The sequence below is a fragment of the Phyllobates terribilis genome, unplaced genomic scaffold (genome assembly GCF_046119375.1).
Source record: "Phyllobates terribilis strain yellow unplaced genomic scaffold, ASM4611937v1 Scaffold_7__3_contigs__length_470593459, whole genome shotgun sequence".
NCBI lineage: Eukaryota > Metazoa > Chordata > Amphibia > Anura > Dendrobatidae > Phyllobates > Phyllobates terribilis.
The window spans coordinates 46,940,849-47,012,937 of NW_027362767.1; positions in this window are offsets into that span (position 1 = coordinate 46,940,849).

Here is a 72,089-nt window from a genome sequence, read left to right on the forward strand (position 1 = left end):
ACAGCTCCTATGTATAATGTCACTGGTGATCACTGTATTACCTGTACACTATGTACAGAGCTCCTGTGTATAATGTCACTGGTGATCACTATATTATCTGTACACTGACGCTATATACAGAGCACCTGTGTATAATGTCACTGGTGATCACTGCATTACCTGTACACTATATACAGAGCTCGTGTGTATAATATTACTGGTGATCACTGTATTACCTGTACACTATATACACAGCTCCTGTGTATAATGTCACTGGCGATCACTGTATTACCTGTACACTATACACACAGCTCCTTTGTATAATGTCACTGGTGATCACTGCATTACCTGTACACTATATACAGAGCTCCTGTGTATAATGTCACTGGTGATCACTGTATTACCTGTACCCTGACATTATATACAGAGCTCCTGTGTATAAGGTCACTGGTGATCACTGTATTACCTGTACACTATATACACAGCTCCTTTGTATAATGTCACTGGTGGTCACTGTATGACCTGTACACTGATACTATATACAGAGCTCCTGTGTATAAGGTCACTGGTGATCACTGTATTACCTGTACCCTGACACTATATACAGAGCTCCTGTGTATAATGTCACTGGTGATCACTGTATTACCTGTACACTATATACAGAGTTCCTGTGTATAAGGTCACTGGTGATCACTGTATTACCTGTACCCTGACACTATATACAGAGCTCCTGTGTATAATGTCACTGGTGATCACTGTATTACCTGTACACTATATACAGAGTTCCTGTGTATAATGTCACTGGTGATCACTGTATTACCTGTACACTATACACTATATACAGAGCTCCTGTGTATAATGTCATTGGTGGTCACTGTATGACCTGTACACTATACACTATATACAAAGCCCCTAGGTATAATGTCACTGATGATAATATTAGTATTAGTACAGTGGTTTTTGTTAACGATCAGTATGGTGGTATCATTTGGTCATTATGTGGTGGTAATATGTGGTCTCCATCCATCCACCCATAGGTATACTGTTCCATGTGTTCTTGTCTTTTCCTCGCTCTCTTATACTGCCATTATAACCCATTTTGAGTTGTACGATAGATGGTACACTAGAGATAATTCTGGGGCCAGGACTTTTTACGTTCCATTGTTGAAATCACTTATGTTTCAAAGTCCCTTCTCATCACTTGGATAAATACAAAAATATGGCTTCTCTTTTATTATACCAGCGCGGTAATAATTGCAATTTCAATTATGACTGATTCCGAGGCGGAAGGCGATATAATGGCTGTCACTATTAACAGCTGAATTACTGTCATTATTCTCCCGCTGCACTTTATCAGTTAGTGTCCTCTCTCCCTCATGAGAGCTCAGACATACAGCCCCGTTCTCCACTGTAAAGAGGCCGCTAGAATGAAATTATTTTAAACTACTGCAGATGAGATTGTACACGAGGAACATGTTATCAGAACCATAAAAACTCACCAGATCTCAGAAAATGGATGCGTTCATCTGTCAGTGCGGTGGCTCAGTGGTTAGCAGTGTAGCACAGGGGTCTTCAGGTCAAATCTTGCCAATAGCAACATATGTGAGGAGTAGTATGCTCTTCCCTGTGTTTTCTTCCATCGTCCAAAGACCCTAATAGGGAATTTATATTGTGAGCCCCAATGGGTACAGTGATGTTTGGGTAATTTCTGCTTAATATTATGGTGCTATATTAACAAACATAGTTATTATATTTGCTTATTTAGTGCCAACATATTCGGCAGCTCTTTACAGACATCATTATCACTGTCCCCATTAGGGCTCACAGTCGAAATCAGTTTGTCTTGGGGTATGGAAGGAAAAGTCAGCGTCATTATCTTGTACCCCGAGTGTCAGTGTCATTATCCTGTACCCGAAGTGTCAGCGTCATTATCCTGTACCCCAAGTCTCAGTGTCATTATCTTGCACCCCGAGTGTCAGTGTCATTATAGTGTACCCCGAGTGTCAGTGTCATTATAGTGTACCCAAGTGTCAGTGTCAATATCCTGTACCCCGAGTGTCAGTATCATTATACTGTACCCCAAGTGTCATTATCCTGTACTCCAAGTATCAGTGTCATTATCCTGCACCCAGTGTGTCAGTGTCATTATAGTGTACCCCAAGTGTCAGTGTCATTGTCCTGTACCCCAAGTGTCAGTGTCATTATCCTGTACCCCAAGTGTCAGTGTCATTATCCTGCACCCCGAGTGTCAGTGTCATTATAGTGTACCCCAAGTGTCAGTGTCATTATCCTGCACCCAGAGTGTCAGTGTCATTATAGTGTACCCCAAGTGTCAGTATCATGATCCTGTACCCCAAGTGTCAGTGTCATGATCCTGTACCACGAGTGTCAGTGTCATTATAGTGTACCCAGAGTGTCAGCGTTATTTTCCTGTACCCCAAGTGTCAGTGTCATTATCCTGCACCCCGAGTGTCAGTGTCATTATCGTGTGCCCCGAGTGTCAGTGTCATTATAGTGTACCCCAAGTGTCAGTGTCATTATCCTGCACCCCGAGTGTCAGTGTCATTATCGTGTGCCCCGAGTGTCAGTGTCATTATAGTGTACCCCAAATGTCAGTGTCATTATCCTGTACCCCGAGTGTCAGTGGCATTATCCTGTACCCCAAGTGTCATTATCCTGTACCCAGAGTGTCAGTGTCATTGTCCTGTACCCCAAGTGTTAGTGTCATTATAGTGTACCCCAATTGTCAGTGTCATTATACTGTACCCCAAGTGTCAGTGTCATTATACTGTACCCAGAGTGTCAGTGCCATTATCCTGTACCCCGAGTGTCATTATCCTGTACCCCAAGTGTCATTATCCTGTAACCAGAGTGTCAGTGTCATTATCCTGCACCCAGTGTGTCAGTGTCATTATCCTGCACCCCGAGTGTCAGTGTCATTATAGTGTACCCCAAGTGTCAGTGTCATTATCCTGTACCCAGAGTGTCAGTGTCATTATAGTGTACCCCAAGTGTCAGTGTCATGATCCTGTACCCCAAGTGTCAGTGTCATGATCCTGAACCACGAGTGTCAGTGTCATTATAGTGTACCCAGAGTGTCAGCGATATTTTCCTGTACCCCAAGTGTCAGTGTCATTATCCTGCACCCCGAGTGTCAGTGCCATTATCCTGTACCCCAAGTGTCAGTGTCATTATCCTGCACCCCGAGTGTCAGTGTCATTATCGTGTGCCCCGAGTGTCAGTGTCATTATAGTGTACCCCAAGGGTCAGTGTCATTATCCTGTACCCCGAGTGTCAGTGTCATTATCCTGTACCCCAAGTGTCATTATCCTGTACCCAGAGTGTCAGTGTCATTGTCCTGTACCCCAAGTGTTAGTGTCATTATAGTGTACCCCAATTGTCAGTGTCATTATACTGTACCCCAAGTGTCAGTGTCATTATCCTGTACCCAGAGTGTCAGTGCCATTATCCTGTACCCCGAGTGTCATTATCCTGTACCCCAAGTGTCATTATCCTGTACCCAGAGTGTCAGTGTCATTGTCCTATACCCCAAGTGTCAGTGTCATTATCCTGCACCCCGAGTGTCAGTGTCCTTATACTGTACCCCAAGTGTCAGTGTCATTATCCTGCACCCCGAGTGTCAGTGTCATTATAGTGTACCCCGAGTGTCCGTGTCATTATCCTTTACCACAAGTGTTAGTGTCATTATCGTGTGCCCCGAGTGTCAGTGTCATTATAGTGTACCCCAAGTGTCAGTGTCATTATCCTGTACCCCGAGTGTCAGTGTCATTGTCCTGTACCCCAAGTGTCAGTGTCATTATCCTGTACCCCAAGTGTCATTATCCTGTACCCAGAGTGTCAGTGTCATTGTCCTGTACCCCAAGTGTCATTATCCTGTACCCAGAGTGTCAGTGTCATTGTCCTGTACCCCAAGTGTTAGTGTCATTATCCTGTACCCCAAGTGTCATTATCCTGTACCCAGAGTGTCAGTGTCATTGTCCTGTACCCCAAGTGTTAGTGTCATTATCCTGTACCCCAAGTGTCATTATCCTGTACCCTGAGTGTCAGCATCATTATCCTGTACCCAGAGTGTCAGTGTCATTGTCCTGTACCCCAAGTGTCAGTGTCATTATACTGTACCCCAAGTGTCAGTGTCATTATCCTGCACCCCGAGTGTCAGTGTCATTATAGTGTACCCCGAGTGTCAGTGTCATTATACTGTACCCCCAGTGTCATTATCCTGTACCCCAAGTGTCAGTGTCATTATCCTGTACCCCAAGTGTCAGTGTCATTATCCTGCACCCAGAGTGTCAGTGTCATTATCCTGTACCCCAAGTGTCAGTGTCATTATCCTGCACCCAGAGTGTCAGTGTCATTATCCTGTACCCCAAGTGTCAGTGTCATTATCCTGTACCCCAAGTCTCAGTGTCATTATCCTGCACCCCGAGTGTCAGTGTCATTATCGTGTGCCCCGAGTGTCAGTGTCATTATAGTGTACCCCAAGGGTCAGTGTCATTATCCTGTACCCCGAGTGTCAGTGTCATTATCCTGTACCCCAAGTGTCATTATCCTGTACCCAGAGTGTCAGTGTCATTGTCCTGTACCCCAAGTGTTAGTGTCATTATAGTGTACCCCAATTGTCAGTGTCATTATACTGTACCCCAAGTGTCAGTGTCATTATCCTGTACCCAGAGTGTCAGTGCCATTATCCTGTACCCCGAGTGTCATTATCCTGTACCCCAAGTGTCATTATCCTGTACCCAGAGTGTCAGTGTCATTGTCCTATACCCCAAGTGTCAGTGTCATTATCCTGCACCCCGAGTGTCAGTGTCCTTATACTGTACCCCAAGTGTCAGTGTCATTATCCTGCACCCCGAGTGTCAGTGTCATTATAGTGTACCCCGAGTGTCAGTGTCATTATCCTTTACCACAAGTGTTAGTGTCATTATCGTGTGCCCCGAGTGTCAGTGTCATTATAGTGTACCCCAAGTGTCAGTGTCATTATCCTGTACCCCGAGTGTCAGTGTCATTGTCCTGTACCCCAAGTGTCAGTGTCATTATCCTGTACCCCAAGTGTCATTATCCTGTACCCAGAGTGTCAGTGTCATTGTCCTGTACCCCAAGTGTCATTATCCTGTACCCAGAGTGTCAGTGTCATTGTCCTGTACCCCAAGTGTTAGTGTCATTATCCTGTACCCCAAGTGTCATTATCCTGTACCCAGAGTGTCAGTGTCATTGTCCTGTACCCCAAGTGTTAGTGTCATTATCCTGTACCCCAAGTGTCATTATCCTGTACCCTGAGTGTCAGCATCATTATCCTGTACCCAGAGTGTCAGTGTCATTGTCCTGTACCCCAAGTGTCAGTGTCATTATACTGTACCCCAAGTGTCAGTGTCATTATCCTGCACCCCGAGTGTCAGTGTCATTATAGTGTACCCCGAGTGTCAGTGTCATTATACTGTACCCCCAGTGTCATTATCCTGTACCCCAAGTGTCAGTGTCATTATCCTGTACCCCAAGTGTCAGTGTCATTATCCTGCACCCAGAGTGTCAGTGTCATTATCCTGTACCCCAAGTGTCAGTGTCATTATCCTGCACCCAGAGTGTCAGTGTCATTATCCTGTACCCCAAGTGTCAGTGTCATTATCCTGTACCCCAAGTCTCAGTGTCATTATCCTGCACCCCGAGTGTCAGTGTCATTATAGTGTACCCCGAGTGTCAGTGTCATTATCCTGCACCCCGAGTGTCAGTGTCATTATCCTGTACCCCAAGTGTCAGTGTCATTATCCTGCACCCCGAGTGTCAGTGTCATTATAGTGTACCCCGAGTGTCAGTGTCATTATCCTGTACCCCAAGTCTCAGTGTCATTATCGTGTGCCCCGAGTGTCAGTGTCATTATAGTGTACCCCAAGTGTCAGTGTCATTATCCTGTACCCCAAGTCTCAGTGTCATTATCGTGTGCCCCGAGTGTCAGTGTCATTATAGTGTACCCCAAGTGTCAGTGTCATTATCCTGTACCCCAAGTGTCATTATCCTGTACCCAGAGTGTCAGTGTCATTGTCCTGTACCCCAAGTGTCATTATCCTGTACCCAGAGTGTTAGTGTCATTATCCTGTACCCCAAGTGTCATTATCCTGTACCCTGAGTGTCAGCATCATTATCCTGTACCCAGAGTGTCAGTGTCATTGTCCTGTACCCCAAGTGTCAGTGTCATTGTCCTGTACCCCAAGTGTCAGTGTCATTATCCTGCACCCCGAGTGTCAGTGTCATTATAGTGTACCCCGAGTGTCAGTGTCATTACAGTGTACCCCGAGTGTCAGTGTCATTATACTGTACCCCCAGTGTCATTATCCTGTACCCCAAGTGTCAGTGTCATTATCCTGCACCCAGAGTGTCAGTGTCATTATCCTGTACCCCAAGTGTCAGTGTCATTATCCCGCACCCAGAGTGTCAGTGTCATTATCCTGTACCCCAAGTCTCAGTGTCTTTATCCTGCACCCCGAGTGTCAGTGTCATTATAGTGTACCCCGAGTGTCAGTGTCATTATAGTGTACCCCGAGCGTCAGTGTCATTATCCTGCACCCCGAGTGTCAGTGTCATTATCCTGTACCCCAACTGTCAGTGTCATTATCCTGCACCCCGAGTGTCAGTGTCATTATAGTGTACCCCGAGTGTCAGTGTCATTATCCTGTACCCCAACTGTCAGTGTCATTATCCTGCACCCTGAGTGTCAGTGTCATTATCCTGCACCCAGAGTGTCAGTGTCATTATAGTGTACCCCGAGTGTCAGTGTCATTATCCTGTACCCCAAGTCTCAGTGTCATTATCCTGCACCCCGAGTGTCAGTGTCATTATAGTGTACCCCAAGTGTCAGTGTCATTATCCTGTACCCCAAGTCTCAGTGTAATTATCGTGTGCCCCGAGTGTCAGTGTCATTATAGTGTACCCCAAGTGTCAGTGTCATTATCCTGTACCCCAAGTGTCAGTGTCATTATCCTGTACCCCAAGTGTCATTATCCTGTACCCAGAGTGTCAGTGTCATTGTCCTGTACGCCAAGTGTCATTATCCTGTACCAAGAGTGTTAGTGTCATTATCCTGTACCCCAAGTGTCATTATCCTGTACCCTGAGTGTCAGCATCATTATCCTGTACCCAGAGTGTCAGTGTCATTGTCCTGTACCCCAATGGTCAGTGTCATTATACTGTACCCCAAGTGTCAGTGTCATTATCCTGCACCCCGAGTGTCAGTGTCATTATAGTGTACCCCGAGTGTCAGTGTCATTACAGTGTACCCCGAGTGTCAGTGTCATTATACTGTACCCCCAGTGTCATTATCCTGTACCCCAAGTGTCAGTGTCATTATCCTGCACCCAGAGTGTCAGTGTCATTATCCTGTACCCCAAGTGTCAGTGTCATTATCCTGCACCCAGAGTGTCAGTGTCATTATCCTGTACCCCAAGTGTCAGTGTCATTATCCTGTACCCCAAGTCTCAGTGTCATTATCCTGCACCCCGAGTGTCAGTGTCATTATAGTGTACCCCGAGCGTCAGTGTCATTATCCTGCACCCCGAGTGTCAGTGTCATTATCCTGTACCCCAAGTGTCAGTGTCATTATCCTGCACCCAGAGTGTCAGTGTCATTATAGTGTACCCCGAGTGTCAGTGTCATTATCCTGTACCCCAAGTCTCAGTGTCATTATCCTGCACCCCGAGTGTCAGTGTCATTATAGTGTACCCCAAGTGTCAGTGTCATTATCCTGTACCCCAAGTCTCAGTGTCATTATCGTGTGCCCCGAGTGTCAGTGTCATTATAGTGTACCCCAAGTGTCAGTGTCATTATCCTGTATCCCAAGTGTCAGTGTCATTATCCTGTACCCCAAGTGTCATTATCCTGTACCCAGAGTGTCAGTGTCATTGTCCTGTACCCCAAGTGTCATTATCCTTTACCCAGAGTGTTAGTGTCATTATCCTGTACCCCAAGTGTCATTATCCTGTACCCAGAGTGTCAGTGTCATTGTCCTGTACCCCAAGTGTCATTATCCTGTACCCAGAGTGTTAGTGTCATTATCCTGTACCCCAAGTGTCATTATCCTGTACCCTGAGTGTCAGCATCATTATCCTGTACCCAGAGTGTCAGTGTCATTGTCCTGTACCCCAAGTGTCAGTGTCATTATACTGTACCCCAAGTGTCAGTGTCATTATCCTGCACCCCGAGTGTCAGTGTCATTACAGTGTACCCCGAGTGTCAGTGTCATTATACTGTACCCCCAGTGTCATTATCCTGTACCCCAAGTGTCAGTGTCATTATCCTGCACCCAGAGTGTCAGTGTCATTATCCTGTACCCCAAGTGTCAGTGTCATTATCCTGCACCCAGAGTGTCAGTGTCATTATCCTGTACCCCAAGTGTCAGTGTCATTATCCTGTACCCCAAGTCTCAGTGTCATTATCCTGCACCCCGAGTGTCAGTGTCATTATAGTGTACCCCGAGTGTCAGTGTCATTATAGTGTACCCCGAGTGTCAGTGTCATTATCCTGCACCCCGAGTGTCAGTGTCATTATCCTGTACCCCAAGTGTCAGTGTCATTATCCTGCACCCCGAGTGTCAGTGTCATTATCCTGCACCCAGAGTGTCAGTGTCATTATAGTGTACCCCGAGTGTCAGTGTCATTATCCTGTACTCCAAGTCTCAGTGTCATTATCCTGCACCCCGAGTGTCAGTGTCATTATAGTGTACCCCAAGTGTCAGTGTCATTATCCTGTACCCCAAGTCTCAGTGTCATTATCGTGTGCCCCGAGTGTCAGTGTCATTATAGTGTACCCCAAGTGTCAGTGTCATTATCCTGTACTCCAAGTGTCAGTGTCATTATCCTGTACCCCAAGTGTCATTATCCTGTACCCAGAGTGTCAGTGTCATTGTCCTGTACCCCAAGTGTTAGTGTCATTATCCTGTACCCCAAGTGTCATTATCCTGTACCCTGAGTGTCAGCATCATTATCCTGTACCCCAAGTGTCATTATCCTGTACCCTGAGTGTCAGCATCATTATCCTGTACCCCAAGTGTCAGTGTCATTGTCCTGTACCCCAAGTGTCAGTGTCATTATCCTGTACCCCAAGTGTCATTATCCTGTACCCTGAGTGTCAGCATCATTATCCTGTACCCAGAGTGTCAGCGTCATTGTCCTGTACCCCAAGTGTCAGTGTCATTATACTGTACCCCAAGTGTCAGTGTCATTATCCTGTACCCCAAGTCTCAGTGTCATTATCCTGCACCCCGAGTGTCAGTGTCATTATAGTGTACCCCAAGTGTCAGTGTCATTATCCTGTACCCCAAGTCTCAGTGTCATTATCGTGTGCCCCGAGTGTCAGTGTCATTATAGTGTACCCCAAGTGTCAGTGTCATTATCCTGTACTCCAAGTGTCAGTGTCATTATCCTGTACCCCAAGTGTCATTATCCTGTACCCAGAGTGTCAGTGTCATTGTCCTGTACCCCAAGTGTTAGTGTCATTATCCTGTACCCCAAGTGTCATTATCCTGTACCCTGAGTGTCAGCATCATTATCCTGTACCCCAAGTGTCAGTGTCATTGTCCTGTACCCCAAGTGTCAGTGTCATTATCCTGTACCCCAAGTGTCAGTGTCATTATCCTGTACCCCAAGTGTCATTATCCTGTACCCAGAGTGTCAGTGTCATTGTCCTGTACCCCAAGTGTTAGTGTCATTATCCTGTACCCCAAGTGTCATTATCCTGTACCCTGAGTGTCAGCATCATTATCCTGTACCCCAAGTGTCATTATCCTGTACCCTGAGTGTCAGCATCATTATCCTGTACCCAGAGTGTCAGCGTCATTGTCCTGTACCCCAAGTGTCAGTGTCATTATACTGTACCCCAAGTGTCAGTGTCATTATCCTGCACCCTGAGTGTCAGTGTCATTATAGTGTACCCCGAGTGTCAGTGTCATTACAGTGTACCCCGAGTGTCAGTGTCATTATACTGTACCCCCAGTGTCATTATCCTGTACCCCAAGTCTCAGTGTCATTATCCTGCACCCCGAGTGTCAGTGTCATTATAGTGTACCCCGAGTGTCAGTGTCATTATCCTGCACCCCGAGTGTCAGTGTCATTATAGTGTACCCCGAGTGTCAGTGTCATTATCCTGCACCCCGAGTGTCAGTGTCATTATCCTGTACCCCAAGTGTCAGTGTCATTATCCTGCACCCAGAGTGTCAGTGTCATTATAGTGTACCCCGAGTGTCAGTGTCATTATCCTGTACCCCAAGTGTCATTATCCTGTACCCTGAGTGTCAGTGTCATTATCCTGTACCCAGAGTGTCAGTGTCATTGTCCTGTACCCCAAGTGTCAGTGTCATTATCATGTACCCCAAGTGTCAGTGTCATTATCCTGTACCCCAAGTGTCATTATCCTGTACCCAGAGTGTTAGTGTCATTGTCCTGCACCCCGAGTGTCAGTGTCATTATCCTGTACCCCAAGTGTCAGTGTCATTATCCTGCACCCAGAGTGTCAGTGTCATTATAGTGTACCCCGAGTGTCAGTGTCATTATCCTGTACCCCAAGTCTCAGTGTCATTATCCTGCACCCCGAGTGTCAGTGTCATTATAGTGTACCCCAAGTGTCAGTGTCATTATCCTGTACCCCAAGTCTCAGTGTCATTATCGTGTGCCCCGAGTGTCAGTGTCATTATAGTGTACCCCAAGTGTCAGTGTCATTATCCTGTACCCCGAGTGTCTGTGTCATTATCCTGTACCCCAAGTGTCAGTGTCATTATCCTGTACCCAGAGTGTCAGTGTCATTATCCTGTACCCCAAGTCTCAGTGTCATTATCGTGTGCCCCGAGTGTCAGTGTCATTATAGTGTACCCCAAGTGTCAGTGTCATTATCCTGTACCCCAAGTGTCATTATCCTGTACCCCAAGTGTCAGTGTCATTATCCTGTATCCTGAGTGTCAGTGTCATTATCCTGTACCCCAAGTGTCAGTGTCATTATCCTGTACCCCAAGTCTCAGTGTCATTATCGTGTGCCCCGAGTGTCAGTGTCATTATCCTGTACCCCAAGTGTCAGTGTCATTATCCTGTACCCCAAGTCTCAGTGTCATTATCGTGTGCCCCGAGTGTCAGTGTCATTATCCTGTACCCCAAGTGTCAGTGTCATTATCCTGCACCCCGAGTGTCAGTGTCATTATCCTGTACCCCAAGTGTCAGTGTCATTATCCTGTACCCCAAGTCTCAGTGTCATTATCGTGTGCCCCGAGTGTCAGTGTCATTATAGTGTACCCCAAGTGTCAGTGTCATTATCCTGTACCCCAAGTGTCAGTGTCATTATCCTGTACCCCAAGTCTCAGTGTCATTATCGTGTGCCCCGAGTGTCAGTGTCATTATCCTGTACCCCAAGTGTCAGTGTCATTATCCTGCACCCCGAGTGTCAGTGTCATTATCCTGTACCCCAAGTGTCAGTGTCATTATCCTGTACCCCAAGTCTCAGTGTCATTATCGTGTGCCCCGAGTGTCAGTGTCATTATAGTGTACCCCAAGTGTCAGTGTCATTATCCTGTACCCCGAGTGTCAGTGTCATTATCCTGTACCCTGAGTGTCAGTGTCATTATCCTGTACCCCGAGTGTCAGTGTCATTATCCTGTACCCTGAGTGTTAGTGTTATTATCCTGTACCCCGAGTGTCAGTGTCATTGTCATATTGCGATATAAGGCTAACTTCCCACAAGGAGTTATTGACGTTGCGTATTATTGATGCACAAACAATGCAGCGTCTTACAGTTCCAGCACAGTGGATCAGTGGATGAGATTTCTATATACGTATCTTGTGCCCACTGGGTTTTTTCCCACTCTGTGTAAGCTTAAATCCACAACATGCCAGTTTCTGTTGCAGGGATGTTGAGTTTTAAGTGTGGATTTTCCCAATAGAATTGCGGAAAGTTCACAAGTAAAACACGCATGTGATCCATACATGACTGTATCAATAAAGTTTTGTCAAAGTAAAATACCAGAAAGTATGAAAAACAAAGCAATTTTATTTAAAACATGGCATAACAAAAAGAGACAAAGAAACCGCCATAAAATCGCATGTAAAAAACACACTCAAAAACACATGAAAAAAAAAACCCAAGTAACCTAAGTTACATAGTAGGTGCAGAAAATCTGCAACATCAAAAAGTTACCAATTACTCATCATGAGAATGTAGCCTTACAGACAAGAAGTGATAATACTGCCATACTGATCATTATTCACCACCCCTGTTATAGGACTGATACTGCCGCCATACAGCGACCATATAATGGAAATATCAGTATACTAGTGCTCTGCAAACCATATATGTGTGTACTGTGCAGGTTCTCACCAGTGGTGCTCACTCATTGTAGTAATTTTCCCTTTTCCTTTGCATTCGGCCCAGACCGCCATGACCACTTCTTCTGTCCATAATTCATCCCTGTAAAATATAACTCACAGACAGGACCCACCTCTATACAACCCATATACTGCTATAACCAGGGACCTATACAGTAATAATGCCCCGCTGTACAGTAATAGTACCCTCAGCTGTGCCCCACACAGTGCCCCCTCTGTGTCCCTCATAGTAATAATGCTTCCAGTGTACTTCCTTGACCCCCAGTGCCCCATTATTGTAATAATGCCACTGAGCAGGAGCGTATGCAGAAATCACTGCACCCCATGGCAAAAATGTTATCATGGCCCATAGGCGCAGTCACAGAAGCACAAAACTCCCAACTTTTTAAGACAGGGAGACGGATATTTATTGCAGCATTCACACAGTTATTTTGCTCCTACTGAAGCCCCTTAGCGCTTTCATCCACTATCATACCCCTTCCATGGCCTCCATAACGTATGATGGCCCAAGAGAATATGATGCCTCTTCATTGGCCCCCATAGAGTATGATGCCCTTTCCATGGCCCCGTAGAATATGATGCCCTTTTTCATGGCCTCCATAGAGTATGATGCCCCTTCCATGGCCTCCATAAAATAAGATACCCTTTACATGGCACCCATAGAGTATGATGCCCTTTCCATGGCCCCGTAGAATATGATGCCCTTTTTCATGGCCTCCATAGAGTATGATGCCCCTTCCATGGCCTCCATAGAATAAGATACCCTTTACATGGCACCCATAGAGTATGATGCCCCTTCCATGGTCTCCATAAAATATAATGCCCTTTCCATGGCCCCATAGAATATGATGCCATTTCCATGGCCCCCATAGAGTATGATGCCCCTTCAACCATAGAATATGATGCCTCTTCATTGGCCCCCATAGAGTATGATGACCTTTCCATGGCCCCATAGAATACGATGCCCTTTCCATGGCCCCCATAGAGTATTATTACTCTTCCATGGCCCCCATAGAGTATTATGGGCCCCATAGGGTTAGGGTTATGATGATGCTTCCTTGGCACTCATAGAGTCTGATGCTCCAAAAAATGCCTCAACACAGAAAGATGATCTCCATGGCCCCCCCACAAAGTATGATGCCCCACCAGCCCATAAAAAACGTATACTCACGTAATCCCAGCTCCTCGTCCCTGCCATGTCTTCTTCTATCCTGCCATGCAGAGAACTTGGGCCCTGCAATGTAGTGACATCATCACGCTGACCATTGTCCCCCATGTTGTGCCAGCCTCTAACAGGCCACAGGTTGGTAGTAACCTGTGTCCTGATGGAGTAGATGACAGTGGCTCTGTGCTCCACCACAACTGTTAATAGTACTGGCATTCTGAGGACGCAGGTACTGTTAACAGTGTCACAATCAATGTGGCCCAAGGCCGGACTGGCTCATCTAGCATTAGCAAATGGCCAGTCTGGCCCTGATCAGCAGTATCTGAAGGAGGGAGAATGAATCATATGATGCAAAGCACACCCCTGCCTGCAGTGAAACATGGTGGAGGTCTTGTTTTTCTTCCCTTATGATGACTCGGTGGTTAGCACTTTGCGGATGGCTGTGATATTGATGTCTTTGCAATGAGATAGCTTATATGCTTCACCGTAGCTTGGTGGATAGCATGGCTGCTTTGGAACATAGATGTCTTGGGTTCTAATCCCACTAAGGGTGACATCTACAAGGTTTTTTTGTGTCCTCATGGTTATGTGGGTTTCCTCCCATCCTCTGAAGATAGACCTATACTAGGGGATGTGGGCCCTGATGGGCGCAGTGATATCTGTAAAGTGCTGTATAAGCGATCATAATGCTTATTAATTATGCTTCATAAGAACGATCACACTTCACAGACATTACTACCCCCATCAGGGCTCACATCCTATCAGTATGTCTCTGGGAGTGGAGCTGCTCATAATCTCTCCATTCATTGTCTATGGGGCTGTCTGAGAAAGCAGAGCTCCACTATTTCCACGCAGTCCTGTAGACCATGAATGCAGCAGAGGATAAGTGCGCAACACTGCTCTATTCAAGACTGGGATGGATCCAGAATACTTGTGCCCCGAGCTCTGCAGACCACGTCATAGGGTTTATTACGTGATGTTTTCTAGTACATGGAAATATCAGAAATGTCCCGCTGTGTACGGCTGTCCTTGCCAGTCTCTTGTCTGAGTCTTATAGGCTTCTTCCCATATTCATAGATGGTATACAGCTAGCTGTTGCTGATGAATGGGACATTGCTGACCTATCTATTGGTTAGCTCACAGTCAGTGTGGTATCACTGGAGCTTTCCATTGGTTCAACTCTGACTGAGGACAATGAGATTCCACCTCAATTGCTGTCAGTGACTGCTAAGGGAACCTGATCTTCCTTTTCTTGATCTTCCTATAGGTGCTGAGAGTCATATTAATGACTTACTCAGGGAACTGCTCTTGGATAGCATGATGACTCAGGGTTTAGGACTGTTGCTGGAGTCCTGGGCTCAACTCTGACCAAGGACAATGTGATTCCACTTCTCAGGTCCACATTCTAAATTACAAATGGGACATCCTCTTCCTTTTCATGACCTACCCATTAGTCCCGAGAGTCATATTGATGACTTAGCCAGAGGATAGATTTCAGGCAGCACCATGGCTTAGTGGTAAGTACTGTTGCTGTGCAGTGCTGGGCTCCTGAGTTCAACTGTGACTTAAGTCCATGGGATGACACATCATTGACTGCCAAGGAAACTTGTTCAAGTTTTTCATAACCTACCCATAGGTGCTTGTAGTCCTAGTGATTATCTGGCCTGTAGATGATGCACAGTAGCTTGGTGGTTATCTCTGTTGCTGTGCAATGCTGGGGTCCTTAGTTCAACTGTGACTGAGGACAATGAGATTCCACCTCAGGAACGCTTTAGAAAATGCAATCAGTGAATGGAACCTGCTCCTCCTTTTCATGACCTTCCTATAGGTGCTAAGAGCCATATTGATGACTTAGACAGCAAAGATCTGTGAGGCAGCACAGTGGCTTGGAGGTTAATGCTGTTGCTGTGCAGCACTGGTGTCCAGGGTTCAATTCTGTGCTGCAACACAAAGAGATTCATCCTGTTGTGTTAGAAATTGAAATCAGTGACTGTAAAAGAAGCCTGCTCCTCCTTTTTATGACCTGCCCATAGGTTCTGAGAGTCATATTGATGACTTTGCCAGAGCTCAGCTCTTGGGCAGTGTGGTGGTTCAGTGGAAAGTGCTAGTACTTTGCAGCTTTAGAGTCCTTGGTTCAAATCCCACCAAGGATGACATGTGCCAGGAGCTTGAGTGGTCTTCATCCACACTTTGAAGATAGGGGTTCTGTGATTAAACTGCTGTAGCAAATGAAGGTGTTACCTATATCAAGGCCTTGTGTAATGTCCAGGAGGGACATGGCTGCTTGCCTGTCCACTTTATTGGGCAAGTATCCTGAGTAGTATCTGTCCTCATTGGATGAATGTACTAATACAAGCAGAAGTTAGTTAAAATGTTATACATACAGGGCAGGTAACAGCTGAGAAAATAAAGTATTTTTCTTAAAAGGTGTAAAATTTTTACTAAGTGTTGAAAGGGATTTTTCACAGTTCAGTTGCCAACAATGGGCAACTGAGCCAAATATAGTAAACTAATAACTGGCTTCTGCTTGCATTATAACATTCATCCAATGAGGACAGACACTATCAGGATACTTGCCCAATAAAGTGGACAGGCAAGCAGCCCTATAACAGCAGTATCCCTCCTGGATGCTACACAAGGGTTTCATACAGGTAAAGCCATCATTTTCCATAGCACTTTCATCACTGGCCCCTACCTGTATGCCTTTGGAGCAGCAGTGGAGACCACTCAAGCACAGGGAGAACATACAAACTCCTTGCAAATGTCATCCTTGGTGGGATTTGAACCCAGGAATCCAATGGCTGCAAAGCACCAGTGCTAACCACTGAGCCACTGTGCTGTTTGAGAGCTAACCTCTGGCTAAGTCATCAATATGACTCTCAGCACCTATGGGAAGGTCATGAAAAGGAAGAGCAGGCTTGATTGGGAGTCAATGATTGCAATTTCTAAAGTGTCCCTGAGATGTTGAATTTCCTTGTGTTCAGCCCAGAGTTGAACCCAGGAGCCTAGCGCTGCACAGGAACAGTGTTAGCCTCCAAGCCACCTCAGAGATCTCAAAGATCTCTGCTGGCTAAGTCATCAATATGGCTCTCAGCACCTATGGGAAGGTCATGAAAAGGAGTAGCAGGTTCCATTTGCAGTCACTGATTGCAATTATTTAAGTGGAATCTCACTCACCTCAGTAAGAGTTGAACTAAGGACCTCAGCATTGCACAGCAACAGAGCTAACCACCAAGCTTCTGTGCTGTAGGTGAGTCATCTTCCAGCCACATCATCAAAGGGACTACAAGCACTTCATGAAAAACTAGAACAGGTTTCCTTGGCTGTCAATGATTTCAAAGATCTGGTCATCCCATGAACCTCAGGAGCCCAGCACTGCACAGCAACAGTACCCACCCCTGTGCCACTGTGCTGCTTGAGAGCTACCTCAGGCTACATCATCAGTATGACTCCCAGAACCAATGGGAAGGTCATAAAAAGAAGAGCAGGTTTCCTTTGCAATCACTGATTTCAAAGATGTGGAGTCTCATAAACTTCAATCAGAATTTAACAAAGGACAACAGCGTTGTAAAGCAGCCATCTTGATTACTGAGGCATCGTGCCACATGAGAGAGAACTAATGGCGAGGCCATGAATATGACTCACAGAACCAATAGACAGGTCATGAAAAGCAAAGGTAGGCTCCTCTTGCAATTTCCAAAGTGGACTTGAGAGGTGGATCTTGTTGTCCTTGGTCAGACTTGAACCCAAGACCCTAGCATTGTACAGCAACATTCCTCACTACTGACCCATCATGCTACCCAAGATCTGTTTCTCTGAGTAAGTCATCAATATCACTCCCAGCACCTAAGGGAAGGTCATGAAAAGTAAGAACACGCTTCCTTTGCAGTCATTGATTTCAAAGATGTGTTGCAGAGGTGGAGTCTCATGAACCTCAGTCAGAGTTGAACTAAGGATTTCAGCATTGCGAAATAGTGGAGTTACCTATTGAGGCACCGTGCTGCTTGAGCAATAACTAATGGCCAAGTCATAAATATGGCTCTTAGCACCGATGGGCAGGTCAGAAAAAGTAAGAGTAGGTTTCATTTGCAGTCACTGATGTCAAGTTCTGAAATGAACCTGAGAGGTAGAATCTCATTTGTCCTCACTGAGAGTCAAGCCCATTACCAACCACTGAGCCACCATGATACCCAGGAGCTATTCCCTGAGTATGTCATCAATATGACTCTCAGCACCCATGAGAAGATCAGGAAACATAGAAATTGGTGCCCAACACATCTAACCAATCAGTTCATTGATTTCAATTTCTAAAGTGAGGTGGAATATATTCATATTCTTGGTTAGATGAGAGCCAGTGACCCCAGCAATGGAAAACAACAGTGCTTAGCACTGAGCTACCATGCGACAAAACAACAATCACCGCCATGCTTAACTGCAGGCAGGGTGTTCTTTTCTGCAGATCCTTCATTATCCCTCCTCCAGATGCCACTAAGCCACAAATGAGAATAGATCCAGCTTTGTTTCATTGCTCCACAGAACTTCTGTGGATTATTATATGGTTTTCAAAATATTCAAGCTGACTAACTTTTGGGGTAGAGGATAATGGCACTGACACTTGGGGAACAAAGAAGCTCTAATAATTTGTGATACAAATGAAGATATTATCCTTAGCAGGATTAGAACCCAAGACCCAAGCATTAGAAAACAACAATGCCAACCAGCAAGCCACAGAGTTATCCAACACATGCCACTATTCTACACTATAAGAATCACCATTCATCTCTGTAGGAATCAATGAACTCCCACAATGCTTCACTCTAGGCATCACCGATCCACCGCTGTGCTTAACAGTAGACATCACCGAGTCACCACCATGCTTCATTGTAGTCATCACCGAGCCACCACCATGCTTCATAGTACAGTCATGGCCAAAAGGTTTGAGAATGACACCAAAATTATATTTTCACATGATCTGCTGGCCTCTGGTTTTTATTAGTGTTTGTCTGATGTTTATATCACATACAGAAATATAACTGCAATCATATTATGAGGACCAATAGGTTATATTGACAGTTAGAATGAGTTAATACAGCAAGTCAATATTTACAGTGTTGCCCCTTCTTCTTCAAGACCTCTGTAATTCTCCCTGGCATGCTCTCAATCAACTTTTGGACCAAATCCTGACTGATAGCAGTCCATTCTTGAATAATCAATGCTTGCATTTTGCCAGAATTTGTTGGTTTTTGTTTGTCCACCCGTCACTTGATGATTGACCACAAGTTCTCAATGGGATTAAGATCTGGGGAGTTTCCAGGCCATGGACCCAAAATCTCTATGTTTTATTCCATGAGCCATTTAGTTATCACCTTTGCTTTATGGCAAGGTGCTCCATCATGCTGGAAAAGGCATTGTTGGGCGCCAAACTGCTCTTGGACGGTTGGGAGAAGTTGCTCTTGGAGGACATTCTGGTACCATTCTTTATTCATGGCTGTGTTTTTAGGCAAGACTGTGAGTGAGCCGATTCCCTTGGCTGAGAAGCAACCCCATACATGAATGGTTTCAGGATGCTTTACAGTTGGCATGAGACAAGACTGGTGGTAGCGCTCACCTCTTCTTCTCCGAATAAGCTGTTTTCCAGATGTCCCAAACAATCGAAAAGGGGATTCATCAGAGAAAATGACTTTGCCCCAGTCCTCAGCAGTCCACTCCCTGTACCTTTTGCAGAATATCAGTCGGTCCCTGATGTTTTTTCTGGAGAGAAGTGGCTTCTTTGCTGCCCTCCTTGAAACCAGCCCTTGCTCAAAGAGTCTCCGCCTCACAGTGCGTGCAGAAGCACTCACACCAGCCTGCTGCCATTCCTGAGCAAGCTCGGCACTGCTGGTAGTCCGATCCCGCAGCTGAAACAGTTTTAAGATACGGTCCTGGCGCTGGCTGGTCTTTCTTGGGCGCCCTGGAGCCTTTTTGACAACAATGGAAGCTCTCTCCTTGAAGTTCTTGATGATGCAATAGATTGTTGACTGAGGTGCAATCTTTGTAGCTGCGATACTCTTCCCTGTTAGGCCATTTTTGTGCAGTGCAATGATGGCTGCACGTGTTTCTTTAGAGATAACCATGGTTAACTGAAGAGAAACAATGATACCAAGAACCAGCCTCCTTTTAAAGTGTCCAGTGATGTCATTCTTACTTAATCATGACTGATTGATCGCCAGCCCTGTCCTCATCAACACCCACACCTGTGTTAATGGATCAATCACTAAAACGATGTTAGCTGCTCCTTTTAAGGCAGGACTGCAATGATGTTGAAATTTGTTTTGGGGGTTAAAGTTCATTTTCTGGGCAAATATTGACTTTGCAAGTACAGTAATTGCTGTTAAGCTGATCACTATTTGACATTCAGGAGTATATGCAAATTGCCATTACAAAAAATGAAGCAGTAAACTTTGGAAAAATTACTATTTGTCTCATTCTCAATACTTTTGGCCATGACTGTAGATATCACCGAGCCATGACCATGTTTCACTGTAGGCATCACTAAGCCACCACCATGCTTTATAGTAGACATCACCGAGCCACCACCATGCTTCACTGTAGGCATCACTAAGCCACCACAATGCTTCACTGTAGGCATCACCAAGCCACTGCCATGCTTCACTGTGGGCATCACCGAGCCACCGCCGTGCTTCACTGTAGGCATCACCAAGTCAACACCGTGCTTCACTGTAGGCATCACCCAGTAACCACCATGCTTAACTGTAGGCATCACAGAGCCACCGCCATGCTTAACTGTAGACATCACCGAGCAACTGCCATGCATCACTGTAGGCATCACTGAGCTACCCCCATGATTCACTGTAAGCATCATCGAGCCACCGCCATGCTTCACTGTAGGCATCACTGAACCTCTGCCATGCTTCACTGTAGGCAGGGTGTGCTTTTCAGTGTCAGAATCATAAAACTTTTGTCTTTATTGAACTCAATTTTTCTTGTGGTTTTGAGTCAGTACATAATGACACTGACACTTGGGGTAAACGATAATGATACTGATACTTGGGAAAGAGGATAATGACCATGACACTTGGGGTACAGGATAATGACACTGACAATTGGAGTACAGAATAATGACACTGACACTTGGGGTACAGAATGACAATACTAACACTGGGAGTGCGGGATAATGACACTGACACTTGGGGTACAGGATAATGACACTGACACTTGGGGTACAGGATAATGACACTGACACTTGGGGTACAGGATAATGACACTGACACTTGGGGTACAGGATAATGACACTGACACTTGGGGTTCTCCTATTTCTAGTTGGATGTTCGTCTAGTTCTCATCTTCTATTAGCGACAATAATCCTGAGTGAGGAATAAAGCTACATTGTATCTTGTTTCTTGTACCGCCCCATACTGGTATAAGTATGGTGAATCTTTGGATTTTTCTTCTCTTCCTTAGTTTATGCTCATCCTAGTGCCGGTCATGCAGAAGATGTGATCATCTCCTCTGTGCACTTGTGATGTGGAACATAAGGAAGGTGCCCAACAATCACAATTATTAACAATCTAAATGTAGACAATTGTTGTTCTATTGTTTTTATTTATGTTTCCTATTTTTTTTTTTTTGAGGTGTGATATTAATAGGAGGCAGAAATCTATACTGACCCGCAGTCCGGATAATTATCTACCATAGCAACGTGCAAATTATACCATATAACCAGTGCTCAGAAGCACAACCTGCACTGGGGATAAAGATACCACCGGCCGGACATGGTGGTAAACCGTCCACCCAGTGCGAGGATGAGGCGGCTGCAGAGCGCAGAGCTCTGTATACAGAATCATCTATATTATCATCTGTATATGGAATCATCTATATTATCATCTGTATACAGAACCTTCATACAAAATGCATTTGCGGGACTGGATTGTCTGATGTAAATATGGTAAAAATTCTGCAGCTTTATAATATAATTTCCGCTTCAATCCTATCCATCCATAATCCTTCCTTCATTAATGTTCACCTAAATTATAAAATCTATCTATCTATCTATCTATCTATCTATCTATCTATCTATCTATAGATCCATCCATCTATCTATGTATCCATCTATTATCTCTATTCATTCATATACAACCCCTGGTAAAAATTATGGAATCACCGGGCTCGGAGGATGTTCATTCAGTTGTTTAATGTTGTTGAGAAAAAGCATATCACAGACATGGCACAAAACTAAAGTCATTTCAAATGGCAACGTTAGGGCTTTAAGAAACACTAAAAGAAATCAAGATTAAAAATGTGGTACTCAGTAAGGGTAATTTTTTTCAGACCAAGCAGAGGGAAAAAATTATGGAATCACTCAGTTCTGAGGAAAAAATTATGGAATCACCCTGTAAATTTTCATTTCCAAAACTAACACCTGCATCAAATTAGATCTGCTCGTTAGTCTGCATCTAAAAAGGAGTGATCACACCTTGGACCAAGTGGACTGACATGAATCATGGCTCCAACACGAGAGATGTCAATTGAAACAAAGGAGAGGATTATCAAACTCTTAAAAGAAGGTAAATCATCATGCAATGTTGCAAAAGATGTTGGTTGTTCACAGTCAGCTGTGTCTAAAATCTGGACCAAATACAAACAACATGAGAAGGTTGTTAAAGGCAAACATACTGGTAGACCAAGGAAGACATCAAAGCGTCAAGACCGGAAACTTAAAGCAATATGTCTCCAAAACAGGAAATGCATGACAAAACAAATGGGGAACGAATGGGAGGAAACTGGAGTCAATGTCTGTGACCGAACTGTAAGAAACCGCCTAAAGGAAATGGGATTTACATACAAAAAAGCTAAACATAAGCCATCATTAACACCTAAACAGAAAAAAACAAGGTTACAATGGGCTAAGGAAAAGCAATCGTGGACTGTGGATGACTGGATGAAAGTCAAAAGTCATATTCAGTGATGAATCACGAATCTGCATTGGGCAAGGTGATGATGCTGGAACTTTTGTTTGGTGCCGTTCCAATGAGATTTATAAAGATGACTGCATGAAGAGAACATGCAAATTTCCACAGTCATTGATTATATGGGGCTGCATGTCAGGTAAAGGCACTGGGGAGATGGCTGTCATTGCATCTTCAATAAATGCCCAAGTTTACATTGATATTTTGGACAGTTTTCTTATCCCATCAATTGAAAGGATGTTTGGGGATGATGACGTCATTTTTCAAGATGATAATGCATCCTGCCATAGAGGGAAAACAGTGAAACATTCCTTGAAGGAAGACACATAAGGTCAATGTCACGGCCTGCAGATAGTCCGGATCTCAATCCAATTGAAAATCTTTGGTGGAAGTTGAAGAAAATGGTCCATGACAAGGCTCCAACCTGCAAAGCTGATCTGGCAACAGCAATCAGAGAAAGTTGGAGCCAGATTGATAAGAGTACTGTTTGTCACTCATTAAGTCCATGCCTCAGAGACTGCAAGCTGTTATTAAAGCCAGAGGAGGTACAACAAAATACTAGTGATGTATTGGAGTGTTCTTTTGTGTGTTGGTTTTTCATGATTACATAATTTTTCCCTCTGCTTGGTCTGAAAAAAATTACCCTTACTGAGTACCACATTTTTTATCTTCATTTCTTTTAGTGTTTCTTAAAGCCCTAAAGTTGCCATTTGAAATGACTTTAGTTTTGTGCCATGTTTGTGATCTGCTTTTTTTTGAACAACATTATACAACTGAATGAACATCCTCCGAGCCCGGTGATTCCATAATTTTTGCCAGGGGTTGTACTATTGATTGTTCCATCTATAATGTATTATCTCTCCATCCGTCCATCCATTCATCTGTCCATCCATCTATCTTTCTTTCCATCTAGCTATCCGTCCATCTACTATATTTTTCTATCTATCTATCTATCTATCTATCTATCTATCTATCTATCCATCCATCTTTCTTTCCATATAGCTATCTATCCATCCATCTACTATATTTTTTGCATATATTTATCTATCTACTATATATCCATCTATTATGTCTGTGTCCATCCATCTACATACTATCGATCGTTCCACCTATCCATCTACAATTTCTCCATCTATCCATCTACTATATTTTTTCTATCTATCTATCTATCTATCTGTCTATCTATCTATCTATCATCCATCCATCTTATGCAGCACGGTGTTGCTGTAGAGGACCTGACTGCCGTCTCTTATGAGAGCGGTGCCCGTTTTTCCCTCCTTCTCCCACATACATTTATATCACTTTCTCTTTGCTTCTATTGGCACCGCTGGGTATGAACACGACTGATCAAGTGGCGATCTCTTGGAGCTGAATTGAGGCAACAAATCAAGCATGTAACCAACAGATGTTTTATTGTCTGGAAGCCACTGGGAATATTCTGCCCAGATTTGCTCTCAATGGCACAGTTAGGTTCCATAAGCTCACAATTTAAGGAATGTTTGCAGTTTAACCTTTACACAGCTAGCAGCATCGGCAGCGAGTCTCAATGCACAGGCCTGTGCCGCGTTAACTAATGATGATCACGGCAGAAAAGGCGGCTTGTAATCTCCCCGGAATTATCCCCCGCTACCTGCGCTCACTCACAAATGACACTTATCAAACTACAAAGTGGCCAGACCTGAAGGAAAAGAGGAAACCTCGCCTTGACGCTAATCCCTTCCGTTCCCGATAGGGATTTTTTTTCTTAAAGAGGTCACTTCATGATGAGGCTTAATATGATATTACATTAAAGCGTCCAGAGTCGTGATACATAAAACTCGTCCGGCGCTGGAAAGCAATCGTCAGCGACAATTATCTATAAAAATTGTAAAAACAGTTACTGGTTTAGTTTATTTTAATTCCATTGCTGCATTTTGCTCAGTGATTGACTGCAGCATTCACATGTGTTGTAGTCATGATGTCACTGATGCAGCCTGTCAACAAAGACCGGTGGTGGTGGCGGTGAGGCAGCGCTGGAGCTGCGGGGTAGCTTCATGGCCAGGCAGCTGCAGCAGCCTTACATCACCAAGCACAATGCTGAGCGTCAGAGGAAATGGTGTAAAGCTGCCACCACTGGACTATGGTGGAGACATGTTCTGTTCAGTGACGGATCACACTTCTCTACCTGGCATCTGATGGACGAGTCTGGATTTGGTGAATGCCAGGAGAAAGTTACATCCTGACTGCATTGTGCTGCTATACATTTTGGTTTAGAAGGGAAAATGCTATGGGGGTCGTTTTCAGGGGTCGGCATTGGCCCTTTAGTTCCGGTAAAAGGAAATCTTAATGCTTGAGCCCAAGACATTGTGGCTAATTGTAGCTTACAGCTTTTAAGGGTTCTGATCTGATATATTATTGCTGAGAAAATAAAGTTTTGAAGTTACATTCAAACTGGCCAATGGAGTCCAAGTGTGTCGACACGCCCCTCAATGCACTTCCAGGCTAATTTGCATATAGCTTTAAAGCTCGATTTCTCAGTGCTGGCACATCGAATTTCTACAAGACAGGTCTCTTTTTTATTGTTGTTTTACGACCTAAATGACCATAACACTTGGTTCAGTAATAAAATCATTCCAACAGGTTCCTTTTAAGTTGCGACTGTGTTGGGGACAGATCACGTTGTCTGTGAATTTCCCATGTCACCTCTGGTTTTTGGAGTTCTTCTTTCTTCAGAAGTCACGGTTCAAACTGGAATTGAGCAACTTAGATGAAAGTCAATGAATCAATCACTTCTTAGTGAGAAATCATTTACTTATTGATTGATGAATACATTGGGTGCCGTTCGGATGTGCGCGTGGAGAGCGCATGATTAATTAAAACAGCCAGTGATTAAGCTTTTGTGTTCGGAAAATTTCCATTCCGTACAGACGGAAGAACCGGCGTTCATTACGCGAAAGCCACTCACTTATTAACAGAATTATCTGACAAGCCTATGAAAGTCTGGAGTGGGGGAAGGAGGGCTTAACGGATACTAGAAAACAAGCCGACCCGAAGATTCATTTATTCTCAGAACTAATAACTAACATTAAGTCATTAACTAATAAACATTTCATCATGTGGCCGTACATGCCTGGAAATTATAATCGGGGAGAAAAAAAACAATTTCCATTGTGTGCGTCCCTTAAAGTGTGTGTATACCTTTAAATATATTCTGTAGAGTTATGTGGGCTTCTTAGATGTCTTTAAGAGGGATTATAACACCCATCATATCCACCAACAAAATGAACAAAAAAAAATCTAAGTGGATGTTTGTTTTGGAAATTGTCTCAAGAAATCATGTACCACTCCTTTTTTCATGACACCTGTCCTCTTTTGGGGAGACCACTCTTTTATTTGGGAGACCACTCCTTATTGAGGGAACCACTTCTTTTTTACAGAGACCACCCCTTTTTTCCAGTGATGACTTCTTTTTCTGGAAGACCACTCTTTTTTTTCTAAAGGCCACTCCTTTTTTGGGATAACACCATTTTTTGGGTTGAAACTCCTTTTTTAATGAAACCCCCTCTTTTTTTGGGAGACCACCACTTTTTTTGGGAGACCACCACTTTTTTCCAAAGACTACTCCTCTTTTGGAAGACCACTTTTTTTTTTTTATAGGAAGCTAGCTATCTTTCTAGGAGACCACGCCTTTCTTCTGGAGACATTTCATTTTTTGGGAGACTACTCCTTTTTTAAGAACATCACCCCTTCTTTTGGGAGGCCTCCCCTTTATTGCAGAGGCAATTAGTTGTTCTAGTATACTACTCCTTTTTTGGGAGACCACCATGCTTTCCAGGATATTATGGATATTATTTCTTTTTTATTTTGGGAGAACACTCCTTTTTTCTGAACATCACTCCCTTTTTTGGGAGACTACCCAATTTTTTCGGGAGACAATTCCTTCTTTTAGGAGACCATTTCTTTTTTTGAGAGACTACTATTTTTTTCAAAACATCACTTATTTTATTGGGTAACCACCCCTTCTTTGGGGAAACAAATCCTTTTTTTAGGAGGCCATTCCTTTTTTGAAAGACCGTTCCTTTTATGGGAGACCAATTATTTTTTTCCCTAGACCAATTTGTTGTTCGAAAGACCTATCCATTTTTCAGGAGACTGCTCCTTTTTTGGGGAGACAACTCCTTTTTCTAGGAGACTATCTTTTTTTTACCAATTCCTGGAAGAGTCGACAAACTGCCTGGATGCACGTCAAATTCCTCCCCCAGAAACTTCCCAAGAAGCTGTGTTTTTTTCATATGGATGAGTAGAAAAGTCGTGGTCCACAAAGGGGATTGGTAGTGGTGTAACTTGAAGCTCATGGGCCCAAAATCAAAATCTCCAACAGGGTCCCCGACTATTGCAGGTCTTTGAAAGCAATGGTCTGTTCATATGGTTCAAGAAACCACTCCTTTTTTCAGGAGACCAGCCCTCTTTTGGGGAGACTACTCTTTTTTTTGGGTGAACACTTCTTGGCCTCCTGTACGCTCCTGTTACCCCCCTGGAGACTACATATGGGGTATATTTCCTGAAGGTTTGGAAGGAATCTTGCTGTGTGATGAGTTGGTTTAGCAGCTGGACAGAAAAACCGCCAACCAGGGACTATGAATGGGGTTATTGATTCCATCCTATGGGGAGTTTCAAACCATTTAGCTGCCCAGACTAAAAATAAGGAGGCGCACCAATGAGGAAAAGTGCAGAAACTGCGTAACCACTAAAATGCTGACCCCCTACAGCCAGCAAAGAGTGCCCCCCTGGTGCAAAATTCTCACCTTGCCGCATGAACCTCAAAGGGAACCTTCCTTTTGGAACTTGAAAGATAAGCACAATGAAGTGCCTCCAGTACCTTGGCCAAATAACTTTAACAGGAGTGGTAAAGTGCCACTATTGTGCTGATCTGTGGGGTCCTGGAGGTCTGAGTTCCTCCCAATCAAACGTAGAGCTATCCTAATTCTGTATACCCCTTTTATTGACCACCATCACTTATGCTCGTGGAAGCTGTAAGGGTTTTTATCTTTGAGGATCCAAGGGGTAACGTTTCTCCTTGCGTAGGGAGACATGTCAAGCCTGACATGCCAAGATGAGGAGACTTTTAAGTCGCAATGCTCCACTGGGAAATATGCAAATTGACTCTTCAGAGAGGAAGAGGACTAGAACTCTAGCGCCACCTATAGGAAGTCGCAATCCTAAAATTCAATATCGACTCTCTAACGAGCCTTGTCACATGACTTAGGATAAAAGCCAAAACCAAAAGCTCAATTTGCAGACACTGTGTTTCAGGGTGCTGCCCCTCCTCAGTACAAAGTGTGAAATCTGATTTGGCTGGGTGAGAGACTAAGATGGGGATCTAAGGGGTAACTACTTCCTATAGGTGGCACTAGAGTTATAGTCCTCTTCCTCTCTGAAGAGACTATTTGCCTCTTCGAGGAAAACGTCTTCATGGGATATTGACTTTCCTAGTGGAGATCCAACTGGTATGTTTAGTTTTACCGGCAATGCTCGTTGGAGAAAAAGTATGTAAATTAACTCTCATCAAGAAGGAAGGAAACTGTCTCTCTAGTGCCTCCTATAGGTAGCTATCCTGGGGTGCTCTTTATCTATAAAGTTTGTGTGTTGTGGATATCCTTGAGTTTTTTGTAGTCTTTACCTTCGATTCCTCTCACAGACCCCGAAAGTTTTCAGATACAGGATTAAGTGTCGCGGCTCCATCACGTCGTAGAAAGTGTAAATTTGCTGTGAACTCGTAAAAAAAACACCTTCAGAAAATAAAGCTCTGATCATCTGATGATCAGCGGGAGGTAAGGAGGTGATTCGAGACTTCGTATTAATGTAGGTTTAGTTACCCCACGTCATGCAAAATAATATATTACACTACTAGAGATGCAAACTCGTCCACGGGGGGCATTTTCAGTTGGTGTCCGATCTGTGTGAACCACATCAATTGTTTTGTAGGTTTTTGCACTTTCCTTTCATGGGATAAGTGCCATTATGCAGAAAAGAAAGTTACAGTCATTATTCTGCAGCATCCCCACAGGAAAATTGAAGAATTACATATGATGGGTCCTCCAAAGTAAGAGAAGCTACTTGTAATTGTTTTCCGCTCTGAGAAATAGAACCCTCAATGGCTCATTCATAGGGAAAGTATATGGGCCCTTACAATGCCCAGAGCCAATACACTGAACTCTTTACCTGACCATGCAGACCACACAACGATCTCTATAAAAAATAGGTCCTTGTGGACACTTTCCCAAGTCCAACTGCTCTATATACCAGTGGAACTGGAAACCTAGGACTGACAGGAGTGACATGCTGAGTACCTGTGTCGCTGTCCGTTCTTGTTTGATGTTTGTGCTGTGGTTTGGATCACTATGAATTCTAGTAATGCCCCTGCATACTACTATGCTGCAGGTTGTATACATCTCCATCTTATTAGTATAAAATATAGGGTTGGGTAACTTTTTGTAACTTTCAAAAATTTTCTTTAGTATTGATATATCTATCTAAAACTTATCATCCACACCCACATCAATTAAGCCACACCCACACAATTTTTCAAAACAAGTTACATTTTTTTGATAGTAAATCACATGTGCCATCAGGAACGAATTTCTTAACCAAAAATTGTGGACCTTCTGTTTGGAGGAGGAAACCCATGGTGGGTTATATATTGTAATACTTCCATTCACTGACTGGAAGCAGAGGTTTGGAAGAGAGTGGAGAAACTGAGAGCAACACATATATTAGATTGTTGCAAAAATACAATTTCAGACACTTAATTTAAAATGATTGTCCATAAAATAAAAATATAACAAAAATTCCTCATATTGCCCCTAAAAATTTTTGAATTGGGTTTACATAAATTCTGCCTCTTTTAACTTGGGATATTACCGATTTTGAAAGGATTACGTCGAAAAGATTGTGATAGTCCTGGCAAAATTGAGACTTGTGTCAACTATATAGCCCTCATGGCCACTGCTTCCTGCAGGGGAAATGTCTGACCTGAAGTGACTTTTCCCAGCTAGTATAGCTGATCGCTGGCAGTTAGAGATGTCACATCCAAGATGATCAATAGATTTTATCCTAAGATGGTTTTCTTCAAGGGAAACCCCTTTAAAGAGGACCTGTCATTTGGCACAAATATGTAATTTTTTAACCTGGTGTAAATGTCGCTGTTCTCCTGAATCCGGCGATGTTTTTCTTTTGCTCCTGCGCCTCTCCGTTCCTGAGATATGGCTCCCTCGTTTCTGTATGTAAAGCTAGTCATCCTAGTGAAATGGGCGTGGTCCTCAAGTAGTCATCTACAGAGAAGAGCTGATGGCCACACCCACGTCACTAGCAAGATTAGATTTATGCACAAGGAAGAGGAGGCCATATCTCAGGAACGGAGAGGAGCAGGAACAAAAGAAAAACATTGCCGTATTCAGGAGAACAGCGGCATTTACACAAGGTAAAAGATATACATATTTATGGCAAGTGACCAGTCTCCTTTAAATAGAGGAAGCTGCATTCTGATTGGTTGGTATGCGTAATAAGTGAGGTCTATTATCCGGATGCATCCAATGACCATCTCATCTCTGCTATATCTGTTAATGACTACATGTAGCTTAGAAAGCTGGTAAGCAGTTCTCAAATTGTGGCACTATGGAAAAATAGGGGGCATATTGACAACCGAGCCACACAACAGAAATATACACGTTCATGCCCCGGGATCACAGTCTCCAGTGGGGAGACTTGCATCAGCCATGGTTTTTGCTCATGTCCCGGTTCCCATGAACGCCAAGCTGACACTCGGTTGTGAGGGCTGAATGGAGTAGATGAAACCCCCTGGCGCATCATCAGTCATCAGTGTCGGTGGGTTTGGCCCTTGTCAATCTAGCTTTCCTGGGAGGGCATCTTTAGCCATGGCAAGATGGTGTGGCACATTATCAGATCATTTCAGCAGCGCTTACGGCCTCGTAAATTCCTGGTATTGCTCATCTGCCAGCATAAATAAGTCCCTTTGATAGTTAGTAAAAGATGTTACGGCACTCTAGGGTACGAGGAGGGACGCGGGCACTGTCATTTTTTTTTTCCGCCAGCCCTGGCACCCTGGTGCCTGCGATCTTTCTGAAGATTCAGGGCACGCGTACTTCATTACGATTTGGGCACCGGGGACTTGTTGTTTTTTTTTCTTTTTAATTTTTTAATTTTTTTTTTGCAAGATTAATGAGCGCCACAGAAATTCTCCTGCGCATCTCGATAATTAAGTCTTTGTTTATCAAAAAACAAGTTATATTAGGAGCAGAAAATTCGCAGTAATTATTCATAATCCTAACAATTCAAGTGTAGCTACCTCATTTGCCTGTGTAATTCTGCTTTTTAATTTCTTGCATATATTTGCATATTAATTTTGCCCGTCGGCTGCAGCAGGCTTTGACAGTTACTGTGTGATGCTCCTCGCAAGGGTGAGGCTCAGTTGGGTGGCATTTCGACTGGGTGCAATGATAAATTATGAATTTTTTAATTTGCTGCATAACGAATTAACTCTTTGCTCACCAAGCTGGATATAAAAATTAAAGGGTCGGTGATTTTTTTTTTCTTTCTTAACGATCTCTCTGTTTAAAAGAGGGTTAAAAAGATTTAAAAAAAAAAAACAACTGATAGAGGAGACTCAATTTTCATCTTCTCAGAATAAATAGGGTCTGGCAGACATCAATCATGAATTCGAGACAGCGGACTGAGAGGTCACTTTATCCATTGACCACTCCTCGCCCCAGAGGGCAGGCGGAGATTAAAGCAGGCTCGCGCGGAAGCGATTTGCTAACAGTCGCACGGTACAACAAAGCTTCTCTCACCGCTGAACGCATTTAAGATTGGTAATACATATGCCGAGTGCATATTCAAAAGCCATATAGGGAAAAAATGAAATGTCACGGGAAGGAGAGAATTAAAAGCCTTTAGGCCTCGTCAAATGACAACTTTAAGTAGGTGGTTTTTACCAGGAATGAAAGGAAATGTGGATTACGAAAAGTGAATTATACAATGTTCCTGGAGTTCGAGTGCAAGAAAAGGAAAAAAATGTATTTATCTATCTATCTATTATCTATCTATCTATCTATCTATCTATCTATCTATCTATCTATCTATCTATCCTCTATCTATCTCTCTATCATCTATCTATCTATCTATCTATCAATCTATCTATCATCTGTATCTATCTATCTATCTATCTATCTAATATTTATCTATTTATCAAATTTATTGACCTAACATGATACTATTATTTGATATTTATTAATTTTCATCTTTATATATATATGGATATGGATATATGGATATATATCCAGCAATATACACCAGCGCCTCCATCCTGTGCCAATCACTACACTAGTTGCCCATCCACTCCCACCCATGAAGCTCTCCACAGTGCTGCAGCTCCGCACATCTACTACCTCCCTGTATAAAACACCCAACTATGCTCTTCATGCTGCCACCATCCTCCATTACCTAAACCTCCCATTCCTCTATCTATCTATCTATCTATCTATCTATCTATCTATCTATCTATCTATCTATCTTTACTAGCTACACCAATGCCTCCATCTTGTGCCAGTTGCTATACTGGTTGCCCATCCAATCCCACCTACAAAGCTCTCCCCAGTGGTGCACATCTACTGTCTCCCTCTGTAAAACACCCATCTATACTCAGCATGCTGCCAACATTTTCCATTACTTAAATCTCCCATTTCTGTATCTATCTATCTATCTATCTATCTATCCATTATATATCTATCTATATCTAGCAACTACTCCAATGCCTCCACCAGTCACTACACTAGTTGCTCATCCACTCCCACCCACAAAGTTCTCCCCAGTGCTGCACCTCCGTATATCTACTGCCTCACCTCTGTAAACCACCCACTTATGCTCTACATGCTGCCATCATCCTCCCATCCTCTATCTATCTATATCCAGCAATATACACCAATGGATGGAGATCCTGTACCAGTCACTACACTAGTTCCCCATCCACTCTCATCCACGAAGCTCTCCACAGTGCTGCTTCTCTGTACACCTACTCCCTCTCTCTGTAAAACACCCACCTATACTCTACATGCTGCCACCATCCTCCATTACCTAAACCACCTATTCCTATATATATACAGTACAGACCAAAAGTTTGGACACACCTTCTCATTCAAAGATTTTTCTGTATTTTCATGACTATGAAAATTGTACATTCACACTGAAGGCATCAAAACTATGAATTAACACATGTGGAATTATATACTTAACAAAAAAGTGTGAAACAACTGAAAATATGTCTTATATTCTAGGTTCTTCAAAGTAGCCACCTTTTGCTTTGATGACTGCTTTGCACACTCTTGGCATTCTCTTGATGAGCTTCAAGAAGTAGTCACCGGAAATGGTTTTCACTTCACAGGTGTGCCCTGTCAGGTTTAATAAGTGGGATTTCTTGCCTTATAAATGGGGTTGGGACCATCAGTTGTGTTGTGCAAAAGTCAGGTGGATACACAGCTGATAGTCCTACTGAATAGACTGTTAGAATTTGTATTATGGCAAGAAAAAAGCAGCTAAGTAAAGAAAAATGAGTGGCCATCATTACTTTAAGAAATGAAGGTTAGTCAGTCCGAAAAATTGGGAAAACTTTGAACGTGTCCCCAAGTGCAGTTGCAAAAACCACCAAGCGCTACAAAGAAACTGGCTCACATGAGGACCACCCCAGGAAAGGAAGACCAAGAGTCACCTCTGCTTCTGAGGATAAGTTTATCCGAGTCACCAGCCTCAAAAATCGCAGGTTAACAGCAGCTCAGATTAGAGACCAGGTCAATGCCACACAGAGTTCTAGCAGCAGACACATCTCTTCAAAAACGGTTTAGAGGAGACTTCGTGCAGCAGGCCTTCATGGTAAAATAGCTGCTAGGAAACCACTGCTAAGGACAAGCAGAAGAGACTTGTTTGGGCTAAAGAACACAAGGAATGGACATTAGACCAGTGGAAATCTGTGCTTTGGTCTGATGAGTCCAAATTTGAGATCTTTGGTTTCAACCACCGTGTCTTTGTGCGACGCAGAAAAGGTGAACGGATGGACTCTACATGCCTGGTTCCCACCGTGAAGCATGGAGGAGGAGGTGTGATGGTGTGGGGGGGCTTTGCTGGTGACACTGTTGGGGATTTATTCAAAATTGAAGGCATACTGAACCAGCATGGGTACCACAGCATCTTGCAGCGGCATGCTATTCCATCCGGTTTGCGTTTAGTTAGACCATCATTTATTTTTCAACAGGACAATGACCCCAAACACACCTCCAGGCTGTGTAAGGGCTATTTGACCAAGAAGGAGAGTGATGGGGTGCTACGCCAGATGACCTGGCCTACACAGTCACCAGACCTGAACCCAATCGAGATGGTTTGGGGTGAGCTGGACCGCAGAGTGAAGGCAAAAGGGCCAACAATTGCTAAGCATCTCTGGGAACTCCTTCAAGATTGTTGGAAGACCATTTCCAGTGACTACCTCTTGAAGCTCATCAAGAGAATGCCACGAGTGTGCAAAGCAGTCATTAAAGCAAAAGGTGGCTACTTTGAAGAACCTAGAATATAAGACATATTTTCAGTTGCTTCACACTTTTTTGTTAAGTATATAATTCCACATGTGTTAATGAAAATACAGAAAAATCTTTAAATGAGAAGGTGTGTCCAAACTTTTGGTCTGTACAGTATATATATATATATATATTATATATACATATATATATATATATATATATCTAGAAGCAAAGAAGGTAGGCAGCACTCCAAAGAAGTTCTTTAGTGGAAAAAGTGGACTTTATTAGCCCATAATGTGTGACCACACAATTATGGACTAATAAAGTCAGTTTTTTCCACTAAAGAGCTTCTTTGGAGTGCTGCCTACCTTTTTTGCTTCTATTACTATTATAAACGGATATTTGTTTGGTGACCCTTGCACCCGGATTTAAATTTATGGTGCTGTTCCAATTTTTTCTACTATTTATCTATCTATCTAGTGTATTCTATATCCAGCAGCTACACCGATGCCTCCACCCTGTGCCAGTCATTGCACTGGTTGCCCATCAGAACACATTATAAGCCTACCACATCCATCTACAAAGCTCTCTGTAGTGCTGCAGTTCCTTACCTCTCTTCCCTCACCTTTGTCACTCACCCTACTCATCCTCTACGTGCTGCCAACATCATCCATTTCCTGAATCTCTTGTCTCCAGGACTTTTCTCGTGCTGCACCAGTTCTCTAAAATGCCCTAAACTGGCAATCAGGTTATTTCCCAACATGCACAGTTTTATGCATCACACATTCACTAATCATACTCTTCTCCATTTTCCTTATTCCCCAGACCCTAACCTTTCTATTCAACAGTATCTCAACTCTTCCAGGGCCATTGATAATGGGGAAGGGGCCCCAGAGCAGCCTCAGCAGGGGCCAGATTGGAGCTTGCCTCGATCTCCTTTCTATTAGTCTATACTTGGGCAGGTCATGGCAGCCTGGTCTGGGTCCTCTCCCTCCAGGGACCCCAGTGATACATATGCCATGATACACTAGAAGTGCCTGGTTAATTCTTCTTCCTCCTATCTAGAACAGTTTTATTTTCTTTTGGTTTCTAAGAAGCAGAAATCCTGTGATCAGGCCGGCGATGGAGACGACAACACTCAGACGCATTCTCATACATAAGGCACAGATTTGCAAGTAACATCCACAAGGGCCGATGCACGGAGCCATCATCTCCGGGCCCGAGTGGCTGTGCTTGAGTAGCATTTCCCCCGAGGCCACTGAGGATACTGTAACTCTGTTTCCAGGATTGAAGCAATCAGTGATAAGAATCTAAAGAAGGCAGCGAGCGCCGAGCAGGAGCAGAAAATGTTGCTGCTTTTCTTAACTTTATGTAAATTCGTCTGTTGCTTTGATCAGATAGAAGATTTCCCCTCCAGCTCAGTGAACTGATATGGTCGCTATCATTTTATTGTTCAGAAAAATGAAAAAAAAAATAAAAAAACACAGAGCCGTGTGCAGGCAGATAGACTCCTCATGTTGTCCTTAAAGGGGAGTATAATACAGAAATGCAAAATGTATTGTTATTAAAAGCCCCAGAAAAAATATGGAAGGGGAGGAACCGGGGCTGTGCTTCCATGTTTATCAAAAATCACATGTACTCCTATAGGTATATGCAAAAAAAAAACAAATTTAAAGATTGAAAATGTAATGTTACAAATAATGCACCTATAAGACGGGTGACCCACAGGGCCTATTTTCAGTTTATGGACTGTCGTGGTATCCTCTTCTATCAACGACTACACCTGAGTCTGTGCAGTAGTAGCATAGCTAACTGGTCACCAGTAGCAGTGAACTGGAGTTTGGGAGTCATAATGAAGGTCTGTCTAGGGTTGAGGAGAAAACTCATTTCCAGGAAGTGAGCAAAACTAAGAGCCTGAAGCAGTAAGGCTGCTTTGTCAATTGAGGGTTTGGACCACGTCACAGAACGGGCAGGGAAACCTCTCGAGAACACCACATTAGGGTGCAGCAGTAGGGAGGCTACCTAGTGACCACCTGGTGACCAGTGGTCAGCAGACTTGTTATTCTGACGAGACCAGAAATTGTGGTTATGAAAGTAGTGAACTGGAGTTCTGGCGTTAAGATGGAGGTCTGTCCAGGGTTGAGGAGAAAGATCATCTTCCAGAGCATGAGCAAGACTAAGAGCTGGAACAAGTATGGTTGCTTTGTTAATCAAGGGTTTGGAGCACATGTCACAAAATGGGTGGAACCTCTCAAGAACCATACATTAGGGTGCAGTAGTAAGGTGGCTACCTGGTAACCACTGAACAGCAGACTTTTCATCTTGAGGAGACCGGAGATTGTGGTTATGAAGGTAGTGAATTGAAGTTCGGGAGTCATGATGGAGGCCTGTCCAGGATTAAAGAGTAAGATCATCTTCCAGAGAATGAGAAAGACTAAGAGCTGGAAGAAGTATGGCTGCTTTGTCAATCGAGGGTTTGTAGCACATGTCACAAAACATATGGGAAACCTCTCGAGAACTCCACATTCCATTCCAGTGCTGATTTCCTTTCTTTTTCTTATGGAGGTGTAAGGATATGGACATGCTGCTAGCATTTGTTTTCCTCTTGAAGAAACAAGTTTATCGTTGTAAAATGTTATGTGATGCAATGTGAACTGTGATGTATGGTGTGACTTGTGATGTGCGTTAAAGGTGTTAGCAATACTGATAGTGTGTGTAGTTTGACAGTATGAACAGTTAGAGTTAATGTTTGGAACTAGTCCAGAGTAGGAGTGGCTGAGTTGCAGGGAAAGTGACACTTTCCTGTCAGAGAGTGAGTTAGGGCCTGGAGTGCATAGCAAGTGGACTTAAAGGTCCAAGGTAAGCAGTGCCACATTCTGGGGTGTTCCTAAGTGGGAGGTGACAAAATGATAGGGATAGCGAGATCCAGAGCAGAAGTGACTAAGAGACAGAGTGACCTTTTGGAGGACGCCTAGCAGAAAGGCCTGGTGTTTGCATCTCGCAAAGTAAAGGGCCTAGACAGGACTGAGTAGGAGAGACAACTAGATTGTCCCGGGGACGGGAGTTCCAGAGCATCAGAGAGCTTGAAGCTAAGTTCGGCCATACTTTAACCCTAATGGGAAAATGTCGCGGGGCGAGCAAAGGACTCTTGTTAAGCAGGACTGTAAAGTTAAAGCTGGGTCTTGGTGAAGTAGTGAGAAACAGTGAAAACAGAGGACCAGTAGAAAAAGTAAAAGAGGAAAAACGAAGAGAGAGGACAAAAGAGGAAGCAAGAAAGAAAAGCGTGTGGAAAGGCAACGTTCATAAGACTGTTTACCCACTATCTCTTGTATATATGTGTCACCCTGGCCTGGATGCCACAAGTGTAATTAAAGCTGTGTCTGAGAGCAAGGGGGAGGTTCTCTAGTCAGGGGAACATTAGCATGCAGTACCTCCTGTCTCAGGCCAGTAGGGGGAGCAGGCTGCCCCTATAAAAGCTGGTGCTGGGGGCAGGGTTAGAGAGAACTTGATGGCCTGTCTCAGCACTGAGACTTGTCCCAGAGCAGAGCAGGGACAGACAGTTGCACTGCACCTAAGAGGAAGTGTGGCAGGAGGAGAGCCACAAGCCAGAGACAAGAGGCGAAGAGAGCCTGTCTTGGCAGATAAAAGACTGACTTTACCAGACTTTGGTGTCTGAGGCTGGGAGGATTCTACATCCTCCAGCAGAGAACCAGTCCGCAAGGGACTGTATATTCCTTGGCCTAAGAAGCCTGGAGGCCCTGCCACAACCGAAGGGACCAGCAAAGCCGTACAAGGCTGGGAGCAGAAAGGAACCCACGTCGCAGGCCATACAGGCGAGAATACACGGAAAGCTTGGAAACGTGGGCTGTTACCCTATAACGAGGAGATAGCCAGAAGGAGCGCAGAAAGCACGGTAGGCCTACACCCTCACCCTGACCAGGGCCAATTTCCCCGTTGCTCTCAGACATCCAGGTCCCCTCCTAGCTGGGACTGTTTATGGGTCAGTTTACCTGTTTCAGTAAAGACCCTGGACTGCAACCTATTGTCTGTGTGCTCCTTCACGCCTCCAGCACTACCGGTACTGGGACTCTCACCACCATCACTCCCACCATCCACTACACTGCCCTGGGGCCGCACTCTTCCCGTGGGGAGTCACGCCATCCCAGCTGCACACCTCATCAGCCCCAGCGGTCTGCCTTGCAGCGGCGGTACCTAATGACCGCAAATCCACGGGTGGCGTAGTTGGACATTATCAATAGCACATAACGGACTACCACTGTTTCCCTAATTGCCCGGATCCGAGTGCCCCACGGCCCAGGGGGTGAGTCAGCTTTGGCGTAGTCGGCAGGATTTCGTGCCCGCAACCACCGGGTACTGCGTGCCTGAAAAAGACTTTTGTAACTTACCTGTGGCGAAGTTTCCCGCCATCCGGAGCCGATTCCCGCCATCAGGCGCCATCTTGGACCATTTCCCGCCGTCTTCTGCCATCTTCCCGCCATCCGCAGCTGCTTCCCGCCATCGGACGCCATCTTCAGGATGCCGCGCGGGAAGAAGAGGGGCGTGGACGTCAAAACCGCGCGAGATCCGAAGCTCCGCCCTACGCACCGACGCTGCGCAAGGTCCTGGAAGGGAGAGAGAGCGACGCTGACGTCATCAGGACGCGACGCCAGGTCCTCGTCCATAGCAGCAGCAGCGGAGCCGTGGCCTACAGAAGAGGATCGTCGGAAGGTAGGCCACGCTTAACTAGGGGGGAGGAAGATGTCAGATACAGAGGCGCCCACTACCACCAACGCAGCTGCAGCAGCGGTGATGCCCTTTTCCCTACCCTACATCCCTGGAGCGGCCTGGCTGCCCAAGTACTCAGAGGAGCCCCATGCCCTAACTGACTTTAAGGAAAGGCTGTACAGTTTGTTCCAGGTTTACCCCCTGACAGAGGAACAGAAGGTCAGCATATTGACAGGGCAGTTAACTGGTGCAGCCCAAAGGGAGGTAAAATCATGGCCCACTGAGGAGAAAAGAACCGTGAAGGGTATTCTGGCCCGGCTGCGGGGTACCTTTGACACACTTACCTCCGCTGAACTTAAAATGAGGTTCTATGGATGTAAGCAGCGGGCACAGGACAGCATCAGAGACTATGCCCTAAATCTGCAGGAAGCCCTGAGGGCTATTCAACAAACTGACCCTGGCAGTGTGCAGGAAACGGATAAGCTGCTAACAGAACAATTCATAGAAGGTCTGCTGTCTAGCGCCCACAGGGCCCAACTGCGCCTCATGTTCTTTCAGAACCCCGACCTGACCTTTGCCCAATTTAAGGACAGGGCCATAAGGGTGCTCCGTGAATCTGCAACCAGTGGCGCTATAAACCCCCGGCGCCCTGCTCTCACCAACCACCAGGAGGCGGCGCCCTCCTCTATGGATCCCGTGGGGGCTGATGCACAGGCCCTGAACCAAGTCCCGTCAAAAGACCTCCACCACCAAATCCAGGAGCTGACCAGGAGCGTCGCAGCGTTGACCAGGACCGTCCAGGCGTTGCAAGTGGACCCGTCAAGACCCATCGAGCTGGCTTCAGGTCCGGAGGATGTCCCGTGGCGTCGACAGAGGAGGATCCCGTCGTTCCGAGGGAGGCCCACAGACCGCTACGCAGACGATGGACAGCCCATTTGCCGTCGATGCAACCAGCCCGGACACATTTCCAGGTACTGTAATTTAAACGGGTCCAACCTGGGGCAGAGGGCCAACCCCCAGGCATAAGATCACCAGGCCCTTACAATTGGCGTAATAAGTACGTTGGGGGGCGCCCGGTTTTACCCGTGGTGCTGGACGGTATCCCCATGAGCGCCTTGCTGGATACTGGGTCACAAGTAACCACTATCCCTTATGTACTTTTTAAGCAGTATTGGACTGATGCTGATATCACACGGTATCCAGACAGTAACTTGAGCATCATGGCCAGTAATGGCTTACCCGTGCCGCAGATGGGGTTCAAGGAGATGACCATTAAAATTGGTAAAGTTGAACTACCGGCACAGGGAGTGATTATTGTGGACATTGACCGTCGTGAAAATCACCCTAAAATAACTGTGGGTACTAACGTAATTGAAAATTGTCTTTCAGAGGTAATTGTAATTCTACAACAGGTGGCAGTGAATGCTAGTTCCAGCCAACAGAGAGTCCTCAACAAGGAGATAAAAGCCCTGATGAGACGGCAGCAGGTAGAACTGTCTGGTGGTGAGATCAGTAGCGTAAGACTAAGTGACCCATTCCCCATTTCCATGCCTCCCAAAAGTGAAATGATGATCTGGTGTCGGACTGCAATCGGGTTGAGAGGTAGAGACTACCAAGCCATGGTAGAACCCGTGTACTCAGACAGCAAGCCCACCATTTTGACAGCTCGGGGGGTGGTTGATGTCCGTCATGGAAGGGTGCCCGTCTGCATCCTCAACATTGGGGAGAGGGAAGTACACTTACCCAGGTACGCTGCACTCGCCAAACTGTTTGTCGTCGAACACAAAGCTATCAGGGCCGTGGAACCCTTGCCTCCATCTCCACAGGCGGAGGGTAATGGCTCCCAGAAACAAAAGGAGGACTGGTGCCAGAAACTCCACGTGGGTGCTGACTCCACTCCCCTGCACCAAAAACAAGGAGTCTACCGGGTGGTACAGGAGTATGAGAGAGTCTTTAGTAAGCACCCGCTAGACTTCGGCAGAGTAAAGGGGATAGAACACCACATCCCCACCGGGAGCCACCCACCAATAAAAGAGAGGCACAGACCGGTACCCCCTGCACATTATCAGAATGCAAAGGGCATGCTAAGAGAGATGAAAGAAGCTGGGGTTATTAGAGACAGCTGTAGCCCCTGGGCAGCCCCCTTGGTTCTGGTCAAAAAGAAAGACGGCACCATGAGAATGTGCGTGGACTATAGACAAATCAACCGTATCACCCACAAAGACGCATATCCGCTGCCTAGAATAGAGGAGTCTTTAGCCGCACTAAAATCAGCTAACTTCTTTTCTACTTTGGACCTTACTAGCGGGTACTGGCAGGTTCCTGTGGCAGAGGCTGACAAGGAGAAGACCGCCTTCACCACCCCGATGGGACTGAGTGAATTCAACTGTATGCCTTTCGGGCTCTGCAACACACCAGGGACCTTCCAGCGGCTGATGGAATGCTGTCTAGGGCACCGAAACTTCGAGACAGTCCTCCTTTACCTGGATGACGTGATCATCTATTCAAAGACCTACGAGGACCATCTAAAGCACCTGGCCGAGGTGTTCGAAGCCCTGGCAGGCTACGGCCTGAAGGTGAAACCATCGAAGTGTCACCTGCTGAAACCAAAGGTCCAGTACCTAGGGCACGTGGTAAGCGCGGAAGGAGTGGCCCCCGACCCTGACAAGGTCACGGCAATCAAGAGCTGGCCAAGCCCCTCGAACATCAAAGAGGTAAGACAGTTTCTCGGGTTGGTAGGCTACTACCGAAGATTCATCCCCGGGTTCACTAAGATGGCAGCTCCTATGCAGGACCTCCTGATCGGACAGTCTAAGTCCAGGAGTCAAAAGCCACCCTTCAAGTGGGATAAACCGGAAGAGGAGTCCTTCCGCCAGTTGAAGATGGCCCTCACGGGGGATGAGATCCTGGCCTACCCTGATTATGACCAGCCTTTTATCCTTCACACAGACGCCAGTAATGTGGGACTGGGAGCCGTACTGTCCCAAAACCAACAGGGCAGAGATAGGGTGATCGCGTACGCCAGCCGGAAGCTGAGACCCACCTAGAGGAACCCGGAGAATTACAGCTCCTTCAAGCTAGAATTCTTGGCGGTGGTGTGGGCCGTGACGGAACGCTTCAAGCATTACCTGGCCTCCGCAAAGTTCACCCTGTACACGGACAACAACCCGTTGACACACCTGGACAATGCAAGACTGGGTGCCCTAGAACAGCGGTGGATGGCCCGTCTCTCCAACTATGACTTTGTGATCAAGTACCGGGCCGGCAAAACCAATGCCAACGCTGACGCCCTATCGAGGATGCCTCACTTACCTGAAGGTGACGAAGACCCAGAAGAGCTGGAGGAGGTAGAACTCCCCGCGTTTCACCGGTATGGAGCCACTCAATACTCCCACCGCGTGAAGGAGGAGGATCTAACAACCGTGATGATCAATCCCCTACCTCACCACAGCTGGGCTGAGACCCAAGATAGTGACCCTGCCATCCGCCTGGTGAAAGATCTGCTGACCCAGGAAGATGCCCGCATAGATCCGGATGCTCCAGAGGAAGCCAAGCAGCTATAGAAAGAGAAGAGCAAGCTGTTCCTCTACGAAGGCAAGTTGTGCAGAAGGATTGTCAACCACCGGACGCACGAGCTGACCTGGCAAGTCGTGGTCCCAAGACGGGATGCAGCCATGGTCCTGGGGGCTTACCATGACAGAGCGGGACACTTCGGTTGGAAGAAACTGGAGTTCCTGGTAAGAGGAAGGTTCTTTTGGGTCGGCATGAGAGGAGCTGTAGAAAAGTGGTGCAGAGACTGTGGCCCTTGTCACCTGAGGAGGAAGGACCGCACCAGCCAGAAGACACCCTTGAGGCCCATCGTCACCACGCAGCCTCTTGAGCTGGTAGCTCTGGACCACGTCAAATTGGCTCCAAGCCGGTCTGGATACATCTTTGCCCTGACAATCGTGGACCACTATTCCCGTTTTCTAGTGGTGGTCCCGGTAAAGGACTTGACAGCCCAAACAGCGGCCAGAGCCTTCCAGCAATACTTCTGTCGTCCACACGGGTATCCGGAACAGGTCCTGACAGACCAGGGTCCAGCGTTCGAGGCTGAAATCTTCCAAGAGTTCTGCAACCTCTATGGCTGTAAGAAGATTCGTACAACGCCTTACCACCCCCAAACCAACGGGATGTGTGAGAAGATGAACAATATAGTCATTGATCTCCTGAAGACGTTGCCCCTGGAGGAACGCAGCCTGTGGCCAGAAAAACTGCCGGACCTGACAGACCTATACAACAATATCCCGGTGAATGCTACAAACTGCACCCCGGCTTACCTGATGCGAGCTAGACCAGGTAAGCTGCCCGTAGACCTGGAGATGGGAGTCCTAATACCTGAGGACACCTCCCCGGATGCGGACTGGGATACGGAAAGGCAACTGCAGTACAAGAAGGTACAGGAGAGTGTGGAGAAGAGCCTGGCCCAGGTGAGAGAGAGGCAAGAAAAACTCTTCAATCAACACGCCCCTGCTGGTCCCCTAGAACCTGGTGAGCAAGTCCTAAAGCGAAAAAGAAGGCTACATAAGTTGGACGACCAGTGGGAAAGGGAACCCTACACCGTACTGCAGTCTGACCACGACAACCCAAAGGTGTGCGTAATCACCAAGGACGGAGGAGAAACCACTAGTGTCGTCTCCAGAGACCACCTCAAAAGGTGCCCCGAGCAACTCCGTAGTGCAGAAGAGGATCAGAGTGACCTTGAACCCGCAGAGGACAAGGAAGAAATGATCAGCACCGTTCTCGGAGAGTTCCCTCAGTCCTGGACTCGCATAAATGATGCCATAGTGGTACCTGTCCTGCATTTCCTGCAACCGGCACAGCAACAACCAACACCAGAGCCGGAAGGTGAAGAGGAGCAAGCAGTTCCAGAGACAGAAGAGCCTGTACCAGCAGCCCAGGAGAGTCAACCCTCTGCTGACAGTGAGCCTGCCATGCCTGCGGTAAGCCAAAGGACCCGCAGACAGCTGCCTGCCCTACCTGTACACCCAGCTGGTAGCTGTACCCCTAACGCTAGTGGGGAAAGCCAGGTTAGTCCACCACCAGACAGTGGGTTAAGGAGGTCAACCAGGAGCACAAAGGGGCAGATACCCGCTCGCTGGAGAATATAGAGTGCACTAAAATTGTAAATAACCCTGTTGCCAAATGTTGAAATGTTTGCTAAGTTACATGCATGTTTGGTAATTCTGTGTTTCAGTTTCTTGCAGCTACCGTAAGGACTCAAAGGTTATGGACTTTTTATAACCCGAACCTGGTATGGACTGCGTTCGGAGCCTAACCAAGGAATGAACTAAGACTGTAAAGGACTTGGGGTACGACAGACCCCCACCTGGTTAAGGCTCCCCGTTGTGCTGGTGATATGGACACCCGGTCACAGGCCACACTGTGACCTTAAGAACTCAAGCTGTGCGTCGTTTGTCTATTAATGTTTTATGGTTATGCATATTGTCTCTGTTTATTGTTTAGTCCCGGAGTACTAAATTTCACTAGGGGGGAATGTGTCACCCTGGCCTGGATGCCACAAGTGTAATTAAAGCTGTGTCTGAGAGCAAGGGGGAGGTTCTCTAGTCAGGGGAACATTAGCATGCAGTACCTCCTGTCTCAGGCCAGTAGGGGGAGCAGGCTGCCCCTATAAAAGCTGGTGCTGGGGGCAGGGTTAGAGAGAACTTGATGGCCTGTCTCAGCACTGAGACTTGTCCCAGAGCAGAGCAGGGACAGACAGTTGCACTGCACCTAAGAGGAAGTGTGGCAGGAGGAGAGCCACAAGCCAGAGACAAGAGGCGAAGAGAGCCTGTCTTGGTAGATAAAAGACTGACTTTACCAGACTTTGGTGTCTGAGGCTGGGAGGATTCTACATCCTCCAGCAGAGAACCAGTCCGCAAGGGACTGTATATTCCTTGGCCTAAGAAGCCTGGAGGCCCTGCCACAACCGAAGGGACCAGCAAAGCCGTACAAGGCTGGGAGCAGAAAGGAACCCACGTCACAGGCCATACAGGCGAGAATACACGGAAAGCTTGGAAACGTGGGCTGTTACCCTATAACGAGGAGATAGCCAGAAGGAGCGCAGAAAGCACGGTAGGCCTACACCCTCACCCTGACCAGGGCCAATTTCCCCGTTGCTCTCAGACATCCAGGTCCCCTCCTAGCTGGGACTGTTTATGGGTCAGTTTACCTGTTTCAGTAAAGACCCTGGACTGCAACCTATTGTCTGTGTGCTCCTTCACGCCTCCAGCACTACCGGTACTGGGACTCTCACCACCATCACTCCCACCATCCACTACACTGCCCTGGGGCCGCACTCTTCCCGTGGGGAGTCACGCCATCCCAGCTGCACACCTCATCAGCCCCAGCGGTCTGCCTTGCAGCGGCGGTACCTAATGACCGCAAATCCACGGGTGGCGTAGTCGGACATTATCAATAGCACATAATGGACTACCACTGGCCTGACCACCCTGAGCCACGGAACCGGGTTGCCACTACTACTCCCACCGTTTCCCTAATTGCCCGGATCCGAGTGCCCCACGGCCCAGGGGGCGAGTCATATATTACCTACCAAGTTGCCGTCCAGTAAAAAGTTTATTTTCGAATGGTGGTGTCCCTCATTGAACCGTAAAACATTTGGTCCTGGGCAACCAGTAACATTGGTTACATGCGGTCTGCACGGGCGTAGCGCCCTCACTGCACAAGTCCACACACCCACCTAGGACTCTTTCTTGTAAAAAGTCAGGGCGCTACAGACGAGTGCCTCACTTCTGGCTACCGCCCCGCGCCACCTTACAGAGGCTCCTGACTATTCTCTACTTCTTGAGCCTTCTGATCCCAGTGTAGTCAGACCAAAGATTTAATTTCTAGCCTTTGCATTGGATTTGTTGTGTCATGCCTTGTTTTGAAGACCCTTGATCATGGCTCATTCCTTGAATGTTAAGGTTCTCCAACTTGACTACCTTTAAGACTATGACATGATTCTGTACCTCACCATGGTTCAGGCTGAGTATGCTAGGATGGCGTTAAGGGTAATACCGTTAGGGTCCGCTATTATCTTTCCTGGTTGGGTGGCTGTTATCATACATGTAGGACAACCACTATTCAGTGTCAAGGACTATCTCATAGACTGGGGAGAAGGATTTTTCTTCGAAGAGATGGGAGGCAGATGCCAATGCAGAAAATATCTTATTTTAAGCCTGCATGTACCATTGGGTACATTCTGCCCCATTTTTTTCAGCCCCGGTAGGAACCATCAATACTTGTTGACTCATACCAGAAATTGCTTTTCTTTCTTTAGATTTGATGTGTCTTTTCCAGAATTTTAATTATTTCACTTGACAGATGACAAAGCTCACTCTCACCTGCAGCAGCCCTGGTAATACCGAGACGTTCTCTCCCAGCATGTTCCTTGGCAGCGTCACAGTTAAGATCCTCCAAGACAATGCAGTAAGGTGGTTGTAGAAGAGAGAAGCCATCTGACATGATAAATAATGCAGTATAATTCACACTTCAACAATCTAATGTTCCTTCTGTTAGGAGACCTGGAAAACATCGCTACATTCACAGGTAATTACAGGTGCTAATCCCCAGTGAGTGAATGGTTAAAATTTAATTCTTTGAAGGTTTGTAGATCTGTCCTGTCACAGATGAAAACTTGTCACCTCTTGTTTTTCCCGGAGACACAGAGCTCTGAAGTTTTGCATCCAATAACCTACATTACAAAAATATAAAAGTTTGTTTACTAGGTTAGTGAAAATAATAACATTTCCCCTTTAAATGACATCCATACTGGAAATATAACACCTGAAATTGTGTATAGTGTGTAGCAGATCTCATTACACTGCAATACTAATAAGTATTATGTTACCCAAGTTAAATCCTGTATTATACTCCAGAGCTGCACTCACTATTCTGCTGGTGCAGTCACTGTGTACATACATTACATTACTGATCCTGAGTTACATTCTGTATTATCCTCCAGAGCTGCACTCACTGTTCTGCTGGTGCAGTCACTGTGTACATACATTACATTACTGATCCTGTACTGATCCTGAGTTACATCCTGTATTATACTCCAGAGCTGCACTCACTATTCTGCTGGTGCAGTCACTGTGTACATACATTACATTACTGATCCTGTACTGATCCTGAGTTACATCCTGTATTATACTCCAGAGCTGCACTCACTATTCTGCTGGTGCAGTCACTGTGTACATACATTACATTACTGATCCTGCACTGAGCCTGAGTTACATCCTGTATTATACTCCAGAGCTGCACTCACTATTCTGCAGGTGCAGTCACTGTGTACATACATTACATTACTGATCCTGAGTTACCTCCTGTATTATACTCCAGAGCTGCACTCACTATTCTGCTGGTGCAGTCGCTGTGTACATACATTACATTACTGATCCTGTACTGATCCTGAGTTACATCCTGTATTATACTCTAGAGCTGCACTCACTATTCTGCTGGTGCAGTCACTGTGTACATACATTACATTACTGATCCTGCACTGATCCTGAGTTACATCCTGTATTATACTCCAGAGCTGCACTCACTATTCTGCTGGTGCAGTCACTGTGTACATACATTACATTACTGATCCTGAGTTACATCCTGTAGATCTTTTATTATAAAAATGAAAAACATAACAATAATAATAACAGAAACATAACAAAATTAATAACCACAAAATAAACAATGTAATGAACTGGTCCAGCCGCTCCCTCTCTCCTCACACACATATTATACATATATACACAATAATAACTACTTACACTACAGACTTCTGGTCCGGTTACCAAACAAATAATAACCACAAACAATAAATAAAATAAACATAAACAAAATAAACAATAGCTGACAAATATATACAAACTTTTTTTTTTTTTTTAATTAATATAAAATAAATACTAACTATACAAATATATACAATACTAAACAATACACCCCACACTCGAGACCACTAGTCCCAACCCCGGCACTGACCTGAGAGCTGCTCCTGCGCCTCATGCCTCAGTCCATGTCCAACATCCATAGGCCAGATCAGGCAATGCCAGTTTTTCTCCCAAATAATCAGTGTCCCAAAGCCCCACAAGATGAACCCACCTCCCCACTTTTTCCACCACCCAACCTAACACCTACACCCAAATCCATATCCTTATATACAATATATACAGAAACAAACAATACAATAACAAACAATACAATAATCACAACTAACAAAGCCCAGTTCAGCGCCTGCAGCCCTACATCACTGTCTACTGATCAAAACAAAACAAAAATCTATGGTGTCAGCAGCAGCCCACCACCAGGAGAGGAGACGACCAGACTAGGGCACACTAAAAGAAAAGCCCCTCCAGAGGAGAGCGGCCATTCATGTACCCAGTCTCTCATACTCCAGAGAACGCACCTTCACCAGGTCACCGAGTATGGTCCTAAACACATCGTCCACTGGGAGGATTTTCGTTGCGTCGATACTAAGCACCGTGCGTTCCACGTGTGATACCTGACCACTGCGCTAACTAGAAAAAAGGTGCAGCGGTCCCGACCACCCAGGTCCCCGAATGCTCCATAGGCCCATTCCGCATAAGAGAGACCGGCCAGCCGGGGCCAGCCAATGGAGGCGCCCACCCTGTTGTAAACCTCTGTGTTAAAGGGACAACGAAGCAGGAAGTGGTCCATGCTTTCAAGCATGGGACCACAATGCTCCCGAGGACAGTTCCGGTCCTCAGAGCTCCTGCACTTCAGATTGTCCCTCACACACAGTTTCCCATGGAAGCAGCGCCAAGTCAAGTCCCAAAACTTCGAGGGGATCCTGATAGAATTCAAAAGATGCAGACCCACCCCAAGATCCCGACTTGAGCAATCCCTGAGTGCCACAGGCCTCTGAAAATGGGTCAACGGAACCCTTTTCTCAAGGAGCTTCCTTGGCAGAGTCCTGACCTCCCACATTCCGAGACCCCACCAGCGAATTACCTTCAGAACTACAGTAGCGTAAGCCGGGAGATGTCCATGCGGTGTGCGTAGATCCTTCACTTGCCCTCCTGTCTCCCATTCTTGGAAGAAAGGCTGAAACCATCCCCACGGAGGAGCCCTCTCTTTCCAGAGGTCTGCAATATTGATTTTAATGAAGGTATTCACAAGGAATACCACAGGGTTGACCATACCCAACCCTCCTAGTCTCCTCGTACGGTAAGTAACCTCCCTCTTGACCAGGTTCAGTCTATTCCCCCATAACAGTTGGAAGAACAAACTGTAGACCCGAGTCCAGAGAGGCTCCGGCAAGATGCACACACTTCCCAAATAGATCAGCAAAGGGAGCAGGTAAGTTTTGATCAGGTTTACCCTTTCCCTTAGGGTCAAAGACCAACCCTTCCATTGGTTCACCTTCTGAGTGGCGATCTCTAGCCTGCTGTCCCAATTTTGTTTGGGGTAATCCCCCTGGCCAAATTCGATGCCAAGAACTTTTGCAGAGACTTTGGGTCCTGGAAGGGTGTCCGGGAGATCAAAACCAGGTTCTCCTCCTCCCAGCCAGAGACTCTCACACTTATCCCGGTTGATCTTAGATCCGGATGCCTCCGAGTAGTGATTTACCTCTGACATCAGCCATTCTGCCTCCCCATCAGAGGAAACAAAAATGGTGACGTCATCGGCATACGCCACCACTCTCAGAGTGGCTTCCGGTGCTACCCGGTCCATCCTGATCCCAGACAACGGTCCACGCTCCAGCCTCCTAGGAAGTAGGTCAATCGCAAACACGCAAACACGTACAGCAGCGGGCTCAAGGGACAACCCTGGTGAACACCACATCCAACATCAAAAGAGCTGCCAATCCAACCGTTCACAAGCAGGAAACTCTCTGCCCCAGCGTACAAGGTCTTAAGCCAATCAACAAATCCCCCCGGCAGGCCATACCTCAGAAGGACAGACCAGAGGTACTTATGATTAACCCGATCAAACGCTTTTGCCTGGTCCAATGACAGCATGTACCCCTTCCAGTGGCCAGCCCTACCCTGCTCCACCGCCTCTCGGACACAGAGTACAGCACTAATTGTACTGTGGCCCTGAACAATGCAATGCTGGGCTCCCGAAAGGAGTCGGGGCACAAATTTCACCAGCCGATTAAACAGCACCTTTGCCAAAACCTTCCTGTCTGCATTGAGAAGCGCTATGGGATGCCAATTCTCAAAGCAAGATGGGTCCTTACCCTTTGACAATATGATCAGGGCAGACCTCCTCATTGACTTTGGCAGAGTGCCCGAGGAAAGACACTCATTGAATACCTCAGTCAAGAGGGGAACCAAGGCGTCCTTAAAGGTCTTATAGAATTCAGATGTTAAGCCATCTGGACCGGGAGATTTCTTTAGGGCAAGCCCTTCAATCGCCAACTTAACTTCCTCTTCCCTGATTATCTCTGTCAAAACGCCAAGAGAGGGGTCTACCCCTGGTTCGGGGACGGCTTTAGCCAGAAAAGCCGACATCTCATCCCAATCCAGATCCCTCTTCCCCAAGAGGTGCGAGTGGAAGGATCTGACGACCTCCAGGATCCCTGATCTGGATCTTTTCAGGGAACCCGCAGTGTCAACCAGTCCTGTAACAACTTTACTATTCACTGACATCTTGCAGTTTCTGTAAGGGTCGGGCGAACGGTACTTCCCATAATCCCTCTCAAAAACCAAAGATGCGTGTCTATCATACTGACATCTCATTAGCAAAGATTTCACTCTGGAGATCTCCTCGCGGCTACCTCCAGTTGAGACAAGATGCTCGAGTTTCCTCCTCAGGCCCTGATACAGGCGATACCTGTCCAGGTGCCTGAGGCTTGACAGCTGGCGGAAGAATCTTGCCACCCTTTTCTTGACATCTCCAACCACTCTGACTTACTACTACAAAGATCCAGTAAGGATACCTGGCTCTGAAGAAAATCCTCAAAGGACTGTCTTATCTCCTCTTCTTCCAAGAGAGAATAATTGAGCCTCCAAAAGCCTCTTCCCATCCGGGGGTCTCTGTAACATTCAGGAAAAACAAAATCAAACAGTGATCTGAGAACTCAACCTCAACAACAGATACTGCTGAAGAGACGGCTTCCTCCTTTAAATAAAACCTGTCTATCCTGGACCTACAGTTACCTCTATGATAGGTGAACCCCTGGTGGCCTGGGGTGTGCCGGATGTGGACATCCACCAGCCGAGCCTCACTTACTATACTATTAAGGGCGACGCTATCATAAGTCAGCTTGTTTCTGGAACATCCTCTATCCCGGGGCCTCGTGACAGTGTTGAAGTCCCCTCCAAAGATGACCTGCCGACTCGTAAAAAGGTAGGGCTTGATCCTCATAAAGAGACACTTCCGGTCCCACTTAGATTGGGGACCATAGATGTTAATGAGCCGGAGCTCTTGTCCCTTCATGAGGACATCTAATATCAGGCACCTCTCCATTTCTAACTCAATAACCCGTAGGCATTCTACCGATGCGGTAAAAAGGACCGCCACTCCGCTATACGCTCAGCCGCAAGAGACCAATAGGAGGGCACGAGTCTCCACTCTCTCTTAGCGATAAACACCTCTGCCATATTTGGCAGCCTGGTCTCTTGCAAAAAGAAAATGTCAGCTTCAACCCGGCTGAGAAAATCAAAGGCCACAAATCTAGCCATATTTGACTTAATGCTGGCGACATTAATAGACGTCAGCGTCAACGGAGTGGATACCGCCATCATTGGTGATTGAGTTAGATGTCTTTCTTCTTCCCACTCCCCTTATCCTCTGCCTCAGACGAGGAATCCTTCCCCCTCTTTAACGATACAGAGGTGTCCATTCCCACATTTTTCCTTCTTTTTTCGTCCTCGTCTCCAGACTGTGGGCCAGTCCCTCTCCCCAAGGACCCTGCATCCTCAGGAGAAGGAAACTCGGCGCCCCTTGTAAGCTCCGCCGAAGCCGGAACCTCACCCTCAGCCTCCTCCTCAGAGGAAGAGTATGTTATCAAGGGCTTGGAACCGGTTAGAAAGACCAACTAGAGGGGAGTCAGTTTTACCTTCCTTAGGTACCTGTAACATACCTGGTGGCGGGCTTGCATGGTGCACCATCTCCCACTATGCAAGATCGCAGACTTTATCTTCGGTCTAGTCTGCTAGCCTGGCTTCTGTTCAAGCTGTCTGTTTGTCTCTGTTCTGACTGCTTAGGGAGGCGGCTCAGTTACTTCCTGTTTCTTGTAGCTGCTGTGGGCACACCACTAATGCGTCCCCAGCCTATTACTGTCTGTCACTTGATATTTAAACCAGCTCCACCTTGAAGCTGGTGCCTGAGCAACTCTTATCCTCAGAGGGCTTCTTGCCTCTGATGTGCCAGGTCCTGTTCTGTTTTTCCTGCCTGTCCGCCTTCCTGCAGGCTGTATTCCCAGGCCTGTCTGAACACGCTCCTAGCCTGTTCGTCCTGCCTTCTGGGGGCCGCATACCCAGACCGGTTATCTGTGTCTTCTAGCCTGTTTGTCCGCCATTCTGGGGGCCGCATACCCAGACTCACTCCTGTATCTCGCTGCAGTGTCAGTTCCTGTCTTAACACTCAGTTCCTGTCTGAACACTTTCCTAGCCTGTTACCTGTTTTTCTTTATGTCTGTACTTTTCCTTTTTCTGCAGAGTCTGAACCTGCACCTAACTCCTACTCGTTGTCGCTGTACTTCCGGTTGTGAGTTTGGAGTCCACTCGCTACTTCTTTGCAAGTACCTCGTGTGTATCTGGTTCTGCCTTTCCCTTCCAGTCTGTTCCGTGTGAACAGAGCCCAGTCCCCTCTGCTCTGTCTTTGCTCACCGCTTTGGCGGTTTCCCCCTTGCTCTGCCTTGCTTACCGCCCCGGCGGTTTATCTCTGCTCTGCCTTACTTACCGCTCCGGCGGTTCCTGCCCGCTCTGCCTTGTCCACCGCACCTGCGGTTTCGCTCTGCTCAGTCTTGTCTACCGCATCTGCGGTTTCGCTCTGCTGAGCATTGTCCACCGCATCTGCGGTTTCGCTCTGCTCAGCCCTGTCCACCGCACCTGCGGTTTCGCTCTGCTCAGCCCTGTCCACCGCACCTGCGGTTTCGCTCTGCTCAGCCTTTTCCACCACACCTGCGGTTTCGCTCTGCTCAGCCTTGTCCACCGCACCTGCGGTTTCGCTCTGCTCAGCTTTGTCCACCGCACCTGCGGTTTCGCTCTGCTCAGCCTTGTCCACCGCACCTGCGGTTTCGCTTTGCTCTGCTTGATTACCGCATCTGCGGCTCTGAACCCGTCTCCCAGTCTGTACTGGACCCTACCCAGCCTGTGCTCAGGCACGCTGTCAGGCTTACCCTCCATGCTGGAAGCCTTGCGGCTTCTAGGAGTCTCCACAGTCCTGGGGGGAGTAGGAGACACATTGCTGCGACTCCTGGTGGAGCGTCTCACCCCCGAGTCCTCCAATGTGCAGGCCGGTTGCTGGTTTCTCCTGCCAACCCACCGGCCTGGTTCGGGAAGCAGAAGCCTGGGACTTGGCTCCATTACTCATCTCAGGAAACCCACTCCCTCCCTGGGTAGGAGAGAGAGCAGATCCCCAGGTGGAGAGGTGTTGGTTTTCAGAGCTCAGGATCACACAGCAGGATGTTAGAACTCTCCTGTTAGGTTTTTTATATTTTGCTGGTCACATGACCTTTTTGCCTATTTAATCCTGCTCCGCCCTTCTGGCCATGCTGGACTTCATTGTAATTTCTACTCTTAAGCTAGCCAGGTTCTTTGTAACCTTTCTCCGTCAGTTTAGCTAGGTCTTTTGACCTTTATGTTCTATGTTGTGTGTTTGTCTTTTTACTGCTACAATTTCTGCTAGGAGGTGTCCATCTTTCTCCCAGTCCCTAGTTCTTGTAGGGATCCCTCCCTCACATCTATAGGTCTTCGTTCAGACTAGCTGAGGACTTTAGCGGGTCTGATCGCAGGATCAGGTTCCTCGTTACATCGTAGGGATCTAGCTTAGTTCTATTGTAGGGACAGATCTCCTGTCTTTCCTTAGTGCTTGTAGCCTATCATAACACAGGATCTGCAGCCACCACACCCACAATCACCACAGTAAGCAACAGCTGATCAGAGCTGCACTCACTATTCTGCTGATGAAGTTACTGTGTACATACATTACATTACTGATCCTGAGTTACCTCCTGTATTATACTCCAGAGCTGCACTCACTATTCTGCTGGTGCAGTAACTGTGTACATACATTACATTACTGATCCTGTACTGATCTTGAGTTACATCCTGTATAATACTCCAGAGCTGCACTCTCTATTCTTCTGGTTCAGTCACTGTGTACATACATTACATTACTGATCCTGAGTTACATCCTGTATTATACTCCAGAGCTGCACTCACTATTCTGCTGCTGCAGTCACTGTGTACATACATTACATTACTGATCCTGTACTGATCTTGAGTTACATCCTGTATTATACTCCAGAGCTGCACTCTCTATTCTTCTGGTTCAGTCACTGTGTACATACATTACATTACTGATCCTGAGTTACATCCTGTATTATACTCCAGAGCTGCACTCACTATTCTGCTGCTGCAGTCACTGTGTACATACATTACATTACTGATCCTGAACTGGTCCTGAGTTACATCCTGTATTATACTCCAGAGCAACACTTACTATTCTGCTGGTGCAGTCACTGTGTACAAACATTACATTACTGATCCTGTACTGATCCTGAGTGACATCCTGTATTATACTCCAGAGCAGCACTCGCTATTCTGCTGGTTCAGTCACTGTGTACATAGATTACATTACTGATCCTGAGTTACATCCTGTATTATACTCCAGAGCTGCACTCACTATTCTGCTGCTGCAGTCACTATGTACATACATTACATTACTGATCCTGAGTTACCTCCTGTATTATACTCCAGAGCTGCACTCACTATTCTGCTGTTGCAGTCACTGTGTACATACATTACATTACTGATCCTGTACTGATCTTGAGTTACATCCTGTATTATACTCCAGAGCTGCACTCTCTATTCTTCTGGTTCAGTCACTGTGTACATAGATTACATTACTGATCCTGAGTTACATCCTGTATTATACTCAAGAGCTGCACTCACTATTCTGCTGCTGCAGTCACTGTGTACATACATTACATTACTGATCCTGAACTGGTCCTGAGTTACATCCTGTATTATACTCCAGAGCAACACTCACTATTCTGCTGGTGCAGTCACTGTGTACAAACATTACATTACTGATCCTGTACTGATCCTGAGTTACATCCTGTATTATACTCCAGAGCTGCACTCACTATTCTGCTGGTGGAGTCACTGTGTACATACATTACATTACTGGTCCTGTACTGATCCTGAGTTACATCCTGTATTATACTCCAGTGCTGCACTCACTATTCTGCTGGTGGAGTCACTGTGCACATACAGTACAGACCAAAAGTTTGGACACACCTTCTCATTTAAAGATTTTTCTGTATTTTCATGACTATAAAAATTGTACATTCACACTGAAGGCATCAAAACTATGAATTAACACATGTGGAATTATATACTTAACAAAAAAGTTTGAAACAACTGAAAATATGTCTTATATTCTAGGTTCTTCCAAGTAGCCACCTTTTGATTTGATGACTACTTTGCACACTCTTGGCATTCTCTTGATGAGCTTCAAGAGGTAGTTACCGGAAATGGTTTTCACTTCACAGGTGTGCCCTGTCAGGTTTAATAGGTGGGATTTCTTGCCTTATAAATGGAGTTGGGACCATCAGTTGTGTTGTGCAGAAGTCAGGTGGATACACAGCTGATAGTCCTACTGAATAGACTGTTATAATTTGTATTATGGCAAGAAAAAAGCAGCTAAGTAAAGAAAAACGTGTGGCCATCATTACTTTAAGAAATGAAGGTCAGTCAGTGCAAAAAATTGGGAAAACTTTGAAAGTGTCCCCAAGTGCAGTTGCAAAAACCATCAAGCGCTACAAAGAAACTGGCTCACATGAGGACCGCCCCAGGAAAGGAAGACCAAGAGTCACCTCTGCTTCTGAGGATAAGTTTATCCAAGTCACCAGCCTCAGAAATCGCAGGTTAACAGCAGCTCAGATTAGAGACCAGGTCAATGCCACACAGAGTTCTAGCAGCAGACACATCTCGTCAACAACTGTTAAGAGGAGACTTTGTGCAGCAGGCCTTCATGGTAAAATAGCTGCTAGGAAACCACTGCTAAGGACAGGCAACAAGCAGAAGAGACTTGTTTGGGGTAAAGAACAAAAGGAATGGACATTAGACCAGTGGAAATCTGTGCTTTGGTCTGATGAGTCCAAATTTGAGATCTTTGGTTCCAACCACCGTGTCTTTCTGCGACGCAGAAAAGGTGAACGGATGGACTCTACATGCCTGGTTCCCACCGTGAAGCATGGAGGAGGAGGTGTGATGGTGTGGGGGGGCTTTGCTGGTGACACTGTTGGGGATTTATTCAAAATTGAAGGCATACTGAACCAGCATGGCTACCACAGCATCTTGCAGCGGCATGCTATTCCATCCGGTTTGCGTTTAGTTGGACCATCATTTATTTTTCAACAGGACAATGACCCCAAACACACCTCCAGGCTGTGTGAGGGCTATTTGACCAAGAAGGAGAGTGATGGGGTGCTACGCCAGATGACCTGACCCCACAGTCACCAGACCTGAAACCAATCGAGATGGTTTGGGGTGAGCTGGACCGCAGAGTGAAGGCAAAAGGGCCAACAAGTGCTAAGCATCTCTGGGAACTCCTTCAAGATTATTGGAAGAATATTTCTTGTGACTACCTCTTGAAGCTCATCAAGAGAATGCCAAGAGTGTGCAAAGCAGTCATCAAAGCAAAAGGTGGCTACTTTGAAGAACCTAGAATATAAGACATATTTTCAGTTGTTTCACACTTTTTTGTTAAGTATATAATTCCACATGTTTTAATTCATAGTTTTGATGCCTTCAGTGTGAATGTAGAATTTTCATAGTCATGAAAATACAGAAAAATCTTTAAATGAGAAGGTGTGTCCAAACTTTTGGTCTGTACTGTACATTACATTACTGATCCTGAGTTACATACTGTATTATACTCCAGAGCTGCACTCACTATTCTGCTGGTACAGTCACTGTGTACATGCATTACATTACTGATCCTAAGTTACATCCTGTATTAAACTCCAGAGCTGCACTCACTATTCTGCTGGTGCAGTCACTGTGTACAAACATTACATTACTGATCCTGATTAATCCTGAGTTACATCCTGTATTATACTCCAGAGCTGCACTCGCTATTCTGCTGGTGCAATCACTGTGTACATACATTACATTACTGATCCTGAGTTACATCCTGTATTATGCTCAAGAGCTGCACTCACTATTCTGCTGGTGCAGTCACTGTGTACATACATTACATTACTGATCCTGAACTGCTCCTGAGTTACATCCTGTATTATACTCCAGAGCTGCACTCACTATTCTGCTGGTACAGTCACTGTGTACATGCATTACATTACTGATCCTGAGTTACATCCCATATTATACTCCAGAGCTGCACTCACTATTCTGCTGGTGCAGTCACTGTGTACATACATTACATTACTGATCCTGTTGTGATCCTGAGTTACATCCTGTATTATACTTCAGAGCTGCATTCACTATTCTGCTGGTGCAGTCACTGTGTACATACATTACATTACTGATCCTGAGTTACATCCTGTATTATACTCCAGAGCTGCACTCACTATTCTGCTGGTGCAGTCTCTGTGTACATACATTACATTACTGATCCTGTACTGATCCTGAGTTACATCCTGTATTATACTTCAGAGCTGCATTCACTATTCTGCTGGTGCAGTCACTGTGTATATACATTACATTACTGATCCTGAGTTACATCCTGTATTATACTCCAGAGCTGCACTCACTATTCTGCTGGTGCAGTCTCTGTGTACATACATTACATTACTGATCCTGTACTGATCCTGAGTTACATCCTGTATTATACTTCAGAGCTGCATTCACTATTCTGCTGGTGCAGTCACTGTGTACATACATTACATTACTGATCCTGAGTTACATCCTGTATTATACTCCAGAGCAACACTCACTATTCTGCTGGTGCAGTCACTGTGTACAAACATTACATTACTGATCCTGATTAATCCTGAGTTACATCCTGTATTATACTCCAGAGCTGCACTCGCTATTCTGCTGGTGCAATCACTGTGTACATACATTACATTACTGATCCTGAGTTACATCCTGTATTATGCTCAAGAGCTGCACTCACTATTCTGCTGGTGCAGTCACTGTGTACATACATTACATTACTGATCCTGAACTGCTCCTGAGTTACATCCTGTATTATACTCCAGAGCTGCACTCACTATTCTGCTGGTACAGTCACTGTGTACATGCATTACATTACTGATCCTGAGTTACATCCCGTATTATACTCCAGAGCTGCACTCACTATTCTGCTGGTGCAGTCACTGTGTACATACATTACATTACTGATCCTGTTGTGATCCTGAGTTACATCCTGTATTATACTTCAGAGCTGCATTCACTATTCTGCTGGTGCAGTCACTGTGTACATACATTACATTACTGATCCTGAGTTACATCCTGTATTATACTCCAGAGCAGCACTCACTATTCTGCTGGTGCAGTCTCTGTGTACATACATTACATTACTGATCCTGTACTGATCCTGAGTTACATCCTGTATTATACTCCAATGCTGCACTCACTATTCTGCTGGTGGAGTCACTTTGTACATACATTACATTACTGATCCTGAACTGATCCTGAGTTACATACTGTATTATACTCCAGAGCTGCACTCACTATTCTGCTGGTACAGTCACTGTGTACATGCATTACATTACTGATCCTGAGTTACATCCTGTATTAAACTCCAGAGCTGCACTCACTATTCTGCTGGTGCAGTCACTGTGTACATACATTACATTACTGATCCTGTACTGATCCTGAGTTACATCCTGTATTATACTCCAGAGCTGCACTCGCTATTCTGCTGGTGCAGTCACTGTGTACATACATTACATTACTGATCCTGTACTGATCTTGAGTTACCTCCTGTATTATGCTCCAGAGCTGCACTCACTATTCTGCTGGTGCAGTCACTGTGTACATACATTACATTACTGATCCTGAACTGATCCTGAGTTACATCCTGTATTATACTCCAGAGCGGCACTCACTATTCTGCTGGTGCAGTCACTGTGTACATACATTACATTACTGATCCTGTACTGATCCTGAGTTACATCCTGTATTATACTTCAGAGCTGCATTCACTATTCTGCTGGTGCAGTCACTGTGTACATACATTACATTACTGATCCTGAGTTATATCCTGTATTATCCTCCAGAGCTGCACTCACTATTCTGCTGGTGCAGTCACTGTGTACATACATTACATTACTGATCCTGTTGTGATCCTGAGTTACATCCTGTATTATACTTCAGAGCTGCATTTACTATTCTGCTGGTGCAGTCACTGTGCACATACATTACATTACTGATCCTGAGTTACATCCTGTATTATACTCCAGAGCAGCACTCACTATTCTGCTGGTGCAGTCTCTGTGTACATACATTACATTACTGATCCTGTACTGATCCTGAGTTACATCCTGTATTATACTCCAGAGCTGCACTCACTATTCTGCTGGTGGAGTCACTGTGTACATACATTACATTACCGATCCTTAACTGATCCTGAGTTACATACTGTATTATACTCCAGAGCTGCACTCACTATTCTGCTGGTACAGTCACTGTGTACATGCATTACATTACTGATCCTGAGTTACATCCTGTATTAAACTCCAGAGCTGCACTCACTATTCTGCTGGTGCAGTCACTGTGTACATACATTACATTACTGATCCTGAGTTACCTCCTGTATTATACTCCAGAGCTGCACTCACTATTCTGCTGGTTCAGTCACTGTGTACATACATTACATTACTGATCCTGTACTGATCTTGAGTTACATCCTGTATTATACTCCAGAGCTGCACTCTCTATTCTTCTGGTTCAGTCACTGTGTACATACATTACATTACTGATCCTGAACTGATCCTGAGTTACATCCTGTATTATACTCCAGAGCTGCAATCACTATTCTGCTGCTGCAGCCACTGTGTACATACATTACGTTACTGATCCTGAACTGATCCTGAGTTACATCCATTATTATACTCCAGAGCTGCACTCACTATTCTGCTGGTGCAGTCACTGTGTACATACATTACATTACTGATCCTGTACTGATCCTGAGTTACATCCTGTATTATACTCCAGAGCTGCACTCTCTATTCTTCTGGTTCAGACACTGTGTACATACATTACATTACTGATCCTGAACTGATCCTGAGTTACATCCTGTATTATACTCCAGAGCGGCACTCACTATTCTGCTGGTGCAGTCACTGTGTACATACATTACATTACTGATCCTGAACTGATCCTGAGTTACATCCATTATTATACTCCAGAGCTGCACTCACTATTCTGCTGGTGCAGTGACTGTGTACATACATTACATTACTGATCCTGAGTTATATCCTGTATTATCCTCTAGAGCTGCACTCACTATTCTGCTGGAGTAGTCACTGTGTACATGCATTACATTACTGATCCTGTACTGATCCTGAGTTACATCCTGTATTATACTTCAGAGCTGCATTCACTATTCTGCTGGTGCAGTCACTGTGTACATACATTACATTACTGATCCTGAGTTATATCCTGTATTATCCTCCAGAGCTTCACTCACTATTCTGCTGGTGCAGTCACTGTGTACATACATTACATTACTGATCCTGTTGTGATCCTGAGTTACATCCTGTATTATACTTCAGAGCTGCATTTACTATTCTGCTGGTGCAGTCACTGTGTACATACATTACATTACTGATCCTGAGTTACATCCTGTATTATACTCCAGAGCAGCACTCACTATTCTGCTGGTGCACTCTCTGTGTACATACATTACATTACTGATCCTGTACTGATCCTGAGTTACATCCTGTATTATACTCCAGAGCTGCACTCACTATTCTGCTGGTGGAGTCACTGTGTACATACATTACATTACCGATCCTTAACTGATCCTGAGTTACATACTGTATTATACTCCAGAGCTGCACTCACTATTCTGCTGGTACAGTCACTGGGTACATGCATTACATTACTGATCCTGAGTTACATCCTGTATTATACTCCAGAGCTGCACTCACTATTCTGCTGGTGCTGTCTCTGTGTACATACATTACATTACTGATCCTGAGTTACATCCTGTATTATACTCCAGAGCTGCACTCACTATTCTGCTGGTGGAGTCACTTTGTACATACATTACATTACTGATCCTGTACTGATCCTGAGTTACATCCTGTATTATACTCCAGAGCTGCACTCACTATTCTGCTGGTGGAGTCACTGTGTACATGCATTACATTACTGATCCTGTACTGATCCTGAGTTACATCCTGAATTATACTCCAGAGCTGCACTCACTATTCTGCTGGTGCTGTCTCTGTGTACATACATTACATTACTGATCCTGTACTGATCCTGAGTTACATCCTGTATTATACTCCAGAGCTGCACTCACTATTCTGCTGGTGGAGTCACTTTGTACATACATTACATTACTGATCCTGTACTGATCCTGAGTTACATCCTGTATTATACTCCAGAGCTGCACTCACTATTCTGCTGGTGGAGTCACTGTGTACATACATTACATTACTGATCCTGAATTACATTCAGTATTATACTCCAGAGCTGCACTCACTATTCTGCTGGTGCAGTCACTGTGTACATGCATTACATTACTGATCCTGAGTTACATCCTGTATTATGCTCAAGAGCTGCACTCACTATTCTGCTGGTGCAGTCACTGTGTACATACATTACATTACTGATCCTGAACTGCTCCTGAGTTACATCCTGTATTATACTCCAGAGCTGCACTCACTATTCTGCTGGTGCAGTCACTGTGTACATACATTACATTACTCATCTTCTAGGAAATAATACTGATGACCTTCCAAGGTTCTGCACGGGACCACTCGGCTCCTGCAGGTACAATAGCCATCTAGTATGGAAGCTGTTCTTGGTTCTTGGAATGGGATTGAGTAGCAGTGCCACGTATGTAAAGGATCAGGTCCAGGTACCAGAAGTAGCAGGGTCGTCTCCGGGAGAGGCAGAGGGCTCCTTTATACTTCTAGAAGGCATCTTCACAGAAAGTTCATGTATCCGTCGTGTTTATTGAATTGTTTAGGTTCATTATAAGGCGAAGCCCTGAATAGAATCTGTGGATTAATTGTTCTACAGAAATGCGGTTCAAGATTTCTTCTGCAAATTGCCTCATTTAAAAAAGTATTACAGGTTAATTAAAATAAAGAGAAGCAATATGTTCCCGAGAATTTATGAGGAGTTTAAAAGATGTTTGACACAATGAAATTAATTTGTAGTTGTAAAGTTACAGGTTTTAATTCCACATTGTTACCAGTTATTAATGTATCATGTTGATATTTCTATAGATAATCAAAGTAGCTATTTTACTGACTATTGCAAATAGATCTATCTATCTATTATCTATCTATCTATCTATCTATCTATCTATCTATCTATCATCTATCTATCTATCTATTATCTATCTATCTATCTATCTATCTATCTATTATCTATCTATTATCTATCCATCTATCTATTATCTATCTATTATCTATCTATCTATCTATCTATTATCTATCTATCTATAAAAAGAAAAAAAGAAGCAGCACGAGCAAGCAATATAAAGTCAATATGGGTGCAAAATCTTTCAGGCGATGACCAAACCTCCAAATAGCTAAAAAAAAATGAAAGCATCACTCCATCAAGAATTTAGGAAAAACTGTGATTTAATAGCCCAATGTGCTATTAAATCACAGTGCTGCTTTCATTTTTTGTATCTATCTATCTATCTATCTATCTATCTATCTATCTATCTATCTATATATCTATCTATCTATTTATTTAAATAGAAAAAACAGATAAAACAGATGCTTGACAAAGACCGTGTAGTGAGGTCGAAACGTTGCACCACTTGGTGCTGGATTAAAGTCCACAACTTTTCCTTGAACTGGAGTGCTGCCTGATTTTTTCCATTTATCTATCTATCTAGTGTATTCTATATCCAGCAACTACACCAATGCCTCCACCCTGTGCCAGTCATTGCACTGGTTGCCTATCTATCATAGAACACATTATAAGCCTACCACATACACCTACAAAGCTCTCCCCAGCGCTGCAGCTCTTTTCATCTCTTCTCTCACCTTTGTCACTCACCCTACTCATCCTCTACTTGCTGCCAACATCATCCATTTCCTGAATCTCTTGTCTCCTGGACTTTTCTAGTGGTGCACCAGTTCTCTGAAATGCTCTAAACTGGCAATCAGATTAATTCCTAACATGCATAACTGTATGGTGTGCATCATACAGTCACTAATGATACTCTTTTCTGTTTTCCTCCTCTGATATTATTCCCCAGAACCTAACCCTTCTATTCAACAGTATTTCAAGTCTTCCAGGACCCTTGATAATGAAGAAGGGGCCCCAGAGTTGCCTCAGTAGGGGCCAATTTGGAGTCCTTTCTTTTAGTCTGTACTATACTCTATCTCATATCTATCTATTATCTATCATCTATCTATTATCTATCTGTCTATCTATCTATCTATTATCTATCATCTATCTATTATCTATCTATCTATTATCTATCTATTATCTATCATCTATCTATCATCTATCTATTATCTATCATCTATCTATTATCTATCTATCTATTCTATCTATCCATCATCTATCTCTTATCTATCTATTATCTATCATCTATCTATTATCTATCTATTATCTATCTATCTATCTATTATCTATCTATCTATCTATCATCTATCTATCTATTTATCATCTATCTATTATCTATCTATCTATCTATCTCTTATCTATCTATTATCTATCTATTATCTATTATCAATCATCTATCTATTATCTATCTATTATCTATCATCTATCTATTATCTATCTATAATCTATCTATCTATCTATCTATTATCTATCTATTTATCTATCTATTATCTATCTATTATCTATGTATTTTCTATCTCATATTATCTATGTATTTATCTATCATCTATCTATCATCTATCTATCTATTATCTATCTATTTATCTATTATCTATCTATCATCTATTTATCTATCTATTATCTATCTATCTATTTATCTATCTATTATCTATCTATCTATCTATCATTTATCTATTATCTATCTATCTATTATCTATCTATCTATCTATCTATCTATCTATCTATCTATCTATCTATCTATCTATCATCTATCTATCTACAGTATCTAACCTGTAGACTATTAAACCACATTATATCTCATAAAAAAATGATCATTTACATGAGATATTTGTTGATTCTAGAAAGTTCTCTCGCCGCTCGGAGTGATTGCACTTTCCTTCTTTATGAATAAATCTAAATCACTTGTTCTGTTATGCGTTACAGTTTCTTCATCTGCAAAAATAATTATTTTCTAAATCGTGCCAACGTGCGAATGTTAATGGAGCTCGATGGACGCTAACATCACGAAATGAGATATTCTGATGAAGATACGAGGGCACGGAACAAAGTTCTGATTCCTGGACAGTTTCCAACTCCACTTTCCTATTTACTTCTAAACAGCTGCCCTCCTAATTGTGTTTTGCGCTGCACTGGGGAGCACACAGCTGACGCTATGCTCACAAATAACGGAAAAGTGGCGACTATGGAGGTGCAAAACCGCCTGCGCAATTAATGTCTCGTAGCCCAGAAAGTTCCAATGTGTTCACTGTTAAGCCCATTGTTTGATTAGTCTCCAAGCAGGAGAACATGCAGGTCATACTAGAGAAATATAAAAACCACAGATTCTTACAGCAGCACAGAGTATGTCAGCAGACGAATCCACCTGTCCCTTAGAGTGATGATGCTGGAACTTTTGTTTGGTGCCGTTCCAATGAGATTTATAAAGATGACGGCATGAAGAGAACATACAAATTTCCACAGTCATTGATGATATGGGGCTGCATGTCAGGTAAAGGCACTGGGGAGATGGCTGTCATTACATCTTCAATAAATGCCCAAGTTTACATTGATATTTTGGACAGTTTTCTTATCCCATCAATTGAAAGGATGTTTGGGGATGATGACATCATTTTTCAAGATGATAATGCCTCCTGCCATATAGCAAAAACTGTGAAAACATTCCTTGAAGGAAGACACATAAGGTCAATGTCATGGCCTGCAAATAGTCCGGATCTCAATCCAATTGAAAATCTTTGGTGGAAGTTGAAGAAAATGGTCCATGACAAGGCTCCAACCAGCAAAGCTGATCTGGCAACAGCAATCAGAGAAAGTTGAAGCCAGATTGATAAGAGTACTGTTTGTCACTCATTAAGTCCATGCCTCAGAGACTGCAAGCTGTTATTAAAGCCAGAGGAGGTGCAACAAAATACTAGTGATGTATTGGAGTGTTCTTTTGTGTGTTTTTCATGATTCCATAATTTTTTCCTCAGAATTGAGTAATTCCACAATTTTTCCCTCTGCTTGGTCTGAAAAAAATTACCCTTACTGAGTACCACATTTTTTAATCTTGATTTCTTTTAGTGTTTCTTAAAGCCCTAAAGTTGCCATTTGAAATGACTTTAGTTTTGTGCCATGTCTGTGATCTGCTTTTTTTCAACAACATTAAACAACTGAATGAACATCCTCCGAGCCCGGTGATTCCATAATTTTTGCCAGAGGTTGTATGAGTACTGTGAAAATTGGTGAGTAAGTGCGCTAGAAAGGTAGTTCGAGAGTGGTGCACGTGCAGTCACATCTACCTGACTACTCATGGCGGAGTGCCGTCCCTAAGAAAGATGAGTTACACAGTGGTGGCACCTACATCTATTGGACACTTATGATGTGTACTATCAATACACCAAAAATATTCCAGATAGGAATAACCCCTTTAAATATCGCCATGTAGTGCACACTGCAGTGTATCCATATGACAATGATACCTCCGCACTGCAGGTCATTAATGCAGCACAGGGCACTTGTAACAACCCCCATAGAACTACGTCCATGCTTGTGGATATGTCTGATGTGTTTTTCTGTCAATACAGAACGTCTAATAATCGGGAATTTATCAAGTTCAGATTGAAAGGAATTTTATTGTAATTCTTCTTATTTTACAGAAATCAATTTGTTGCTATAAATGAGCGTTATTGCGCCCCAGCGGATAAGTACAAGGCTGGAATAATGTATTCTCAGAACACGAAATATAAGGAAAAAAGACACAGAGAATGTGAAATTAGAATGATGTACATTTACATGGTTACAATGAGGCGCCTTTAATCAGCTCAGATGATAATTCCAAAATAAATTAGAAATTCATCCGGTTCCGCAGGTTTTAAATGAAGACTGTGTTTCCAGTAAAGCTTACACTTCTATGTCTAATCCTAAATAGTCTGGAGATCAGACCGCAGCCGCTCGCGGCTTAGAAGCGAGGGTTTTATATCACGCTAGTTGGACCTTTCATGATTGTCACACGCCCAAAATAACACTAAGCAACCCTCCCCCACTCCCCGTCACCATCATCCTGTCTGTCCCCTAAAAGGACCTATACATGGCATTTATGGCATTTCTATAGGCTATGCCAAAAATGTCTCAGAATTTTCGGAACTTCCATACAAATGAATAGACATTGTAGCGCAAGCGCAACCATCTCCGCTGATGGTCCTAGTTCTTGCAGTAGATGCAGGTCCTATCAGTGGGATCATCATCTATCCACATGATATGCAGGAAATATCTCTGACTTTTCGGAAAATAATATGAATGAATGGAGAAAGCAGCGCATGCGCAGCCACCTATCCACCGATATAGTCACATAACAGTTCTATTTCTTGCTATAGATGCAGATCCTAGCAGTGGGACTCTCATCTGTACACCTCAGCTCTTAGGACAGAAATGTCTCATTACTTTCATGAAAGGAGACAGCAGTGCACGTGCAGCCACCTCTCGATTGACAGCAACGTATGACAGGTCTAGTTCTTGAGATAGATGCTGTTACCAGCAGTGGGATCGTGATCTATCCATAGGCTATGCCATAAATGTCTAAGTATTTCTAGAACTCCCATAGAAATGAATAGAGATTTGCACATGCGCAGCCCCTCTCCACTGACTAGTTCTTGATATAGATGCAGAACTCAGCAGTTGAACCCCCAAGTATCCACAGGCTATGCCATAAATGTATCAGTATTTTAAGAACAGCCATAAAAAGCAATGGAAAGAGCAGCGCATGCGCAACCACCTCTCAACTGACAGCAACGCATGACAGGTCTATTTCTTGAGATAGATGCAGGTACCAGCTGTGGGACCCTCATCTATCCACAGGATATGCTATGAATGACTCTGAATTTTTAGAACTCCCATACACACGGATGGAGACTTGCACATGCACAGCCACCGCTCCACTGACAGTGCAAGAAGTCTAGTTCTTGCGATGAATATATCATCCCAGCACAGGATATGCCATAAATGTCTAAGGATTTTAAAATTGCCGTACAGATGCATGGAGACTTGCCCATGCACAGCCACCTCTCCACTGACTACTTATTAACATTGATGCAGGATTTAGGACCCTCATGTATCCACAGGCTATGCCATAAATGCTAAGGAAGTTTTAGAGCATCCATATGAAGCAATGGAGAGAGCTGCGCATGCGCAACCACCTCTCAACTGACAGCAACGCATGACAAGTTTTGTTCTTGCAATAGATGCAGGGACCAGAACAGAACATGCCATAAATTATTCTGAATTTTTAGATCTCCCATACAGATGAATGGAGACTTGCGCATGTTCAGCTACATCTCCAGTGACAGTGGAACAAGCCTCATCTCAGCACAGGATAGTGGACACATCATCTCAGCACAGGCTATGTAACAAATGTCCAAGAATTTTTAGAACTCCCTTACAGATGAATAGACACTTGCACATGCACAGCCACCTCTCCACTGACATTTTCTTATAATAGATGCAGGTTTCAGCAGTGTGACCCCCATGTATCCACAGGCTACTCCATAAATGTCTTAGAATTTTAAAAACACCCATAATAAGCAATGGAAAGAGCAGCACATGCGCAACCACCTCTCAACTGACAGCAACACACTACAGGTTGAGTAGGACCCTCATCTATCCACAAAATATGCCATCAATGTCTTAGGATTTTAGAACTCCCATACAGAAGAATGGAGACTTGTGCATCCACAGCCACCACTCCACCAACTAGTTCTTGAGATAGATGCAGGATTCAGCAATGGGACCTTCCTGTATCTACAGGCTTTGCAATAATCATCTAGGAATTATTAGAATACCCATACAAAGCAATGGAGAGAACAGTGCATGCGCAACCACCTCTCATCTGACAGAAACGCATGACAGGTCTAGTTCTTGCAATAAATGCAGGTACCAGCATTGGGACCCTCATCTATCCACAGAGCATGCTATAAAGGACACTGAATTTTTAGAACTCCATATGAATGGAGAATTGCGCATGCACAGCTACATCTCCACTGATGCTGCAACGAGTCTAGTTCTTGAGATGGATACATCATCCTAGCACAGGCTATGCCACAAATGTCTAAGAATTTTTACAACTCCCATACAGATGAAGGTAGAAAGATGCACAAGCGCAGTCTCTCTTCACTGACAGTGCCACACGATGGGTTTAGCTTTTGAGATAGATGCAGGACCTAGCAGTGGGACCCTCATGTATCCACAGGATATGCTTTAAATGACTCCAAATTTTTAGAACTCCCATACACACGAATGGAGACTTGCACATGCGCAGCACGTCTCCACTAACTATTTCTTGAGATAGATGCAGAATTCAGCAGTGTGACCTCCATGTATCCACAGGCTACGCCATAAATGTCTCAGAATTTCAAGACCAACCATACAAAGCAATGGAGAGAGCAGCATGCAACCACCTCTCAACTGACAGCAACGCATGACAGGTCTAGTTCTTGTGATAGATGCAGGTACCAGCAGTGGGACTCTCATCTATCCACAGGATATGCTATAAACCTCTCAAAATTTTTAGAGCTCCCATACACAAGGATGGAGACTGGTACAAGCTCAGCCACCTCTCCACTGATGGTGCAAGAAGTCTAGTTCTTGAGATGGATACATCGTTCCAGCACAGGCTGTTCCATAACTGTCTAAGGATTTTTAGAACTCCTTTATCAATGAATGTAGAAAAACGTACAAGTGCAGCCTCCTCTTCACTGACAGTGCTGCACGATGGGTTTAGCTTTTGAGATAGATGGAGGTCCTAGCAGTGGGACCCTCATGTATCCACAGGATATGATATAAATGACTGAAAATGTAGAACTCCCATAGATAAGAATAGAGACATGGGCATGCGCAGCCATCTGTCCCATAAATGTCCCAGAATTTTCAGAACTCTCATACAAATGTGTGAAGACTTGCGCATGCGCAGCCACATCTCCACTGACTGTACAGCTAGTCATTGAGGTGATATGTATTACAAATCCTGGGGATAGGCCATAAATACATGAGATGAGACAACCTCTTTAAAGGGGAAAGTCCTAATGCTTGCTCCAGGTATGTGATCACCAGAGGTGTAACTACAAAGCTTATTTTTGGATATTTTGGGACCAGGGGTGTAACTATTAGGAGTGCAGAAGTAGTAATTGCCCAAGGTGCCTAAAGGACTAGGACATGAATGGCACATGGTAGATGTGGGGAACTGTAAATCATTTTGCAATAGGAACTTCAAGTTACGTTTATGTTTGGGAACTTTTGTTACCACGAGCAACTACTGTATCTCTATCTTTTATAACTGAGACACAAATGATATTAAATTGTTGTATATTTGCTTTTTTAGAAGTAGATAATCCAGTTTCTGCTGCTTATTTGAATGCAGAAATATAATATATAAAGAGCTGTGGCCAGATCACATGTAGCAGAAACTACAGGAAGAGCAGAGGAAAAGGCCCAGGAGAGGCGACAGGCTGGGCACTGCACAGAAGCATGTCATGAGCAATGTGCAAATGATGTCTACAGGAAACAGGAAGCTGCCTGGAGGAGAGGTAAAGTCCAGCTAAACTTGTAACTGAATCATTGTTGATGGGTGGGGGTCCGGAGCCTGAGACCCCCACCGATTACTCAAACCACTTTTCAGAAGACCTCTGTTTATGCATGCGAGTGTGCACCTATATAGAGGTTAAGTGTTACTGATCTCCTATGAGTGATCAGGATCTGGATCTCCTGGATCAACAGTAATTCAGAATGGCTACAATGTATCAACAAGTTTAAAGTTTAGTTACACCCCTGAACACATCAGATTTATGTCACTGTGTCTCCTTATGTGGCCGCGTGGCCCCATCAGACACCAGACTCCCAAACTGACCACCATCATTGTAGCGCCCCAGTAGAACAACCCTGATTACAATATTTGAAAAGCAGGATGATTTTATATTTGTGGATCCTGCTAGATAGTAGACAATAGCCTATGAGAAGAGGCGGACTCCCTTGTTTAACCCTTTTGGGTGCTCAGTGTTGCCGGTCGCCCACTCCGATAGCCAGCCATGGAGGTGCCCCGCCGTCTAAAGCTTTATCGACACTTGATCATTTACATCAAGTTGACATTCTCCGAGTTTACTCAGGGGTCTGTAATTGTATTCTTTCACCAGTTCTGCATTACCAACCATGAAAATGGAATCCTATCATCCATGACCAATTTTTAATGTACAAAATGATTTGGCCGAGGTTCAAAGAGAAGTACAATTGAAATCAGGTGAATGATACGTGTCGCTTTTCTCCATCGGTCTCAAATTGGATTGTTTTTTTTTTATTATTATTATTATTATTATTCATATGAAATTTGTAATGTTTGAGCGGAGTGTAAGATATGTGAATGTCTAATGAGAGAATCTTCATAAATATGTTCATAATAGCGAAGAGGAGAAACAATATGGACCGGGAGTAATACCGATAGCAAGAAAAAGAGACTGCCTCTCATCTATCTATCTATCTCATATCTATCTATCTATCTATCTATCTATCTATCTATCTATTATCTATCTATTTATCTATCTATCTATCTATTATCTATCTATCTATCATCTATCTATCATCTATCTATCTATCTATCTATCTATTATCTATCTATTATCTATCTATCATCTATCTATTATCTATCTATCTATTATCTATCATCTGTCTATCATCTATCTATTATCTATCTATCTATTATCTATCTATTATCTATCTATCTATTATCTATCTATCTATCATCTATCTATCATCTATCTATCTCGTATCTATCTATTATCTATCATCTATCTATCTATCTATTATCTATCTATCTATCTATCATCTATCTATTATCTATCTATCATCTATCTATCTATTATCTATCTATCTATGTATCCATTATCTATCTATCATCTATCTATTATCTATCTATTATCTATCTATTATCTATCTATCATCTATCTATCTATTATCTATCATCTGTCTATTATCTATTATCTATCTATTATCTATCTATCTATCATCTATCTATTATCTATCTATTATCTATCTATTATCTATTATCTATCTATCTATTATCTATCTATCTATTATCTATCTATCATCTATCTATCTATCTATTATCTATCATCTGTCTATTATCTATTATCTATCTATCTATTATCTATCTATCTATCATCTATCTATTATCTATCTATTATCTATCTATCATCTATCTATCTATGACTCTATCTATCTATCCATCTATCTATTATCTATCTATCTATCTATCTATCATCTATCTATTATCTATCCATCTATCTATCTATCTATTATCTATCATCTATCTATTATCTATCTATTATCTATCATCTATCTATCTATCTATCATCTATCTATTATCTATCCATCTATCTATCTGTCTATCTATTATCTATCATCTATCTATTATCTATCATCTATCTATCTATCTATTATCTATCATCTATCTATCTCTTATCTATCTATTATCTATCTATATCTATTATCTATCTATCTATATTATCTATCTATCTGTCTATCTATTATCTATCTATTATCTATCTATTATCTATTATCTATCTATTATCTATATATCTATCATCTATCTGTTATCTATCTATTATATATTTATC